The 60948-nt window shown below is 41.7% G+C and overlaps 3 protein-coding genes across 3 annotated transcripts; 1 reads left to right on the top strand and 2 right to left on the bottom strand.

Moving 5' to 3' along the window:
• Positions 1-232: 232 nt before the first annotated feature.
• scnm1 (sodium channel modifier 1) lies at positions 233-13501 on the bottom strand. Its single transcript, XM_003228544.3, has 8 exons — positions 13134-13501; positions 11898-11968; positions 3708-3796; positions 3111-3208; positions 2283-2383; positions 2026-2189; positions 1391-1511; positions 233-416 (listed from the first exon to the last, which is right to left on the bottom strand). The coding sequence occupies exons 1-8, from the start codon at positions 13182-13184 to the stop codon at positions 317-319; spliced, it is 795 nt and encodes a 264-aa protein (XP_003228592.1). The 5' UTR covers positions 13185-13501; the 3' UTR covers positions 233-316.
• A 64-nt stretch (positions 13502-13565) lies between these two features.
• lysmd1 (LysM domain containing 1) lies at positions 13566-22296 on the top strand. The gene is made up of 3 exons (XM_003228549.4): positions 13566-14529; positions 16115-16464; positions 21304-22296. The coding sequence occupies exons 1-3, from the start codon at positions 14350-14352 to the stop codon at positions 21485-21487; spliced, it is 714 nt and encodes a 237-aa protein (XP_003228597.2). The 5' UTR covers positions 13566-14349; the 3' UTR covers positions 21488-22296.
• A 1603-nt stretch (positions 22297-23899) lies between these two features.
• On the bottom strand, positions 23900-34466 carry tnfaip8l2 (TNF alpha induced protein 8 like 2). The gene is made up of 2 exons (XM_003228545.4): positions 33967-34466; positions 23900-24838 (listed from the first exon to the last, which is right to left on the bottom strand). The coding sequence occupies exon 2, from the start codon at positions 24831-24833 to the stop codon at positions 24273-24275; it is 561 nt and encodes a 186-aa protein (XP_003228593.1). The 5' UTR covers positions 24834-24838; positions 33967-34466; the 3' UTR covers positions 23900-24272.
• Positions 34467-60948: the final 26482 nt, after the last annotated feature.

Below are 60948 nucleotides of genomic sequence, written 5' to 3'. Positions count from 1 at the left end.
ACCCTTGGAATCCCTTCTAACTTTAGGATGCTATGATTCCATCTATCTTACCTATCTATCCATCCATCTACTTTCTTCTCTGGAGGTGCTCAAATAGAGGCTGGATGGCCATCTGTCAGGAGGGCTTTGATTGTGCCTTCCTGCCTGACAGGAGAGGGTTGGATTGGATGGCCCTTATGAGTCCATTCCAACTCTATGCTTCTAAGAAATAAAATGGCAGCCGACAAAACTGTTACCCTTTTTTGTATTTCTTTTATCAACTGTCTGTCGTCGGTAATAAAACCTTTTGTTGGGGAACGTGCCCAGGGCGAAGCGGTCACAACGGCGCCAGCGGTGGAGGCTCCTCTTCGTCCGAGTCAAACTCGGCATTCTCGTCTTTGACCCATTTCCCAGCTCCATCTTGGACCCAACCAGAGCTGCCAAGGAAGAGAGGGAAAGGAATTTTTTAAAGGGAAGCCCTATGAACCAATTCTGCCGTATATCAAAGCTTAGATTAATATTTGCCTTTACAAGACCCGTTTGGAGACAAAGACTCCTTGCAACATCAATTGAAAGCTTCCATATATATGGCCTGATAAGTCATACTTATCAGTCCATGTTAATGTGTTATCATAATGCTGTAACCCACCTTGAGTCACAAGGAGAAATGGGTAAGAAACAAATAATATTAATATTAATATTAATAATAAATGTCAGCAGCACTTATAATGACTGGCAGTGGCCTTCAAGGCTTTTTTCACACAGGGACCTTTCAAACCCTTGAATTCTTTTCATTTAAGACACACGAGCTATTTAGGTATTTATTTTTATTCACTGACTAGTGTATTTATTTACCTGGTTAGCAAATAAATTAATGGGTTGCGGTGAGTTTTCTGGCCTGTCTGGCCATATTCCAGAAGCATTCTCTCCTGAGGTTTCACCCACATCTGTGGAAGGCATCCTCAGAGGTTGTGGACATGGACATTCAGCCCAGAAAACACACAACAATCTGTTGTGAGGTTTGTTCGAAACTAGGCAAGTGGGATTTGTATATCTGTAGAATAATGTCCAGGGTGGGAGAAAGAACTCTTGCCTGTTTGAGGCAAATGTGAATGTTGCAATAGGCCAGCTTGATTAGCATTGAATAGCCTTGCAGTTTCAAAGCTGGCCTATTGCCTCAAACAGGCAAGAGTTCTTTTTTCCACTCTGGACATCATTCCACAGATATATAAACCCCACTTGCTTAGTGTCCAACAAACCTCACAACCTCTGAAGATGCCTACCATAGATGTGGGCGAAATGTCAGGAGAGAATGCTTCTGGAACATGGCCAGACAACCCGGAAAACTCACAGCATCCCAGTGATTCTGGCAACGAAAGCCTTCGACAACACAATATTAATAGCATCTTACCTTTTTAGCTTCAGATAATGTTCCAGGATTCTCCGCTTTTCCGGAGTGAGTTCGCTGCCTTTGGGAGAAGATTCCTTGTTTCTATGACTGTCCTTCTCTAAATGAAAATCTTTCAATGAACCTGAAACCAAGAAAGAAAGAAAACAGTTCCTCTGGCCATGTGCAAAGTACCAAAGCCAGATGAATTAATGTTAGTTTTCCAGATAGTTTTCTAAAGTCTTTCCCCTTCTCTGCCAAAGAGTGCTGGTGCCTCACCAAGTTACTATTCCCATTATTCTATTACATTGAGCCTTTGCATTCAAAATAATAATAATAATAATAATAAGCATTCAAAGTGGAGCGCATTCATTTTATAGTGTAAGACTTGGTTTTGGAAAGGCATCACTTTTGGAGTCTCAGTCTGAAAAATCTCAGATCTGGTCACATGGTGTGTAGTCCCGCCCACAACCTCAAACAACATAGAGTTATGGGGAAAGCTGCATACCAATATATACATACAATATGGTAAGCAATCACAATGATATACATAACAGATAACTAGTATAGGAGGCTTGTAGAAGGTTGCTATTTCCTAAAGATGTACCCTTTTAGGAGATGCTGAACCTGTAACAGGAAGAAAGAAATTAAAATAATACCGGATCCTGGAAGGTGCACAGTTTGTGTGGTTTCTGTGACAGTGGGTATGTTTTCTGCCTTTGTTTCCACAGAGTTCCCGGATTTGAACCCATTTTCTTCCTCTGCATGTTGCAATAACATATGGATCCTCAAGTTACTTGGGCTTGGCTCACTCACGGTCTCCCTGTCCCAAATAAACAACAATAGATGATTCCTAGGAGAAGCAAAAATACCCTGAAGGGTTTTCATTTCCATGTAATGTCTAATTTTTCCTCACCTCATCCGCCGACAGCAACTGTTATAAGGGGTGGCTTTCAATAAAGCATTTTGGGTGATTTTCCTGGTCGATGCAAGTAACGGCGCAGGGCCCGGCATGGCCTGAAACGAGACCAAACCGAGGAAATAATTTTAATTTTCCAAAGTTGGCCCATGGTTTTAGGTTGATAATTTTCCCTGCTGAAATCAAAATACAGGATATGACATATTGCCACCCAGGGTGCAACTGAATTACACTTTTGAATTAACACCAATGGATCTGGACCAAACTTGGCACACAGACCTGATATGTCAAAATTTGATTACTGGAGGGGTTTGGGGGAACTGATCTTCCTTTCTGGGAATTGTAGTCCACCCACAACCAGGGAAACTGTGACCTCTACCAATGATGGGCCTGGTCCAAACTTGGCACACAGAAGCCCCATGACTCACTCAACCTACTGAAAGGGTTTGAGGGGACTGACTCACCATGGTGGGAGTTGTAGTTCACCTTATAGCCAGAGAGCATACTGAACCCCACTGATGATGCATCCAGAGTAAACTTGCCCAACATAACAAACTTTAAGCACTGATGGGTTAACCTGGCATAATGTCAGTTGTAGTTCAACCACAACCTTATGCATTTCATACAATTAAAAAATTGACTTTTTCTAATAACCCGGGCAACGCTGGGTACCCTAACTAGTATGATTATACAAAGAGAAGCATAATGGAGTCCAGCCATGGGAGTTCTAGTGTAATCTTATTAGCTTACTGAAACTGTATAGGATAAAGGAGAAATTTGAAAAAATTTTGGGCATTCACGTTTTGGGGAAGTGTTCAGATTTACCTGTGATCCGGATGCTTCCGCTTGGAGGTAGGCTTCATGCTGGCGCTTCTCAATTTCGTTCTCAAGGGAACGTTTCTTCCCGTAAAACTTCTGCAAACCTATTATATATATTTGCAGAGAGAGAATGCATTAAAAATTGATATTTGGTATTTCTCAGTTGAGGGGTTGCACCTACTCTGTCGAATGTATGCAGTTCGATATCACAATAATTAAGGCTATTCAATGCTAATCAAGATGGCCAATGGCAACATTCCCACTTGCCTCAAGCAGACAAGAGTTTTTTCTCCCACCCATTCCAGAGATATATAAACCCCAACAGACCTCACAACCTCTGAGGATGACATGTGGGCAAAACATCAGGAGAGAATGCTTCTGGAACACGGCCATACAGCCTGGAAAACCCACAGCAATCTAGTGATTCTGGCCATGAAAGCCTTCAAGAACACAATAATAATTAACTGTATTTGTATTCCGTCCTGTCTCCCATGGAGGATCCCAAAGCGTTTAGTCATGCCAACAGTCGAATCCCAGACCTTCCCGTACCTGACTATGACTCCCATCCTCCCCAGCCAGAGTGGCCGCAAAAGTATAACCTACTGAGCAGGTGCTTCTTCCCGGAACGGTGGACCGTGAGCATGTCGAGAGTGTCAAAGACTGGTCTGTGGAAGCAGACGCTGCAGCTGTACCTGGGAAAGAAGTTGGCGGGGAGCAAGACAGTTAAAACTTTTGTATTGCACTTTTAAAACTTTCTGAGTGTGTGTTTGTTAGCCACCTTGAGTCCCCATGGAGAAAAAGACAGGGTATACTGTATATACTCGAGTATAAGCCTAGTTTTTCAGCCCTTTTTTAAGACTGAAAAAGCCCCCCTCGGCTTATACTCGGGTGAGGGTCCTGGTTGACTTATATTTGGGTCAGCTTATACTCGAGAATATATGGTACATTTATTTTTTTCTCTATTATTATTGGTATTATTACATTTATTATTTTTCTCTATTATTGTTGCTACTATTACATTTATTTTACTCTATTTTTATTATTATTAATAATACATTTATTATTTCACTCTGATCTTATTATTATTATTATTACATTTATTATTTTCCTGTAATTATTATTATTATTATTATTATTATTATTATTATTACTATTACATGTATTATTTTACTCTATTGTTATTAAAAGGACACATAAACACATTTACATTGAAGATGAGAATAATGATTTAATCAGAGTTGAACAGTCTTATCTTAAATTAGAGCTTTATGTAAATATTCAAAAACATTTAGTCTACAGATGCCTCAATTAATGTAATTTTATTGGTATCTCAGCTTATACTTGAGTCAATGTTTTCCCAGTTTTTGTGTGTGCCTAAAATTAGGTGCCTCGGCTTATATTCGGGTCAGCTTATACTCAAGTATATCATCATCATCATCATCATCATCATCATCATTTAATTACTTATTAATCGCCCTCCATCCACGATGCTCTAGGCGATTTACAAGATAAAATTGTAAAGGATAAAAATACATACATACAAATATTGATTAAAAAATATTAAAATAGATTAAAAGCTCTAGTAAAGAGCCATGTCTTGAGTGCGAGGGTAAAAGGCCCCAACTCACGCATGGCTCTCATCTAGGGCGGCAAGGCATTCCATAAGGCAGGGGCAGAAAAAGCTCTGCGTCTGGTCCTCTCCAAGTGCACTTCTCTAGGACCCAGTACATAGAGTAAGTCTCGTTGGGATGGTCGTTGTGACCTCCGATGATGGGAGAAGGAGAGACGGTCCCTAAGATACGATGGGCCCTGGCCGTAAAGAGTTTTAAAAGTCAGGACTAGCATTTTATATAGACCACGGTAATCAGTTGGAAGCCAATGCAGATGCTGCAGCACTGGTGTTATATGGCATTTCATGGGTGTTCTTGTGAGTAGCCTGGCTGCTGCATTCTGAACAATACGGAGCTTTCGGGTCGTGGACATCGGAAGCCCAACATACAGGGCGTTGCAATAGTCCAGCCTAGACGTGACCGTGGCATGGATGACTGTTGCCAGAGCCTCATCAGATAGATAGGGTGCCAGTTGCCTCGCTTGTCGTAGATGGAAAAAGGCCTGTTTGCTGGCAGCAGCGACCTGAGCTTCCATTGTCAGCTGCGAATCTAAAACGACACCCAGGCTCTTAACGGTGGGCGAAGGAGATAGGGCAGCACCATCGAAGGTGGGTAGCAAGTGGGTCAGGCCAGAGAATCTCAGTCTTTGCCGGGTTCACCTTCAGTCTACTAGCACGTAGCCAGTTCGACAGAGCCTCCAGACATAAGGTGAAATTTTCTGGTATTGACGTTGCTCCAGGCTCCAAGCGCAGAAGGAGTTGGGTGTCGTCTGCATATTGATAGCAGTCTAGGCCAAAACTCCGAACCAAGCTAGCAAGGGGTCTAACGTAGATGTTGAAGAGAAGAGGGGAGAGAATGGCACCTTGGGGTACCCCACATAGGAGGGGAGATCTGTCAGAGACTTGATCCATATACTCCACACATTGGCTCCGGTTTCGCAGAAATGAGTTGAACCAATTGAGGGCCTGACCGCGAACTCCGGACATGGCGAGACGGTGAATCATTAGATCGTAGTCAACGGTGTCAAACGCTGCGGTAAGGTCGAGAAGTACCAGTAGCGCTGATCCGCCGCTATCAGACTGGCGACGAAATTCATCTGTAATGGCAACCAGGACTGTCTCCGTCCCATGGCCAGGGCGGAAGCCTGACTGGAAAGGGTCCAGGCCGGCTGTATCATCCAGAAATTGTTGCAATTGTCCCAGCACAGCCCGCTCTATCATCTTACCCAAGAATGGGAGGTTGGACACAGGACGATAGTTGGCAAGGGTCATGGGATCCAAGCTAGGCTTCTTTAGAAAGGGACGAACCCTTGCCTCTTTTAGGATGTCCGGGAAGACCCCCTGTTCAAGAGAGCCATTGATGATATTACTCAACGGACTGAGTAGACCTTCCAGGCAGCTCTTCACCAGCCAGGAGGGACACGGATCAAGGGAACAGGTGGTTGGTTTTGCAACAGCCAGGATTCTAGCGACATCTTCCTTGTCAAGCGGAGTAAATCGGTCAAAGATAGGCCCACTAAGCGGCCACAAAGTCTCAAGCTCACTTAAGGTATCAGCTGTAGGGGGCAGTTCCTGCCAAAGCACGGTGATTTTATCAGTGAAAAACTTCTGGAATGCCTCTGCTGTAAGAGCCGTGGTTGCTGGGTTTTGGACTAAGGGAACCGGACTGGTCAAAGCACGAACGATTTTGAATACTTGAGCTGGGCGCGAACTAGCAGAGGCTATTAAGGAGGAATTGTAAGATTTTTTAGCATCCTTGACGGCTGATTAGTAGGACCTGCAAAAAGCCTTGAACGCGGACAGTGACACCTCGTTGGGCTTCTGTCGCCACCGATGTTCCAGCCGCTTTCGTGCTTGCTTCATCGTCCGTAGCTCATTAGTGTACCAGGGGGAGCGATTCCGGTGAGGGCGAAGGAGGCGTCTGGGGGCAATCTCATCCAAGGCAGCCAACAAACTGACATTCCAGGTGTTGACTGGCTCATTGAGAGTGACGCACGCAGTTCCCAGGCCCTTAAGGGCATTCAAGAACCTAGCAGGTTCCATGAGTCTCCTAGGCCGAGCAAAGATTGGTGTGGCAAGATGGGGAGGAGGAGATGGAATCTCAATCCGGGCCTTCAGGACAGCGTGATCAGACCAGGGAACATCAATTACTGCAGATAGAGATGTTTGTACTCCGATATTAAAGATCAGGTCCAAGGTGTGGCCGGCCCGATGAGTAGGGCGAGTCTTGAGTAGTGAGAGCCCCAGAGCTTCAAAGGTTGGTACTAGGTCCTTAGTCACAGATGAAGATGGCAGTGCCTCGACATGTACATTAAAGTCACCCAGAACAATAAGTCTGGGGAACTTCAGGACCCAGTCTGCCACAAGATCTAATAAATTTAGCAGACTCTCTCCCAGAGACCTAGGCGTGCGGTAAACTACAAGAATGGCTAGGGATTCCCTGCTAGCCAGGACCACACCAACACACTCAATACCGGCTATCTTTGGAGTTGGAATAGCTTTGATGGTAAAATAATCACGGGAGAGTATTGCTACCCCTCCACCCCGACCCCCACTCCGTGGCTGTTGAAATATCTGGAAGCCTGGAGGTGTCAGTTCATGTGAGGGAATGTTATCACCCTCACGGATCCAGGTCTCTGTAATACAAACCAGCTCCACTGCTTGATCGAGAATAAAGTCAGAGAGGGTAGCAGCTTTGTTGACGATAGACCTAGCATTGAATAATAGCAGGGACAGGAGGGACGTTGGTAGCACCTTCTCGGCCGTATGCCTAGGGATGGAATGCAAGTTGGAAAGAGAACGAGTTTCCAATCGACTCGATCTCACTCTGGCACTTGACCTAGGACCACTGTTATCATACTTGGGAATATCACATAGGACAGATGAAGGCCGAATCTGTCGCTGACTTTGTCTCTTTTTAGAGACCAGCATGCTATCATTCTCATATATCCCTCTCCCGATGATTACTGGGATCGTCCTCCCAGTTCTGGGTTCGTCTGTAGTGTCAGTTAGGTACCTGATGTTCGAACCACCTCCAGAAAAGGGAATGATGCAAGGTCCGAGGGGGTATGATTTTGAGCACTAGCCTGTGGGCACAGCGGAGTTGGAGTAAATGCGAAGTCTCCTAAACATCGTTTAGGACGTGCAGGTGTTCCGTTGCACTGAGGGAATGAGCCCCCAGCCGCTGGGTTTTTGGAATGACCCTCTTCCGTGGCTCTATTAATAGTGGCCCTAACTGGAGAGGTATTCATCCTTTGTGTTGAAAGTGCCTTCGGCATTCTTGTCCTGGCCCTAAAACCAGCCCCCCCAAAAGTTCTAGTTTTGTAGCCTTTCTGCTGGGCTCTGCATTTTGATGAACTAGGGCTTGTGGCTCTGACCGACACATGTTCAGAACGTTGACTTCCGGGCAATTCTCTGTTCTGTATGTCGGCGGAAATGTTCTCTGCCCTTGCAAAAGCCCCTCTGGATGCGATCTTACTCACTGGGGCATCCTGAGTTAGAGCTTCTTCAGTATTTTTTTCAGCATCAGCCCCCTTAGAGTTTCTTCGGCCGGAGACATCTCCTCCAGAGGAGCTCCCACCAGAAACCGCTTCATGTGGATTCCCCTCAGGAGCAGTTACTTTGGGGATGTCCTCACCAGAAGTAGGGCCTTTCCCTAGATGGTGCTTCCGTCTCTTTCTCGTACGGCGTTTGCACATGTGCTGCTTCTCTTTGGGACTTGGCCATAGGGAGGTCAATTCCCTTTTAGCAATCCCCACACCGGGCGCCATTTCCAAGGCCTTGATCTGAGCTTGTCTTTCAGACAAGGGAAGACAACGACGTCTGCAGTGATCTTCCGGCTTTTGGGCCTCGGTGATCGTCCTTGGATTCTTTTGCAGGATTGCAGAAATGTCCAATGGCTCTGCTTCCATCCACTGAGGCGGATCTGCTCCCATGGCCCCCATGGCCTTCCTAGATTTTTGGTTTGACCAGGGACAGGTGTCATCAGGATTTGCCCCAAAAGGGCAATTTCCCCCAAATGAGCATTCCAGGACTGTCGCCTCCTGGAAAACTCCCCCCGAAGGTATCAGGGGCCATGATGGTGGACTCGGAGGCTGCAATGGTCTTGGCGAGGAACTTACCCCCCCAAAGAACACCTCAGCTGGACTATCGTTTAGTAAGTACTTATTTGCCTGCAATATGTCCAATGGAGGCTCTTTCTGGTGATTTTGTGTCACTTAATTGGTTTAGTAACACTCCAAGGCGGCTTAAACTTTCAGTAAGGCACTCGTACTCTAAGAACAAAAGGTCCAACAAGTCCTGGTTTAGTTGGTTGGATCCCATCTCAAAAAAAAAATCAGAAGTTTTGAGTCTTCCTCCCTCCTTATGTCCACTCACCAACGCTGGGAGAAAGGGAGGGGACAGTAGGCCTACAGCAGAAGACAAATGGAATCCTCAGGCCTCTTGTGGAAAAGCTGCAGCAGACTGAAGCCTTCCCAGGCCTGGTGCAACTCAGCCTTTATAGTTTCTCCCTGCTTGGAGGTTGCTGAGTCACACCCAGTTGGAATGGGCCTAGGGCTTCTGCCTACTCACAAGTAGTCCAGAGACAGCAGAGCTGGATGGAATCCTCAGGCCTCTTGTAGAAAAGCTGCAGCAGACTGAATAATAATAATAATATGAGGATGGTGAAACAGTTTTACCTCCTGTGTCATAAAAACATTATGAATGAACATATGACAACAGAAGTTGCTACAGATCATGCATAACTTTAACTATCCTCTACGCAAAATTACCGTTCAACATAGTCACCATCAATTTGTACACATTTGCGCCATCGTTTAACCCAGGCACCAAAACTATTTGGGAAAGATTCAGGGTCTTGCTTCATGATCCATAATTTTAAAGCTATTTTAAGATAATTGAAATAATTGAATCTGACACCACCTAGGTAATAATAATAATAATAACAAATCTTTATTTATATACTGCTCCATCTCCTCAAGAGGACTCAGGGCAGTTTCCAACATGAACATAAAAAACATTCAGTTGTCAAAAAACACCATACCACAAAGTTAAACATAGTAATATAATAATAATAATAATAATAATAATAATAATAATAATACCCGACAAAACCATTGATCATATCCTCAGCTGCTGTAAGAAAATCGCACAGACAGACTACAAACAGAGGCACAACTATGTGGCCCAAATGATCCATTGGAACTTATGCCTCAATTACCACCTCCCAGCAGCAAAGAACTGGTGGGATCACAAACCTGCAAAAGTATTGGAAAATGAGCACGCAAAGATACTGTGGGACTTCCGAATCCAGACTGACAAAGTTCTGGAACACAACACACCAGACCTCACAGTTGTGGAAAAGAAAAAGGTTTGGATCATTGATGTTGCCGTCCCAGGTGACAGTCACATTGAAGAAAAACAACAGGAAAAACTCAGCTGCTATCAGGACCTCAAGATTGAACTTCAAAGACTCTGGCAGAAACCAGTGCAGGTGATCGGCACATTGGGTGCCATGCCAAAAGATCTCAGCCGGCATTTGGAAACAATAGACATTGACAAAATTACGATCTGCCAACTGCAAAAGGCCACCCTACTGGGATCTGCACACATCATCCGAAAATACATCACACAGTCCTAGACACTTGGGAAGTGTTCGACTTGTGATTTTGTGATATGAAATCCAGCATGTCTATCTTGTTTGCTGTGTCATACAATAAAATAATAATAAAAACTTAGACTGCCCTCTCTCTCCAGAGGGATTCAGGGCAGTTAACATACATATAAATGGCAAACATTCAATGCCACAATTTCTTCATTAATATCAAATGTATAAAATGACAATAACATACATATTATAATAAAAATTCCACATTAAAAAACCATAAATTTAAACATGACAATCAGTAAAAACATTATTGCACAGAGCGAGCGTATATTTGGATAACATAATAAACATCATAAGACAGAACCAAAACAATTCTATTAAAAACAAACATAAAATTACAGATCCAAATCAATATACAGTAGAGTCTCACTTATCCAAGCTTAACTTATCCAATGTTCTGTATTATCCAAGGCAGTCTGCCTTTTAATAGTCAATGTTTTTGTAGTAAATGTGGCAATGTTTTGATGCTAAATTCGTAAATACAGTAATTACCGTATATACTCGAGTATAAGCTGACCCGAATATAAGCCGAGGCACCCTAATTTTACTACAAAAAAACTGGGAAAACATTGACTCCAGTATAAGCCAATAAAATTACATTAATTGCGGCCTCAGTAGTTTAAAATTTTTTAATCTTTACATCAAACTGTAATTTAAGATATCACTATTCAACTCCGATTAAATCATTTTTTTCATCTTCTTCAATGTAAATGTGCTTATGTATCCTTTTAATAATAAAAGAGTGAAATAATAAATGTAATAATAATAATAAATGCAGTAAAATAATAAATGTAATAATAAATAGAGTAAAATAATAAATGTATTAATAATAATAAAAATAGAGTAAAATAAATGTAAAAGTAACAACAATAATAGAGAAAAATAATAAATATACCATATATACTTGAGTATAAGCCGACCTAAATACAGTAGAGTCTCACTTATCCAACGTTCTGGATTATCCAAGGCATTTTTGTAGTCAATGTTTTCAATACATTGTGATATTTTGGTGCTAAATTCGTAAATAAAGTAATTACTACATAGCATTACTGCGTATTGAACTACTTTTTCTGTCAAATTTGTTGTATAACATGATGTTTTGGTGCTTAATTTGTAAAATCATAACCTAATTTGATGTTTAATAGGCTTTTCCTTAATCCCTCCTTATTATCCAACATATTCGCTTATCCAAGCTTCTGCCGGCCCATTTAGCTTGGATAAGTGAGACTCTACTGTAGCTGGATAACATAATAAACAACATCATAAGACAGAACCAAAATAATTATATTAAAAACAAACATAAAAATACAGATCCAAATCAATACACTCTTTTTGGACCTCTGAAAGGAACCCTGGGATGTGCAGTTCAGGGAAAAAGCACTCTCAGCCAGTACATCCTCCACAAAACTACAAATCCCAAGACTCCACAGAATGGAGCCAAGGCAGTTAAAGTGGAATCATATCTGTATAAGTGTGCCGTTTGAACAGGCTCATAAGGTTAACGGTATATGCTGACCTTCCATCTCTCAGGAGTAAGGCTTCGTCTTCCGGGATATAGTTGGCCAAAAGGTCTGCAACTCTTCTTTTCTAGAGGAGTAAAAAATATTTTTTTAAAAAAGGAAAACTTTAAGTCAGGACTGGGCAAACTTTTGCCTTTTGTTTGTTTACCAGGATCTGGATTTTGCAGGAAATAGCAACTATCGGAGGCATGGACCCTTTCCAAAGGAATAATATGGAATATTATTATTATTATTATTATTATTATTATTATTATTATTATATATATTAAATGTAATATTACTAATAATATTACCATATAATGATATAGTACAATATAGTAATTTAATGCTTATATTGTGCTATGCTAATAATATATTGTATGTTCATTTGATTTGTAAGCTGCTCTGAGTTCCCTTCGGGGTGAGAAGAGTGGGATATAAATGTAGTAAATAAATAAATAAATAAATACATTTCTGGGTTGCTGTATGTTTTGAGGGCTGTATGGCCATGTTCCGGAAGCATTCTCTCCTGACGTTTCACCCACATCTAAGGCAGGCATCCTCAGAGATTGTGAGGTCTGTTGGAAACTAGGCAAGTGGGGTTTATAGATCTTTGGAATAATGTCCAGGGTGGGATAACGCATACTTGTCTGTTGGAGGCAGGAAGCAGCCAGGCTTTGAAGCTGCAAGGCTATTCAGTGCTAATCAAGCTGGCCAATTGCAACAGTCACACTTGCCTCCAACAGACTAGAGTTCTTTCTCCCACCCTGGACATTATTTCACATTTTTATAAATCCCACTTGCCTTGTTTTCAAGACTTCACTGGCTTGTTATGAGTTTTCTGGGTTTTATGGCCATGTTCCAGAAGCATTCTCTCCCGACGTTTCGCCCACATCTATGGCAGGCATCCTCAGAGGTTGTGAGGTCTGTTGGAAACTAGGCAAGTGGGGTTTATAGATCTGTGGAATAATGTCCAGGGTGGGAGAATGAACTCTTGTCTGTTGGAGGCAAATGTGAATATTGCAGTGGGACACCTTGATTAGTACTGAATGGCCTTGCAGCTTCAAAACCTGGTTGTTTCCTGACTGGGGAATTGAGCGGCTGAGGGGCAAAAGGAAGGGGCCTGAGGCTGTTAGGAATGGTGGGAGTTGTAATCCAAAACACCTGGAGGGCCCAAGTTTGCCCAGGCCTGCCATATGGGATTTCCCGCCCAAACTGACCCCTGTTTTGTCCCCATTTCCTTTCCCACTCACCTTGAGCACGTTGAGCTGGCTATGGTCGTCTCCTTCCCTCTTGAATGACATGCTTCCCTTCCAGCCTTGTAAATAAATATCCCAGGACTACAACTCCCAAGCATCCACTGCAAGGCACCAATCAGGGCTCTGCCTCCATTGCCCGAAATGCGTCTGGCTCTTTCCTTGTTTACTTCCTGCTGAGGGAAAGAACTACATTTCCCATCATGCCTTGTTCAAAGTGGCCTCTTCTCTCCCAAACTCATGTTTATCTTTCCAAGAAGCGTCCAAAATGATTTACAATTAAAATCTGTATGCAATTTTTGCCTCCATTCGGGAGTCCTATTGGAGGGATTTTATTTCCTGGCTTTTTTGTTTTGAATGGGAAGACTACAAATCCCAGAATCCTTTGCGCGGGAAGGAAGGCGGGGCTTAGAGTCGGTTACAAGGCTGGCTTTCTTTACTGGGAGAACCCCAGTCTCCATCAGCTTGGGATCAATATTTGGAGCAATTGATCCTGATTGATTGGCAGTTTGGACAATAGGGATGATAAATGATTGACGTCTGGTTGTGGCTGGAATAAAAAGGCGGGGCTTAGAGTCGGTTACAAGGCTGGCTTTCTTTGCTGGGAGAAGCTCAATCTCCAGCAGCTTGAGATCAGTATTTGGAGCAATTGATCCTGATTGATTGGCAGTTTGGGCAGCAGGGATGATGGGTGATTGACAGCTGCCTGTGGCTGGAATAAAAAGAAATATATTTCTGGGTTAAGAGTCGGTTACAAGGCTGAATGTCTTTGCTGGGAGAACCCCAGTCTCCAGCAGCTTAGGATCAGTATTTGGAGCCATTGATCCTGATTGACTGGCAGTTTGGGCAACAGGGATGATGGATGATTGACATTTGGTTGTGCCTGGGATCAAAACAAATATATTTCTAGGCAATCAAGAAATATATTTCTGCAAAATACATAAGGTTAAGGGTCCATATTTGTTGTGTTTTGGGAATTGATTGGAATTGGAAATTGATTGGTTGGAATCGGCTTGATCAAAGCTGGCGGGGAGGTTTGTGGATCCTGGGTAGAAACTAGATCCGATCTTGGGAGATTTTTATTTATTATGGCCTTTCCACCATGGCAAGAAGTGGGATCCAATCTTAGATGCATTGCTGAGTTTTAAGGCCTTGGAAAGGTCTTTGGGGTCAACCTATAGGGTGGCATTTATTTATTTTGGGGAGCAAAGGGATGTCCTCTCCTTCGAAGCCAGGGTCCCCCGGAGGGGCCGGGTTGCTGCAAGGGAGCCGGACCCGATCCTACGGCAGCCTGGTCAAGACGGTGAGCTCGCCCGTCCGGGAACGGCGCCTGGAGCATCGCCTCGAACCCGGGGATACCCTCCAAGGCCTGGCGGTCAAGTACGGGGTCACGGTGAGTCTGAACCGCACGGCTATATCGTGTGAGTGACACTTGGCTTGACTACGGTCCATGTGAAAGAGATCTTAGTGGACGACAAACTGAGCGTGAGTAGAGAGTGTGACACGGCAGCAAAAAAGGCCAATGCGATTCCAGGCTGCGTCAATAGTAGTCTCAGGAAGAGAACAAGGTCACGTTCTATTTTGATGTGAAAAGATCTAGCAATCTAGCGGACCCCAAGCAGAACATGATCATGTCGACAGTGAGGTGCAGCAGCTCAAAAGGCCAATGCGATTCCAGGCTGCAGCAATAATAGTCTAGGTAAGGAACCAAGGGAAGTCACAGTTGCGTTCTATTTTGGTGTGAAAAGGATCTAGGAGTCTCAGGCCCCTTCTACACTGCCATATAATCCAGATTATCAAAGCAGAAAATCCACATTATCTGGTTTGATCTGGATTATATGTATCTATACTGCCATATAATCCAGTTCAAAAGAGATAATCTAGATTTTGTATGGCAGTGTGATGCGGCAGCTAAAAAGGCCAATGCGATTCTAGTGAAGTGTCTCGAGACCAAAGTAAGTCCCTTTCTATTCTGCTTTGGTCAAACTTCACCTGGAATTACCCAGTTTTGGGTAAAACAATTCAAGAAGGGGTATTGAAAAGCTGAAATGTGCCAAGAGAAGGGCGAACGAAATGATCAAAGGTCTAAAAAGCTATAAGAGTGACTTAGGGAGCTGGAGAAGCGAAAGCAAAAGATGAGAACCATGTTTACGTATTTGAAAGGATGTCACATTAAGGAGGGGGAAGGTTTATAATTGGGTCAATGTCAAACTGGCAATATATGATATATTTATTTATATTTATCTCTCATCTCACCCTCCCTTATCATTTTCCAAGGAAATGTTTTGAAAAGGGAAAGAAGCCCTTGCAAGTCAGGAAGAAGAATATATATATACCCATTAATCTTATAAAAGCATTTTCTCCTGAAATATGTGTTAATCTCTCCTACAGATATATAGGCATTTCCTCCTGCAGGCCTTTGCAATCCTTATGTATCTTTATATTTGTATCTATCTATCTATATACATTAATTTTATATATGAATTTCCCCCTCATGTGTTTGCAAGTCTTTGCAAATCCTATGTACATATAGATAGCTAGAGATTTCCATGTACCTGTATATCTGTATCTATGTGTATACATTATTTTATATATGAATTTTCACCTCACATGTTTGCAAGTCTTTGCAAATCCTATGCAGATATAATTATCTATATAGAGATGTCTAGATAGATAGATATGAACATAAGGCTTGCAAATATTGCAGGGATTTCATTGGGATCTGTTTTTATTTTGAAATTGACCCGTAGCTACTGCATTTTCCACTCTTGGGTTATACTTTCCCCAGTTTTTTGTGGTAAAATTAGGTGCCTCGGCTTATATTAGGGTCAGCTTATACTTGAGTATATACGGTACTTGTTTTTTGGGCTTGGCCCTGTGTTAGCCGCCCTGAGTCTCTTCAGGGAGATGGAGGCGGGATAAAAATATAAAGTTATTATTGTTGTTGTTGTTATTATTATTTTATGATCCGATTTCAGACAGAGCAGATCAAGAGGGCCAACCGTCTCTACACCAACGACTCAATTTTCCTGAAAAAGACTGTCTTCATCCCGGTGCCGATGGAGCCGAAGTCCTTGTCGAACGGGTTGAATCTTGATGAGGACGAAGAGGAGGAAAAGGGAGAGGAGGCCGCCGCAAAAGTGGGAGACGGGCCGGGATCCAGGGCCCCCGAAACCCCAAAGAAGCAGAAGCACCCCCGGAAGAATGGGTCCTCAAGCGGCGTCCCCAAACACGACCTCTCGGCCTCGGACTTCCTCTTCAAACTGGACTCTGAGATCCGCCGCTCGAAGCAGGCCGCCACCAAGAAGCTGCGGGATGGGGAGAGCCTGTGAGTGCCTTTTTCTGTCATTTGTTATTTGAAACAATTGTTTTTATATCATGCGGCCCAGATTTAGGTGTCTCGGTGTAAGCGAGCCAAGTTGCGAAGGGGGTGGCAAATAAATACAGTTGATTAGAGGGCAGTGTAGTAATCCAAAAGGACCTTCGCAGATTAGAAAACTGGGCCAAGTCTAACAAAATAAAATTCAACAGGGAGAAATGTGCAAAACTTAGGCAGTAAACATAAAAACGGAGTGTGTGTGATGTGGCAGCCCTTTGTAAGACCCTGTTTAGTCCCCCAAAGTAATTATTATTATTATTAATAATAATAATAATGGCTCCCTTTTCCACACATCAGTTGTAACGTGAAAGCAGCCTTTTGTAAGACCCTGTTTAATTCCCCAAAGTAGTTATTATTATTATTATTATTATTAATAATAATAATAATAATAATAATAATAATAATAATATTAGCTCCCACTGCCATACATCAGTTGTCATGGGAAAGCAGGCCTTTGTAAGAACCTGTGTAGTCCCCCAAAGTTGTTGTTGTTGTTGTTGTTGTTGTTATTATTATCTCCCTTTGCCAAACACAAGAGTTGTAATGGGAGCAGGCCTTTGTAATACCCTGTTTAATCCACCAAAGTTATTATTAGGCACAGTTTCTTGGGTCTCGTGTTCTGCTTTTTGTATTTTTTTCAGCCTTAGTCCCCTCTCCTTTTTTTACACAAACATTAACAAAATCCACAAAATGTCTTCATCTTAAGGCCTGTTCCTGGGGTTATTTGGGGTGCTGATTCAGAAAATTGCATCGGATAGACCAAATCAGCTCTTGATTATTAAATATGGTTTTCTGTGGGTGATCAGATAGTGACTACTGGATGGCATATGTTCTGAATCAGCACCCCAAATAACCAAACCAAATCCAAAGTTGACCAAAAACTGATTTGTAACCCATTTGGTTGGGAGTCCGTGGTAGTGCAGCGGATTAAACCACTGAACTTGCTAGCCGAAATGTCGGTGGTTCAGATCTGGGGAGATCTGAATAAGTAATTCATCCCAAGAGGTTTAGAAAGCTGAATGGTTTGGGATTACAAATCACAACCACAAGGGGGGATCGCTACTGCAAAGTTATATAGCATGTCAACCCTGAAACTCAGCGGATTTATTTGCTGTCTGGTTTGAAATTCCTTCCTCTTTCAGCAGATTTCGACAGATACTGTCATGGTGTAGCAGAACGGAGGGGTGAGGAAAGCATTTGGGTTTCAAAACATTGGCCCTTGGAGGGTTGACATCCAGGGTAATATGAGTGGTGAAAGTGTGCGGCATCATCCAGGATTTTATCATAGTATATTTATTGTATGTGACTGTCAGGACCCATGTTTCCCGGGCCTTCACATTGGCGCCGGGAATCAGGCCCCTGACATTCCCGCACATTCCTGGACTGATAAGCAGGCCGGGGCCGGCCTTGAGACACCAACGGACAAAGGGGGTTTTTGGCGGGCACTATGCGCGGGTTTTTCACCGAGCGGGAATTGCATGTTTGAATGTGGGAGGAGGGTATATAAAGGGACCCGAGGGCATCACCCAGCACTCTTGGCTTCTTATGTGTCAGTTATCCTTCAGTAAACGTTCACCTTGTTTACGCACCGGTCTCGCGTCTTCATTCTCGAGCGGCTGGAGTGAGCTGACATGTGACCTCATTTGTTTATGACTTGTTTTATTGTTGATAGTGTTTTATATTGTCTTCTGCCTGGGCTTGGCCCCATGTAAGCCGCCCCGAGTCCCTTCGGGGAGATGGGGCGGGGTATAAAAATATTATTATTATTATTATTATTATCATCATCATCATGCTTACAACATTGTATAGGCCAGGGGTCCCCAAACTAAGGCTGGATGCAGCCCTCCAAGGTCATTTGCCTGGCCCCCGCCCTCACTTTTAGACTTAGGCTCGCCCAAAGTCTGAAATGACTTGAAGGCACACAACAACAACAATCCTAATTAACTTGACTATCTCATTGGCCAGAAGCAGGCCCACACTTCCCATTGAAATCCTGATAGGTTTACCATATATACTCGAATATAAGCCAACCCGAATATAAGCCAAGACACCTAATTTTACCATAAAAAACTGGGAAAACTTATTGACTCGAGTATAAGCCAAGGGTGGGAAATGCAGCAGCTACTGGTAAATTTCAAAATAAAAATAGATACCAATAAAACTACATTAATTGAGGGATCAGCAAGTTTTTGAATATTTACCATATTTCAAAGAAAAACAGTAAACTTGCTCTATAAGTGGAAAAGTAGGGTCAACAAAAACAATATGGTATTAACAATAACTTAACAACAACAATAAAACTTCATTTGTAATAATAGTAATAATAATAATAATAATAATAATAATAATAATAATAATAATAATAATAATAATTCATTTATTATCCTTCATTTTTATCATGACCTATCTCCTTGTGGGGACTTGGGCCAGCTTCCAGCATAGTAACAGGCAAACATTCAATGCCTATATAAACAATGCAGAGCTAGATATAGATCTATAATTATACAGTAGAGTCTCACTTATCCAAGCTAAACGGACCGGCAGAAGCTTGGATAAGCGACTATCTTGGATAATAAGGAGGGATTAAGGAAAAGCCTATTAAACATCAAATTTGGTTATGATTTTACAAATTAAGCACCAAAACATCATGTTATACAACAAATTTGACAGAAAAAGTAGTTCAATACGCAGGAATGTTATGTTGTAATTACTGTATCTCCGAATTTAGCACCAAAATATCACGATATATTGAAAACATTGACTACAAAAATGGCTTGGATAATCCAGAAGCTTGGATAAGCGAGGCTTGGATAAGTGAGACTCTACTGTATATACTAATTTCACATATGCATTTTCCCCTGAAACATTTGCAAATCCTCTCTATATATGTGCATTTCCCTCCTGCATCTATCTAGAAATCTTTATATGTGTGCGTGCATTTCCTCTGTAATATGTCCATGTCCTATATATCTATATTCCTATATATCTATCTAGACATCTCTCTATATATACATAATTATAGCTGCATAGGATTTGCAAAGACTTGCAAACATATGAGGGGGAAATTCATATATAAAATTAATATATATACACATATATATAGCTACATAGGGATTGCAAAGGCTTCCAAGGGGAAGTGCCTACATATCTGTAGCAGAGATTAACAAACATTTTAGGCAAAAATGCTTTTATAAGATTAATGGGTGTATATATATATATATATATATATATATATATATATTCTTCTTCCTGACTTGCAAGGGTTTATTTTCCTTTTGAAAACATTCCCTTGGTTCAGAGCGAGGGAGGCTTTGGAAAAACAAACACACTGATAAAGGAAGAGAGAAATATATATCATATATTGCAAGTAATAGACTCCAGGCTCCGCTGCCTGGCTTGACCTTGACCCGATTATAAGCCGGGGGAGGCTTTTTCAGCTGATAAAAAAGGGCTGAAAAACCTGGCTTATCTTCGAGTATATACGGTATGTTGATTAAAATTGTTTTTATTTATGAATATTGTATTGTTCTTTCATTGTTGTTGTTTGTTTTTACACTACAAATAAGACATGTGCAGTGTGCATTTGGCCCCTCAACAGTCTGAAGGATTGTGGACCAGCCCTCTGCTTAAAAGTTTGAGGACGCCTGGTATAGGTATTGGGGAAATCCAGGTTTGGATCCCTTCCCACTGAGTTTTTCAATTCCTTGGGCAACCAAGGCCATCAGTCTATCTCACTTTCTTCTTCTGCCTAGCACCGAATTCTGAAAAAAAAAAACAATTTGTCTGCAATGACCTTCAGAGTATATGTTTAATTCATTTTGTGGGGTTGTTGTATGTTTTCCAGGCTGTATGGCCATGTTCCAGAAACATTCTCTCCTGATGTTTCGCCCACATCTATGGCAGACATCCTCAGAGGTTGTGAGTTATGGAGAAACTAAGCAAGGAAGGTTTATATATCTCTGGAAAGTCCAGGGTGAGAGAAGAACTCTTGCCAGTTGGAGGCCAGTGTGAATATTGTAGTTAATACCCTAATTAGCATTGAATAGTGTCATCTCCTGGCATCTTCCTGCCTGGGGGAATCCTTTGTTCAGAGTCGTTAGCTGCCCATGATTGATTCATATCTGGAACTCCTCTGTTTTCAGAGTGTCGCTTCTTATTTACTGTTCTGATTTTTGAGTTTTTTTATGAGTTTTTTGCTCATTTTCACTGTTTCCTCCTTTCTGTTTAAGTTGTCCACATGCTTGTGGCTTTCATTGGCTTCTCTGTGTAGTCTGACATGATAGTTGTTGGAGTGGTCGAACATTTCTGTGTAAATTTTGAGCATTTCAGAACAGTAAATAAGAAGCAACACTCTGAAAACAGAGGAGTTCCAGACATGAATCAATCAGGGGCAGCTAATGACTCTGAACAAAGGATTCCCCCAGCCATGAAAGCCTTTGACAACACAATTAATTTTGTGTTTAGACTCAGGTCCACACTTTTAGTTATCTGTTTAGGTCCATGCAACAATTCCTAGATCTGCAGAAATCTCAGACTCTTCTAGTCCCAAGCATTTGGCATAAGGGAGCCACAGCACTTTAATTACATTACAAAACTTTTTTCTACAGAGGTAGGTAAGTGGAATCGTAGGTACTGGTACCAGAGATACGGAGGCCTGTACCGTAATAACAATGCAGTGTGTTGTGCTCTTGATTTGCAGACGCTTTTGGTGAGAACTGCCTTGCAATTGGAAATCTGCTCCGATAGCAATGGAAGCCTGACCTCTGTCTGCTTCTGCTTCTCTTCCAGGGCTTCCAGGGATGATCCGGAATGGCCCGGCCAGACGCTCTCCTCTTCCTCCTCCTCTTCCTCCTACCAGAACGAGCTGTCTCCACGCAGCCAGCAGCGGGCTCTCTTGGGTCCTGTCCCGCTCACCAAAATTGCCCGCGCCAACTCCATCCGCGACCAAGAGGACGAGATCTTCAAGCTTTGAGGGGACTCTCTGCCGCTCAGTCATCCGACCCCCGTTATTCCCTTTTTCCTTCTGGGATTTTTTTTTTTTGCTCCTTGTCGGAGGTCCTTTGTTCTTGCCCTCCCGCCTCCAAGGTGGGGGTGATCTCTTCGCAAAGAATCCGGGAATTTGTCTGGCGGAAATGTGATGATGCAGGATGTAAATGAGGGAAGCGGGGGAATAACATGGGGTCGGAAATATGGATTGGAGTCCTTCCTCCCGCCTCGATTGGGAAACCCCTTCCTTGTGTGTTTTGAGAGACTTTCCTGTACCCCTTGGTTTCCGTCCTGATTTCTCCCCCATCCCCAAGTCTTTGTATTTATTGCCTCAAGTGCTTTCTTGCCCTTTCCTGCCCTTCCGCGCAGTGCAATGATAGTGCCGTGATTCCGCTAGAACCGCCGAACTGCGGCATCCTGCAAAGCCCTTAGGTTTGTGGTTTGCTCTCTCCAAGTTCCTTCGCTTACACTATGAAGCATAGTAGTGGAATCGACGCACTAGTTGCACTGCGCCTGTCCCACAAAAGCTGAAAAGAAACTTTGCGCAACCCCTGAATATATCTTTCTTGAGTCTGGTTGCCTACTGGGTCTTACAGCAAACCAGGGTCCTGCTGACAAAATGGAGGTATTCTGTTTTGAAGTTCACTTTTTTTCAGCTGGTTATCGGATTCCTCTCATTTTTGGATCTGAGGAGGAATGTCTCCGTCCGGCCTTCCTTTTCTTGTCTTTTCCTTCCGGATCCTCTGGCAATGCTTCTGTCGCCTAACCTGTGATTAAAACAAGGCGTCCCATCAACACTTGACTCCATGCATGTGTCTTTGCGGTCTGTTTCCTGATGCTGAATATGCTTATTATAGTTGTTGGGGCTGAAAAGTTGTATGCTGTCTAGCAGGGATTCAGCTCCACCATTGCCTCTCTGTGTGACCCTTCTTTGTACTGACCCTCCTGATGTTTTACTTTCTGTTGGGCAGGATGGAGATTATGAACGTCCAAGACAGAGACCCCAGAAAGTGCGTTGAGGAAGGTGTCTTGTATCTCTCTCTAGGAGTCAGTGGTATTGTTTTGGAAGAAGGAAGGTCTATAAGCCATAAGAATATGTGTTGTTGAAAGCTTTCATGTTTGGAATCACTGGGCCACTGTGAGTTTTCCAGGCTGAATGGTCATGCTATATTGGGTGGAGTGTCAGGAGAGAATGCGTCTGGAACATGGCCATACAGCCCGGAAAACTCACAGCAACCCGTAAGAATATGGCCCACACAGAATAAGACTCCTCACATTTTGTATATCTCAAACTTGGTTCCTTGTGGATGTTTATGGAGCAGTGGATTCTGGGGGTTGTAGCCCAGGATTGAGATACCAAAATGCCAGGAATACTGTTTGAGACTGAGGGGAAAATGCAATCCAGGGACCTCAAGTATTACTCATTACAGATGGCGGTTTCTGTGATCAGTGATACTGACTCACTGCAATGTGTTCAACAAGGTAAAAGGTCTGCAAACTGAGGCTTTTAGGGAGCTGGGGGTGTTCAGCTTGCAGAAGAGAAGATGGCGAGGTGGCGTGATAAAGCCACCTTTATATAGTTGAAGGGATGTCATGGAGGAGATGGAGTCAGCTTGTTTACTGCTGCTCCAGAGACCCGGACATGAATCGGTGCATTCCAATTTCAAGGGAAGAATAATCGGAAGAACATCCAAATCTAGGATGCTGTGAACCGCTTGTGTTGGGAACCTCCTCCCAACCAGCGGATTTCTCAGCAACTTCTCTTAGCTTTGAAAAGAGAGATGGTGGAGATGTGAGTGTGAAAATATTTTCAGTCTCTTTCCCTGAAACTTACAAGAACAAAAACATGGCCTCCCTGATTCCCTGAGATAGTTAGTGACCTCTTTCTGGCTACCTTGCCTTTTGGCTCTTGCAAAGTGGGTTGTTGTTTCCTAGATCTTGGATGGTGGAAAGGGACAAGAACCAACTGGAAGGAAGTCTCACAGTAGCTAAAGACCTTTCCCTACATTTCTGCAGGCGATGCTTGAGGTACACAAAACAAGGGAGCAGAGTTAAAAATAGAAGTGCTTTGGCTTTCTTTGGCCTCAAGTGTGAAGGGGAAAAGTGTATCAGATGGTGGCCCAAGGAAAGTCTCAGGAAGAGTGTCCTGTTTGGACTACAATTCTCTAGGGAGGGCATTCCAGAGCCGTGGAGCCACCACCGTGAGAATTTTGTCTAAAACGGGAACTTTTTGGACGTTTTCGCCTGCTTTCCCTCCCTTTTGGTGTTAAATTTATTTTTTTTTAATCTGGGCAGGAATCTCCCACTGTGACAGGTAGCAAGAAGAGAATATTAATCACATTATCTGCAAACACGTCACCAGGATTACGTTTGTTCTCACACCTGTGATACACACCCATTTGGAAAGTTGAGCTGTCTTTAATCCCAACAGCAAGCATTCAGGACCAAGTTTCTAATCCTTACGGACAATGTCAAACCCACAATGGGGATTCAAAGGAGCGAGGTTGGGAAGTGTGTTTAGTTTGGAGGGATACTTCTGTTGGAACCACAAATTCCCAAATTCTCTGGGCACTACTGGCTGGGTTCTGTGGTGGTCACAAAGAGGATTTGCCCCATAACGTTGGCTATAGAAGATGCTATTCTTCCCATCAGGATTGCTAAACTGAAGCTATGTCGTCCCCGTACAGTTTAATGTTGTCCACAGCCCACAGAACTGAGCCGATTAAAAAACATGGGACGTTTCCCTCCTGTTCTTCTCCTCCGGATGGGCTTCACAGTCTTCCTTCATCGATCAACCGGTTCAACCCCGCACAGATCTTCTTTAAGTGTGGCTGGTAAGGCTCTCCGGGACTGTAGGCTCGAACGAGGAGCTCCGGGTCGGCAAAATGGTCAAAGACGTGGCGGATCCTCCCGTGGGACTTGGGAGTCAGGTGCTTCTCCACCAGCTTGAGCAGCAAATCCCGGCATTCCTGAAGAATCTCGGCCAGGACGGCCTTCTCGAAGGTGAAGTCCACCTCGTGGAAGCTGATGGCAGTCATGGCACCTTGGTGGAGTTTGTGCTTGAAGGCCTCAGCCCAACCCAGCTCCTCCTCGCTGAAGCGGTTATTGCGGTACAGGACCGAGATCTTGACGGCCACCTTGATGAGGTTCTTGAGGACCTTCTGGGACTCTGCCCGGTTCTGGGTGTACTCTTTGGAGATGCGGTAGAGCTCATCGAGGATCTCGCTGCTGGTGTCATCGATGAACATGTTGGCCATGGACTTGCTGGCCATCCGACTGAGGATTTTCTTCTCGGCTTGGAGGGCCAGGTTGCGGGAGCTGAATGTCTCCATGTGGGCTGTGCAGAGAGAAACACCTGTTAATGATTGTTCTTAATTTGTTAAGGCATACCCTGCCTTTGTCACAATGTAAGACCCAAAGTACAGTACAAAATGTGTGTTGGCCAGTGTAACAGCAACATTTGCATATTCACATAGAATAATAAAAAAGAAAGATTGACTTTAAAATGGTACTGTAGAAGCACAAAGTTGTGGGAAGGAAGCCTAGAGCACAAAGTGAAGAAGCATCATTTTCTTCATGCTGTACTCAATCATCATTCCAGCCTCCCTGCGTTTCACAATTCATGAAGCCAAACATACCAGTAATAAAAAACACAAAAAACCCAAAGTTTCTCAAAGCAGACAAGAGCAAAGCGGACAGCAATCTCCCAAAGAGGACAAGAGCACAAGGCACGGAGGCTGCTTCCTTGCAAGCCCTGAAGCTCTGTATTCTCGTGCTGGCGCTCTGCCTGGTGCTTGCTCTTAACTCAAGATGCTGCTGGTAAGTCAAAGCAAAACAGGACTGAGCAACAACTCTTAACTCAAAACACTCTTAAGTTGGGACGCTATTAAGTCGAGCTTCCACTGTGTAGGCCAGGGGTCCCCAAACTTTTAAAGCAGAAGGCCAGTCCACAATCCTTCAAACTGTTGAGGGGCCAAATTATCATTTGAAAAAAAATACAAACAAATTCTGATGTACACTACACATGTCTTATTTGTAGTGCAAAAACAACAACAACAACAATGAAATAACAATAAAAGAGTATTACAATATTTAAAAATAAAAACAATTTTAACCAACATACATTTATCAGGATTTCAATGGGAAGTGTGGGCCTGCTTCTGGTCAATGAGATAATCAAGTTAATTGGGATTGTTGTTGTTGTTGTTGTTGTGTGCCTTCAAGTCATTTCAGACTTTGGGCGAGCCTAAGTCTAAACTTTATTTATTTATTTATTTACTACATTTGTATCACACCCTTCTCACCCCAAAGGGGACTCAGAGTGGCTTACAAATTATATGTACATACAATATGTTATATTGTCAGCATAGAACACTATTAGCATTATATATTACTATATTGAACTATACCACTATACTGTAATATTATTAGTAATATATAATTAATACTATTGTATGATATTATTATTATTAGTGTTATATTACATTATAATATTATTATCAATATTATATGTATATACAATATATTATATTATAAAACTGAGGGCGGGGGCCAGGTAAATGACCTTGGAAGGCCGCATCCGGCCCCCGGGCCTTAGTTTGGGGACCCCTGGTGTAGGCTAAAACAAAACTGAGTGCTGGAGAGCTTACAAATGTTTAGAGAAATGTTCTCTCTAAGAGGGTTGTTGTATGTTTTCCGGGTTGTATGGCCATGTTTCAGAAGTATTCTCTCCTGATGTTTCGCCCACATCTATGGCAGGTATCCTCTGAGGATGCCTGCCATAGATGTGGGCGAAACGTCAGGAGAGAATACTTCTAGAACATGGCCATACAGCCCAGAAAACATACAACAACCCCGTGATCCCGGCCATGAAAGCCTTCGACAACACATTCCCTCCAAGAATCTCTCGGCCCTCCAGAATGACTCGATTGTCAACTGGAAATTGACCATAGTTGTCTCAAAGGACCTAGAAATTCCTAAAGAGAACATACACCCCATTTACTCAAACCCAATGCTCACCTTTTTTTTTTATAAATTACCTCACCCAAATAAGGATGCACATTAGATCTTGTCAAACTACAGCCCCCAGGACCACATAGCAGTGAATTAAGGCAATTGGTTTCATGATTTTGAAAATGGGGGTGCACATTAGATTCAATGACATATTAGACTCAAGTCAATACAGTGATAATCAAATCTGCAAAAATTGAACCTGCAAATGTGGCAGACTGATGGCATTTAGTTACATACCTATCTTAATTGTGTAGCTAAATTCTAGCCTGACTCCCAACCCTCAATTCTGACTTATTGATTATGCAGGAAGTGTGAATTTGAATCCGTTAGGAATGCGCTAACTGCAGGGTATGCATTCCCAATTGTGATTGTGAATTACAGCCATTAACGCCTCATCTTAAACATCACATTGGAAGGGGAAATGTATATATCATTCCTCATTTACAAAACTTTTTGAACAGCCAAAAAAAAAATAGATCTTTGAATTCTGCAGGTAGAAAGAGAGAATAGATGGGGCCACCCTTGAATATTGTGAGCAGTTAGAGAGAAGGCCCTGCTATGGATTATCAATGAACAGGTATCTGTTTGTTGTAGATCTGAGAGAAGGCCGTCAAATATCTTAAAACTTGGGTGGCAAAGAATCTGTATGGCAAACCTCTTGCCATACAGAAAAACACAATGAACGCACTCTGGACAGATGGTCATCCAGTCTCTGCTTAAAAACCTCCAGAGAAGGAGACTAATAACTAATAGCAATGTAATATCCAGGCTATTTTTAACAGCCTCTTAGAAGGAGCAGGGCAAACTAACTTTGAAAACAACAGTAATGTGGTTTGAGAATACGATTTTCTTTTTTTCTTTTTAAAAAGCAAATTTGCAGCTTCCTTCCTTCGTGTTTCTTGCTTGCCACTCGCACAGATGTGCACTTGGGGTTTCCTGTTTTCATCTGTTGGTAATGTAAATCTGCAAACCCCATTTCTTCCGGAATTGAGGTTTGGGGGAGTATGGCAGGGAACACCAAGACAGAATTTCATTCAAACCTTCCAATGCATCAGGCTTCACTTATTGGGAGTTTTCACATTATTCCTTCTGATTGCTCCTCTGATTTCCAATTTTCCCAACTGCTTTAAAAAAGGTACTGGTTTATTTCTCTCCCTCCTGCCTTTGGCCTTGGCTTACCTCCATTGCTGCAAACTGTGTTCAAAAGTCATTTTGCACCCTACTTAGGAACACAAGGCATCTTATACCAATGGAAACCTAACCTAGGGTGCATTATTATTATTATTATTATTATTATTATTATTATTATTATTATTATTATTATTATTTAGAATTGACACTACTTGAGCTGCCATGACTCATTGCTACAGTTTGGAGAGGCACCAATACTTTTGGGCAAAGAAGGCTACATGCCTTGTCAAAGTACAGCTCTGAAGATGCCATACCACTGAGCCATGGCAGTTCAATGTAGTCAAACTGCATTAATTCATCCGTGGAAATGCAACTTTAATGATGTGTTGTCGAAGGCTTTAATGGCTGGAATCACAGGGTTGCTGTGACTGTGTCCCAGAAGCATTCTCTCCTGACGTTTCGCCCACATCTATGGCAGGCATCCTCAGAGGCATTCTCACAACCTCTGACGATACCTGCCATAGATGTGGCCGAAACATCAGGAGAGAATGCTTCTGGAACACGGCCAGAAAGCCTGGAAAACACACAGTAACGCAACTTTAATGATGTTTCCTTGGGCAAGCGACAGCTTTTAATGGCTTCCTGGCCTAAAGAAATCAGGAATGGAGGCCTGGAATTTTAATTGCAGGGAAGAGAGATAAACAAATGAAAGACAGGATAGTGCCAATGCCGTCAGACACCCAAAGCATGGAAGGCATATCTTGTGGCTCTATCATTTCCTGGCTGCTGCGATGTGCTTCCTTTCCTCTCCATTCCAAAGAGGATCACCTGCATACCCTTGCAACAGTTCACTGCTCAGAACTGGGATTTGTGTGGCCAAGGCTGCATCTACACTGTAGAATGAATGCAGTTTGGCACCATTTGAACTCCCTGACTCAATGCTATGGAATCCTGAGAATTGTGGTTTGGTGAGGCCCAGGCATTCTTTAGCAGAGAAGACTAAAGACCTTGCAAAATGACACCTTCCATAATTCCATAGCATTGAGCCATGGCAGTTCAAACAGTGTCAAACTGCATTCATTCTACAACAGGCATGGACAAACTTCGGCCCTCCAGGTGCTTTGAACTTGTTTTGAACAGAGTGAAGAACGGTGGGGCCAGGAAGACATCATACCAACCTGAGAGCCAGGAAGATAGTTCCATCTTGTCTCCTGTGCCATAGCAACATGCTATGCTAATTTTATATATACACACACACACACACACATGCATATATATATATATATATATATATATATATATATATATATATATATAAATAAATTTATAATAATTTATAATAATTTATAAATATATAATATATTGTATATACATATAATATTGATAATAATATTATAATTGTAATACAATATTATACTAATAATACAATATAATAATATTAATTATATATTAAATGTAATATTACTAATAATATTACCATATAATGATATAGTACAATATAGTAATTTAATGCTTATATTGTGCTATGCTAATAATATATTGTATGTATTTGTATTTCCTCGATATAGCCACAGGGTTTATTCCCTTCCCAAGTTGTCCTCTCACCCATCTGTAGCACTTTGTCACCTACCTCAGGTTTGAAATTTATACGGTGCACTTTATTTAGTCTCTTTTAACTTGTGTTTAATTATGTTATTAAGTTTGCTATTTTACCTGTATATGTAAATGTCTGTTTTTATAATTGCACAAGTCTTTGTACATTTGATGTGTTTTATATTGTTATTGTTTTTATCTGGGTTCAGCCCTTGTAAGCCGCCCCAAGTCCCTCCAGGGAGATGGAGGCAGGGTATAAATAATAATAATAATAATTATTATTATTATTATTATTATTATTATTATTATTATTTTATTATAACACAGCAAACAAGATAGATATGCTGGATTTCATTTCACAAAATCACAAGTCGAACACTTCCCAAGTGTCTAGGACTGTGTGATGTATTTTCGGATGATGCGTGCAGATCCCAGCAGGGTGGCCTTTGGCAGATCGTGATTTTGTCAATGTCTATTGTTTCCAAATGCCGGCTGAGATCTTTTGGCACGGCACCCAGTGTGCCCATCACCACCAGGACCACCTGCACTGGTTTCTGCCAGAGTCTTTGAAGTTCAATCTTGAGGTCCTGATAGCGGCTGAGTTTTTCCTATTGTTTTTCGTCAATGCGACTGTCACCTGGGATGGCAACATCAATGATCCAAACCTTTTTCTTTTCCACAACTGTGATGTCTGGTGTGTTGTGTTCCAGAACTTTGTCAGTCTGGATTCGGAAGTCCCACAGTATCTTTGCGTGCTCATTTTCCAATACTTTTGCAAATAATAATAATTATTGTTATTGTTATTATGTTCATTTGACTTGTAAGCCGCTCTGAGTCCCCTTTGGGGTGAGAAGAGCAGGATATAAATGTAGTAAATAAATTAATAAATAAATAAACTTCAACTCCTACCAGCTGTTAGGAATTGTGGGAGTTAAAAGTCCAAACATCTGGAGGGCTGAAGTTTGCCCGTGCCTGTTCTACAATGAAGAACCAGCTTATGTCTCCCCACTCCACTCTCTGTGCCTGTTTCTTCCTCCTCTTCCTTCCCCATTTGCGGTGCAGAAGCAGTGACTCCAACCGCGTGCAAAATGCCTTGTCTCTGTGTATGCCGCTTTCTTTTTAGCAGAAGGGGGAAGTCAAAAGATAGCAAAGGAAATACATCCGAAACTGATGAAATCACAAGAAAAAATGTTGAGGAGATGAATTTGGGCCTTTAGCCTTCTCTACCAAAATGTCTTGGTTCTTCATCAAACTACAAATCCCAGGAATCCATTGCATGGAGCCATAGAAATGAAAGTGGTATCAAACTGTATTCATTTTAGGATTTTCTCAGGTGCTAGGGAAAACTACCCAAAATACAGAGCATCCAAAATATGCAAAAACAGGATACTTATAGTTGAGCATGCAGCTCACAGCAAGCAGAGGTGAAGTATCATGGGGCTGTAAAGAATGTATGCAAAGTTCTGTCTTAAAAGATTAAAAAGGTTTATTTACAAAAATAATAACCACATTTCTTAATAGTAAATAACTATCGTATATAATCGAGTATAAGCCAACCCGGGTATAAGCCGAGGCACCTAACTTTACCACAAAAAAACTGGGATAACTTATTGACCCGAGTATAAGCCGAGGGTGGGAAATGAAGCAGTTACAGGTAAATTTCAAAAGAAAAATAGATACCAATAAAATTACATTAATCGAGGCATCAGTAGGTTAAATAATGTATATATATGGATATAGATATACAGGAACATGGATCTATATGTATATAGGATTTGCAAAGACCAGCAAACATATGAGGGGAAAATTCATATAAAAAATTAATGTATATAGATAGATAGATAGATAGAGATATTGCAAATATCTGTATCTATCTATCTATATACATTAACTGCAAATAATTATTATTATTTACAAAAAATAATAACTAAATTTCTTAATACAGTAGTAAAGAACTGGGTCCTGGCGACTCTAACTAACCCCATATCTTCTAGGGTTCAAAGTGAGGAAAAAATCTCCAAACACTACATCTCTTCTGACACACAAGCAGAGAGAGATCTGAATACGCACAGCACACACCAAGATGTAGAAGTAGAAGTCAAAGACAAAAGGCATGCATCTGCAAAGCATCCATTCTATAGAACCAATCAGAATGAGAGCAGAAACAGAGAGGAGAGAAGAAATAGATACTTTCCCACTGTCATTTCCCAATGGATTTCCCTCAACCTATTCTAAACTAACTACTCATTGAGGACTGCAGACTTGAGCAGTGTGGAGTTGAACTTCAATAGATGAACAGTCCACTGTTTTCAGCTGGAAAATCATCCTTTCCTTCTCTCCTTGTCTCTCGCATTGGAGACCTGCCTCTCTCTATGTGATTTGATTTGGAAAGAGACTCAAAACCGCAAGCACTTTGCATATGCCCAGAGGCACTTTTGTTGGGGTTTGTGGGTTGGAGGAATGCTAAAAAGGAGCTGCTTCCGGGGAAACAAGAGTTAGGCCTGATTAACCAAAGTTGCCAAGTTTTTCTTTTCTTTGCTTTCACCATCCCGGTGACTCAAGCCTCAGGGCTTGTCCCGACAGGTTGGAAGACAAAATGATTTTTTGAACAAACAAATATATATTAATGCCTGTAGTATTCAGGTTGGATTAGATGGTCCTTGTTGACTTCTCTATGCTTCCATGATCATTCTCACGCACACAACGAAAGCTCCGACAATTCTTTGCAAAAGCTATCCAGTTCCCTTTCCCTGCCTGCCTCAAAAAAAGCATCTACAATGTACAACTAATGCAGTGTGACCCCACTTGAACTGCCATGGCTCAATGCTATGGAATCAGAAGAACTGTAGTTTTCTGAGGTTATTAACAGTGTTTGGCAGAAAAGGCAAAAGACATTGTTAAACTACAAACACCTTGATTCCATTGCATTGAGCCATAGCAGTTAAAGTGGAGTCAAATTGCATTCATACTTCAGTGGAGATGCAGCCAAAGAATTGGAAAGGGGTCCCTCAAGGCCATCTAGTCCATCCCCCAAAAGCTAAGAAATCCAGAAAGAGCATTGCTGCCCAGGGTCTGAATGGTTCTCACATCATAGATTCACATGGCTGGAAGAGACCCTCAAAGGCCATCCAGTCCAACTTCATTCTGTCAAGCAGGAAAACACATTCAAAGCCCTCCCGACAGATGGCCATCCAGCCTCTGCTTAAAAACTACAAGAGAAGGGTAAGATTTTCTGAGTGTATTAGGGGAAATGACCCAAAATAGCAGAGCATCCAAACTATGCAAAAACAGGATACTTATAGTTCAGCATTCAGCTCACAGCAAGCAGAGCATGAAGTGCCATGTGATTGTAAAGAATGTAGAGTTTAGGAGACAAACATACAGAGTTCTGTCTTTAAAATCATGAAGTTTATTTACAAAAACAATATCTACATTTCTTAATAGCAAAGAACTGGGTCTTACCTATTCTATAACTCCATTTCTTCTAGGGTTTCGAAAAGAGAGAAAAAACTGACACGCAAGCAAAGAGATATCTCAATACACACAGCTCACAACAAGATGTAACAGTAGAAAGTCAAAGATTAAAGTCATACACTTGCAAAGTATACATTTTTACATGACCAGTCAGAATGAGAGCAGAAACACGGAGAAGAGAAGAAATAGATACCGTATATACTCGAGTATAAGCCAACCCGAATATAAGCCGAAGCACCTAATTTAACATAAAAAAACTGGGAAAACATTGACTCCAGTATAATTTCAGAAATAAAAATAGATACCAATAAAATTACATTAATTGAGGCATCCGTAGGTTAAATGTTTTTGAATATTTACATTAAGCTCTAATTTAAGATAAGACTGTCCAACTCTGATCAAATCATTATTCTCATCTTCTTCAATGTAAATGTGCTTATGTATCTTTTTAATAATAATAGAGTAAATAATACATGTAATAATAATAATAATACAGAAAAATAATACAAGTAATAATAAATAGAGTAAAATAATAAATGAAATAATAATAATAATAATAATAATAATAATAATAATAATAATAAGATCAGTGAAATTATACATGTAATAATATTAATAATAGAGTAAAATAAATGTAATAATAGCAACAATAATAGAGAAAAATAATAAATGTACTATATATTCTGAAGTATAAGCTGACCCAAATATAAGCCAACCAGGACCCTCACCTGAGAATAAGCCGAGGGGGACTTTTCCAGTCTTAAAAAAAGGGCTGAAAAACTAGGCTTATACTCGAGTATATACAGTACATTCCCACTGTCATTCAGGAGATGGGGGAAGAGATTTGCTCAGCCTATTCCTAAACTAAATAACTACACCTCATTGAGGACTGGAGACTTGGGTAGTGTGGAGTTGAATTCCAACAAAGGAGACATATAGAATCCCAGTTGGACGATACCTCCAGGGGTCATCTAATCCAACCCCATTCTGCCATGCAGAAAGGCACCATCAAAGCCCTCTGGACAGATGGCCATCCAGCCTCTGCTTAAAAACCAGACATCACTAGACTTCAACGCAGCATGCTTCACTGTTGAATGACTCTTAAGTTCTTCCTAATGTTCCTTTTTAATGCTCAGTCGAAATCTATGCTCCTATGACTTCAAACCACAAGCTCTGTCCTACCCTTTAATGCCCATAAGAACAAAGCAATGGAAGTGTTTAAAAAGGGTCCTTCTAGTCCCTTGGGTCACTCACCGTGGTTTCCGATGCGTTGGGCTCATGCGAATTGTGAAGGATGTCCCAGCATCGAGACAGGAAAGCAGAAACTGCCCAAAAGAGAAGAAGCAGCCGAAGGAAACAGAGAGAGACTTCCTCAAACTCAAAGGCCCGCCCCGTTCAGATCCTCAATTTAATTCTTTACAAACACACAAACACACACACACACACACACACACAGAAGCACAAACAACTGGGTGAGACCAGACAAGACGGAAATCTAAGACAAGCAACCTGGACGGTCCACATATTTGAAGGCTAACTCAGTGGCTCTCCTGCCTCCACGTTTCTGCCCTCGAGGTATTTTTTCCCTGCTCTCCTGCTCAAGTGGACTTGTCCAAACACGAGTTTTATAATCCCAGACGTCAACATATATTTCCTATTGCTTTTGTATCACCAGGCCTTTGGTGGGCTTGGCATTCCTGGGGTGAGAAATTAAAAAGGGATCGTCTGCTTTTCCAGCAATCGGGTGATTTCAAACTCACTACCTTGTGTCTATTCTTGATTTGGTTAGCTCTGCTGTCATCAAATAATTGATTTTCAGTTTTTTGTATTACAAAATGCATGAGGTTGTGGGTGAACTACAACTCACATCATACCAGGTTAACCCCCTGACATTCCATTAGTACAGTAGTCCAACATAAACAGGCCGGCAGAACATTGGATAAGCGAAAATGTTGGATAATGAGGGATTAAGAAGAAAAGCCTATTAAACATAAAATTACATTATGATTTTACAAATTAAGCACCAAAACATCATGTTTTACAACAAATTGACAGCAGTTCAATACACAGTAATGATATGTTGTAATTACTGTATTTATGAATTAGCACCAGAACATTGCAACATTTACTACAAAAACATTGACTACTAAAAGGCAGACTGCCTTGGATGATACAGAACATTGGATAAGTGAAGCTTGGATAAGTGAGACTCTACTGTACTTAGTTTGTCATGTTGGGCAACTTTGCTCTGGATGTATCATTGGTGGGATTTAGTGTGCGCTCTGGCTGCAGGATGAACTACAACTCCCACCATGGTGAGTCACTCCCCTCAAACCCCTACAGTGGGTTAAGTTGGTCTCCGGGGTTCTGTGTGCCAAGTTTGGTCCTGATTTATTGTCAGTGGTGGTTACAGGATCTCCAGATGTGGGTGAACTACGAATCCCAGAAATGAAAATCAGTTCCCCTCAAACCCCTCCAGTATGTTCAGTTGGTCATGGGGGTTCAGTGCGCCAAGTTTGATTCAGGTCCATCGGTGGGAGTCACAGTTTCTCTGGTTGTAGGTGAACTATAGTTCTCAAAATTCAAGATCAACCCCGCCCAAATCCTTCCAATAATCAAATTTTGATGTATCAGGTATGTGTGCTAATTTTGGCCCAGATCCACTGGCTTTTGGGTTCGCAATTCTCTCTGGATGTAGGTGAACTACAACTCTTCCAAATCAAGGTGAACAGACCTTCAGTATTTTTTCTTGTTCATGGGGGTTTGTGTGCCAAGGTAGTTCCAGGTCCATTGTTGGTGGGGTTCAGATGTTGTCGACCGCGTTTTAGGGGATCGGGCCCTTAAGGAGAGAGACGATCCGGTCCTGAGAGAACGGACCTTGGCGGAGCCAATAGGAAAATATGAGCCGCAATACAACCTGAAGCCGAAATGAAGAAGGTCCGCCAAAGTTGAAGGAAAATCCGCCAAGGAGTCTTTATTGAGCGATTCAGCTGAAAAGGACTCTAGTAGTGATCATTCAGTCTACTAGGGTACCACATAATCAAAATAAAGCCATATTTATACAAAGTTTCAGTCTGACAGCCCTTTGAATTTCCCGCCCCACTCCCCCGCCCATCTGATCGCTGGTTGGCTAGGAGGTTGAACGAGGCGGGCTTTCGTTTCCCGCCTTGCTCTGTTGGCCCAATAGGGAGCTGCTTTTTGTCCCCACTCGAGCCAATCAGGGAGGAGAAGGCGGGAGTTATTGGAACAATGAAGTGACTGAGCAGGAAAGATCGGATTAATTCCTGCCCGGCCGATTTCTAAAGGGATTAATGACAGCAATCAAGGGTTCCTGTCACGTATACAGAGGCTCTGCAGGGCGCCTTCCTGAGGTGTCCTGGATTTTCTTTTGGAGGAGATATGACAATGTTTGCCTTGGGGGTGAATCACCTTTAGGTCAATACTCCGAATTCGGCGACTCAAACCCTATATTGTCCATGCAATCTGAATTTGATTGGGTTAAGCGGTGGCGGATTATCCTTTTGTTTTTGGGAAGGGAAGCCTGGGTCATAGGATCTGGGGTTCAGGTTGAGTTCAAAATATTTCCTATTTGATTTCATGATTTGACAATTATATGAAATAAAATGAAAAATAAAATAAAGTTGGAATATAAACCCTGCTGGGAAAAATACATATTTTCTGGGGATCCCAAAGAGTACAAATACATATAGGCAGATAGATAGATTTCAAGGAAATAAGGGAGAATCCATAAAGGTGGGTTACATTGCATAAAGGGGAATCATGAATGATATAAACAATTGAAAACATTTGATAAGAACGAAGTTCACAACATCTGGGGAACCCAATATGGAAATTCATAAAAGTGGAGTTTTAGCAGCATGATTTCACAATTCATGAAGTTAGCCCAACGATTAGAAATTCATACAACAGTGATTCATGAGGGTGTCCAGGTACATAGAATATGAAAATTCACGGATACATTGGGAAAAGAGTTCATCTGTGGTGGAAGGAATTCATAGAAATAGCATGGGGAAGAGGTACATGTGGGTTGCAGTCTTTGGAAATATAGGATTTCATAAGTTCAGGGGTAGGTCTGGGAAGAGTGTCCCTCTCATTCATAAAATTATGAAGGTGTGAATGAAACGTGGAGGGCGCCCGTCCAGGCACCCTCCTGGCAGCTGTAGAGAGGGTGAAGGTCCTTGGAGAACTATGTCTCCCCAGCGGGAGAGCGATCCCCCATCCACAGTTCACAGAAAAGGACCAGTGATCTCTTAAAACCATCCCGCGGGTCGCGGGGAGAGGAAAGTCCGGGATAAGGCTGGAAGAGAGCAGTCTGGCTTGAAAAGAGCAGTCGGTTCCGTTTGACAGTCAGCTGATGAGGTGCCGAGAACTGGACCGATTTTGGTTCCGCTGGTGGTCCTTGAGTCAGGAGCCTTAGAAAGGATTAGGACTAAAAGAAGAGTGTGCTAGGGGTAATTTTGATAAAGATATGAGCCAATTTGTATCGCCCGCCGTATTAATCTATGGCGGAGGAGCCTCAGCCAGAGTTAAAAGGATGGACGTGTTAGATAGAGAGAGAGAGAGATTGCGTGCAAAAGAAGGAGTCAGGGAAAGACACAAAATAACCAGGTAGAGAGTGTTACTGTTAAAAATGAATGCTACTTTTATTGGGGGATTTGTTACATAGTTCAGGGAAGGGGAAAGTGAAGAAAAAAAGATCTTTTAACAATAGTCTGCTGCGGTCCCGCTCCGTTCCTTAGGTGATGGATCTGCGGAACTCTCCGCTGCGGGTTCAAATCAATTTGAAAGCTGGGGCCTCGGTCATCACAGAGTGTTCTTTGATTGCAGTAAATCCTAGTACTTACAACTCCTATAAATCAGGATCAATTCTCCCCAAACTTCTCCAATATTTTGTGTTGGCCAAGTGAGATCTGTGTGCCAAATTTAGTCCAGATCCATTGTCACTGGGGGTTACGGTGCTCTGTCTTGATGCAGGGTGAACTACAACTTCCATCATGTTGAGTCAGTCCCCCAAACCCCTCTAGTATGTTCAGTTGCTGATCAATTCCTCTGCTTGCTGGGTGCCATAGAAAGAGTAGGAAAGGGTTATGGGAGAGGCAGTGGGCGGGGTCATGCAAATTGCACACTAATGGAGAGTGTAAGAAACACTGGGATGTTTGTGGTGGAGGAAAAACATAAAATTAGGATGAAATTGTCCCCATATGAAAGCCTTCACTTGGGTGGTGGGCAGTATGGTGTTTGTGGAGGACATTGGCAGGGCTCTTGGGCATGTTCATGGTGCTCTCTAGGAGGGCCATTGGTGTCTCCTGAGCTGTGGAAGCTATAGCTGTTTGTGGAAGTGAGAGCCACACACATACATACTTTCACTTTTATTATGTGTATGGATAGATTTGGTTAGTGCTGCTGTCATCAAATCAGTGTTATTATTATATTGATTTGCATCCCACTTTTATCTCAGTCAAGAGACAAAAGCAAGACATAAATCAATATAATACTTGTAATGATTTCTGAAGGAATGCAATGCGCAACAGTAAGGCTGTTATCAGGTTTGTATCTCAATCAAGAGAGAAAAATCAATACAACAGTAACAACATATCCAAAAGGAGGCCATGCTCAAGAACAGGTCTGTTATCAGCTTTGTGTTTCAATCAAGACATAAAGTGGGATATAAATCAATATATTAATATTAATATTAATAATAATAACATCCCAAGGAAAGCAATGTTCAAGAATAGTGTTATATCATGGGTGTAATGAAGAGGAGTATGACTTTTGAATAATCTTTAAGGCCATTTTAGAAAGATTTTCATATAAGGCCCTTCAAGTTTGATGCTTCTTGAGATTTTGAAAAATCTAAACAACCCCAAAATCTCTTTTAAAATAGTGCAATTAAAAACAAATATGCAATAATAGAACAGTATTATCATTATATATTATTATATATTATCAGTAGTATTCCATTTAATATATTAGTATTATTGCACTCTTATTATTATATTGTATTATTAGTGATATTATATTCTATTACATTATAGAATGTATTATAAAAATATATTATATTATTAGCATGGCACAATATTAGTATTATATATTATTATATTGCACTATACCACGATACTGCCATATTATTTGTAATATTATATGTGATATATAATATACAATTATTATATTACTAGCTGTACCCGGCCACGTGCTGCTGTGGCAAAGTGTGGTGGTATGGGAAATAAAGTATTGAGGAATTGGTGTTAGTTAATATATGTTATTTCCTAAAGCTAGTGAATAGCCAATATTTCTGGTTGTTCCTTTTTTTTGTCTATTGGAGGCAATGAATGCTGCAATTAGCCTGAATAATTAGCATGTAATGGCCTTTCAGCTTTAAAGCCTGGCTGATTCCTGCCTGGGGGAATCCTTTGTTGGGAGGTGTTAGCTGGCCTAAGTGAACCCTGCCTGTCCCCCCAGGCACCATTGTGGCTGAAGGGGTTGCTATGACACGAAAGGGGCGGGCCTAAAGGAGACGGGGCCTACCCTTCTGACTGGCGGCCAGGGGGAGAACGGCTCTTCCTCATCCTCTGAAATTTGGATTTATTTTTCTTGGTTTTTATTGAAAGACATAGATTGGATGACTATGTCTTTTGTTGCCAAATTTGGTGTGATTTGGTTCAGTGGTTTTGTTGTTTACTCCTACAAACGTACATATATATATATATATATATATATATATATATATACATACGGTATATATATATACGGTGTGTGTGTGTGTGTGTGTGTGTGTGTATATATATATATATATATATAGTATATTATTATATTGTACTATATTATATCTTCAAATCCATCCCAACGTATGGTCATCCCTTTCAAGATTTTTCTTGGCCAGTTTTTCCCCGAAAGGATTTGCCTTTGCCTTCCTTTGAGGCTGAGAATATGTGACTTGCCCAATGAGCTTTGTAGGCAAGCACCTTGTCCACACTATAGGATTTATGCAGTTTGACACTCTTTGAACTGGGATGGCTCAGTGTTATGGAGTTTGGTAATGCACCAGAGTTCTTTGACAGAGTATGCTAAAGATCTTACCAAACTACAACTTCCAGGATTGCATGGAAACATGGCAGTTAAAGTGGCTTTAAAGTGCATTCATTCTACAGTGTGGATGCACCTCATTCTGATTTCTTGACTACTATTTGCTGTTTTTGTTCTGTCTCAATTAGAAACTGAAAAAATGATGAATAATGAAGAAGTCAAAGGGGAGATGGGTTGAGGGAAACACAGGTCCTTGGGGTGCAGTGAAAACCCTTCCCAATGTTCAGAGCTGCCCCAGAAATCTACATCTGGTTCTACAAGTCACAGGCCTTTCCATCCAAGCTTTTCATGGCTTTCTCAAAATGCGACCGGATTTGCTGATTTCAACATCGGAGCAGACGCTTTTTTTAGAAACCCGGAGCAAGGAACTGAGCAGAGGAAGAACTGAGCCCAACCGCAGTTTGTGAGAGAGGAAGACACAAACTTATTATGGGTGAGGGGTAAGAGAAGGAGGTGCTTTGTTTCCTGATTTACTTTCTCCAACCGGTGCTTTCCAACAGCCAGAAACTTGATAAGATCTCATGTCTAGCATAGGTTCCACAAATGAGTGCTGTGAATATGTCCAAAAGCCCTACCAATGTCCTCCACAAACACCATTCTGACCACCCACCCAAGTGAAGGCTTTCATATGGGGACAATTGCCTCCTAGATTTTCTGTTTTTCCTCCACCACAGATATCCCAGTGATTCTTACTCTCTTCATTGGTGTGGAATTTGCATGACCCCGCCCAGTGCCTCTCCCATCACCCTTTCTTAGTCTTTTCTATGGCACACAGCAACGAGAGAGAAATTGATCAGCAACTGAACATACTGGAAGGGTTTGGGGGACTGACTCAACAGGAGGGATGTTGTAGTTCACCCTGCATCAAGAAACAGCACGGTGACCCTCGCTGAAAAATGGATCTGGACCACATTTAGCACATAGAACTCCCATGACCAACAGGAAATACTGGAGGGATTTGGGGAGGGGGGAATTGGCCTTGACATTTGGGAGTTCTGGGTACTGGGATTTATAGTTCTGACCCCCAGCAATGATGGACCTTGGGGCAATTCACTTTGATTTATAGATGTACTTCACCTACATCCAGAAAGCACTCTGGACCTCACCAACAATGGACTTGGACCAAACTTTGCACCATACCTTATCAGGTATCCCCCTCAAATTTGAATACTGGAGAGGTTTGGGAGAGATTGACCTTGATTTCTGGGAGTCGTAGTTCACCTACAACCAGAGAAACTGTTAACCCCACCGACGATAGACCTGGGTCCAACGTGGCTTACAGAACCACCATGATCAACTGAACCTTCTGGAAAGATTTGAGGAGAACTGACCTTGATTTCTGGGAGTTGTAGTTCATCTACTTCCAGGGGCACTGTGATCCCTACTGACAATAGAGCAGGACCAAACTTAGCACACAGAACCTGCATGACTAACTGAACCTACTGGAGGGGTTTGAGAGGAACTGACCCACCATGGGGGAAGCTGTAGTTCACCTTGCAGACAGAAACCACAGTGATGATGCATTCAGATGCCCAACATGACAAACTAGGTACTGATGGAGTGTTTGCATTTTGTAAAATTAAGAATGACTTTTTCAAATAAGCCGGGCAATGCCAAGCTAGCATACAATTAAACCTTTGAACATACACACAAAAAAGGAATGCTGAGAATTGCAGTCCTGTGAGATCTGGAGAATTGTATGAGTTTTGTACAAGCTCTTCAGCCTTCTGTGCACAAGACGGCTGGTGCCTCCCCAAACTGCAATGCCCAGCATTCCGTATCATTGAGCCATAGCAGTTAAAGTGGGATCGAGCTCCATTCATCCTAGAAGCACCCCTAGAGACACCTTTCCAGCTTTCTGCCAGCTGTCCTTTCCTGATGGAGTTCCCTTCTGGCGGATCTCGAAGGAAGGAGCAGGCAGGAAAAAACAGGCAGCCGGTCGAAGAGGTCTCTTTTCCTGCAAACCCCACTCCTCTTTTCCTGTGGGAACCTTGACATCCTCTCCCCATTCAAAAGCACTCTTTAGGATGCCCCGTTTTCTTCCTTTGTTGCCAACCAACCAAAGGAGCTGACCTTCCTTGCCTCCCATTTCTGGACTTCCTCCCACCCTTATTTGTGCGTTAGCAAGCCTTTTGTGGCTAGAGACCCGCCAATGATAACCACTGTGGCTGATTTCATTGCACGCTGGATCATTTCACAGCATTATAGGCAATTTTGTTGCATTTCAGTGATTGTGGGGGTTTTTTAATGCAATTTTGCCATTATCAGATGTAGCTCGAATTGAAGGCATGCTTCTCAGAATTGAGGATGATGCCATGTTATGAGGCGTAGGTAATACCTCAGAGAACAGGATCAGGATTCAAAATGACATTATTAGAAAGTTAGGGATAATGCACAAAATGAATTTCAAGAGACAAATGTAAGGTGCTCCATCTAGGCAATGCACAAATATAGGATGGGCGACACTTGGCTTGGAAACAGTCCATGAGAAAGGGATCTCGGAGTTTAAGTGGACCATAAGCTGAACATGAGCCAACAATGTGATGGTGCAGCTTAAAAGTCCAATGCGATTCCAGGCTGCTTCAATAGGAGGCTAGTGTCAAGACTGAGGGAGGTCATAGTCCCATTCTGCTTTAGACAGACTTCATCTATCTATACACATAATAAAAGTTAAAATGTATGTGTGTATGTGGCTGGGGTGTCCACTTACACAGACAAGCTCCCACTTCCATGAATAGCTCTAGCTCCCACGACCCAGGAGACACCAATGGACCTCCCTCCAATGACATTGCAGGTTATTGTGAGCGCTGTGACCATGTCCAAAAGCCCTGCCAATGTTTTCCACAAACACCATACTGCCCACCATCCAAGTGAAGGCTTTCACACAGGGATAATTTCATCCTAGATTTTCTGTTTTTCCTCCACCACAGACATCCCAGTGTTTCTGACTCTCTCCATTGGTGTGGAATTTGCATGATCCTGCCCATTGCCTGTTCCATAACCCTTTCCTACTCTTTTCTACGGGGCACAGCAAACAGAACGGACTAGATCAGCAACTGAACATACTGGAGGGAATTGGGGGACTGACTCAACATGATGGAAGTTGTAGTTCACCCTGATTCAAAGCAGAGCACTGTGACCCCTACCAACAATGGACCTTGATCACATTTAGCACACAGAAGCCCCATGACTAACGAAAAATACTGGAGAGGTTTGGGGGGAATTATCCTTGATTTATAGTAGTTCTAGGCACTGGGATTTATAGTTCACCTGAAATCAAAGAGCACTCTGCGCCCTACCAACGATGGACCTGGACCTAATTTGGGACAGCAAACCCTCATGACCAACAAAAAATATTGCAGGGCTCTGGGGAGTGAGGAGGGGGATTCACCTTGATTTGGGGGAGTTGTAGTTCATTTACACCCAGAGAGCTCTGTGAATCCAAATGACGATGGATCACATTCCAATACGCCCAAATTTGAATACTGGAAGGGTTTGGGGGAGATTGGCTTTGATTTTTAGGAGTTGTAGTTCCCACACAACCAGAGAAACGGTGACACAGAACCACCATGACCAACAGAAGGGATTTGGAGGGAACCAACAATTTCTGGGAGTTGTAGTTCACCTATTTCTGGAGACACTGTGACCACTACCGATGACAGGTCTGGACCAAACTGAACCTACTGGATTTGAGGGGACTGACCTGGTCAGACATGGAGCCAGAAACCACACAGACCCCCACCAACAATGCATCTATTTAGCAAAATTCCCCCACGTGACAAACTTTAACCACTGATGGAGCTTCAGGGGGTTAACCTGGCATGATGTGAGCTGTAGTTCACACACAACCTAATGCATTTTGTAAAATAAAAAAATGACTTTTTCAAATAACCCAGGCAATGCTGGGTAGCCAAGCTAGTTTGGATTAATTCTGTGGGCAAAGCAATTTCAGGTAGGATATTGATAAGCTGGAATGTATCTAGAGAAGAGTGACCAAAATAGTCAAAGGCCTGGAAACCACCAAGCTCTATGAAGAATGACTTAGGGAGCTGGGTATATTGGAGAAGCCGGAGACTGAAGTGACATAGGTGTTCGTGATTTCTGGTGTTTGAATATCCTTGACTAAATTGATTTAGAAAATAATTGCCATTGCTTTTCTCTAAGGCTGAGAGAATATAAGTTGCCCACAGTGGCCCAGTGAGTTTCCAGTGGACTTGAATCTGGTTCTCAACATGTTATCAATAGATTGTATTGCGGTTTTGTTGAATGTCTGGTAAACTTCCCACCTAGAGAGCCAAGATGATCTCAAATCAGGAACAATCATGCATAGAGTGGTGGCCAAAGTTGCCTTTTCCGGAAGTTATATATAAAGAGCCCTATGCAGAAACTTTCCTTCATAAAAACACAAGGATGGTCTTGCTGGATGAAACCAGAAGTTTGGACTGTCCAGTTTCCTTTTCCCAGCAGTGGTCTGCCAGCTGTGTTTATTTATTACCGGAACATCCAGACCTAACAAAGCACCAGCTGCTTCCAAGAAAGCCATCTTCAACCTCAGCAACACGGAATGGACGAAGGATTGGGGGAAATCCAACCCCAAATAGGGAGACACGTTGTCCAGGAACACCTGGCCTCTCTAAACGAATTCAAGTCCCCAGGGCCAGATCAGCTACACCCAAGAGTACTGAAGGAACTAGCGGAAGTTATTTCAGAACCACTGGCAATTATCTTCGAGAGTTCTTGGAGAACGGGAGAAGTCCCAGCAGATTGGAGGAGGGCGAATGTGGTCCCTATCTTCAAGAAGGGAAAAAAGAACGACCCAAACAATTACCGTCCGGTCAGCCTCACATCAATACCAGGCAAAATTCTGGAAAAGATCATTAAGGAAGTGGTCTGCGAACACTTAGAAACAAATGCGGTCATAGCTAATAGTCAACACGGATTTACCAAAAACAAGTCATGCCAGACTAATCTGATCTCTTTTTTCGATAGAGTTATGAGTTGGGTCGATACAGGGAATGCTGTGGATGTAGCGTACCTGGATTTCAGTAAGGCCTTCGACAAAGTCCCCCACGACCTTCTGGCAAACAAACTAGTAAAATGTGGGCTAGACAAAACTACGGTTAGGTGGATCTGTAATTGGCTAAGCGAACGAACCCAAAGGGTGCTCACCAATGCGTCGTCTTCATCATGGAAAGAAGTGACAAGTGGAGTGCCGCAGGGCTCCGTCCTGGGCCCGGTTCTGTTCAACATCTTTATTAACGACTTAGACGAAGGGTTAGAAGGCACGATCCTCAAGTTTGCAGACGACACAAAACTGGGAGGGATAGCTAACACTCCAGAAGACAGGAGCAGAATTCAAAACGATCTTGACAGACTAGAGAGATGGGCCAAAACTAACAAAATGAAGTTCAACAGGGACAAATGCAAGATACTTCACTTCGGCAGAAAAAATGGAAATCAAAGATACAGAATGGGGGACGCCTGGCTTGACAGCAGTGTGTGTGAAAAAGACCTTGGAGTCCTTGTGGACAACAAGTTAAACATGAGACAACAATGTGATGCGGCTGCTAAAAAAGCCAATGGGATTCTGGCCTGCATCAATAGGGGAATAGCGTCTAGATCCAGGGAAGTTATGCTCCCCTCTATTCTGCCTTGGTCAGACCACACCTGGAATACTGTGTCCAATTTTGGGCACCACAGTTGAAGGGAGATGTTGACAAGCTGGAAAGCGTCCAGAGGAGGGCGACTAAAATGATTAAGGGTCTGGAGAACAAGCCCTATGAGGAGCGGCTTAAAGAGCTGGGCATGTTTAGCCTGCAGAAGAGGAGGCTGAGAGGAGACATGATAGCCATGTACAAATACATGAAGGGAAGTCATAGGGAAGAGGGAGCAAGCTTGTTTTCTGCTGCCCTGCAGACTAGGACGCAAGGGAACAATGGCTTCAAACTACAGGAAAGGAGATTCCACTTGAACATCAGGAAGAACTTCCTCACTGTGAGAGCTGTTCGACAGTGGAACTCTCTACCCGGGGCCGTGGTGGACGCTCCTTCCTTGGAGGCTTTTAAGCAGAGGCTGGATGGCCATCTGTCGGGGGTGCTTTGAATGCGATTTCCTGCTTCTTAGCAGGGGGTTGGACTAGATGGCCCATGTGGTCTCTTCCAACTCTACTATTCTATGATTCTATGATTCTATGATTCTATGTCAGCTTGAAACATTATGTCTCTTTTTGCTAGTCTCAAGCTGCATCTACACTGCAGAATTAATGCAGTTTGATATCCTTTCAACTGCCATGGCTCCATGCTAGGAAATGGTGGGCTTTGTAGTTTGGTGAGGCGTCAGTCCTCTTGGGAAGAGAAGACTAAAGTGCTTGTAAAACCATAGCATTCAGCCATGGCATTCAAAGGGGAGTGAAACTGCATTAATCCTACAGTGTAGATAAAAGAAACTTCAATCAATAGAGATGAATAATGCTCTGAGTGATGGGAGCTTTCTTGGGCTTGCAGCTCTCTCTGGTGGCAAGACTTGCCATCTGCATAGACAACAGACTATTGTGTCAGAAGCGATTTTTTTTTCCGTGTCAGGAGCAACCGGAGTTGCTTCTGGAGTGAGAGAATTGGCCGTCTGCAAAGACGTTGCCCAGGAGACGCCTGGATGTTTTTGATGTATTTACCATCCTTGTGGGAGGCTTCTCTCATATCCCCGCATGGAGCTGGAGCTGATAGAGGGAGCTCATCCGCGCTCTCCCCGGGTGGGATTCGAACCTGGCAGCTTTCAGGTCAGCAACCCAACCTTCAAGTCACAAGGCTTTTATCCCCTAGGCCACCAGAGGCTCCTAGAAGCGAATTGAGGGTATAGTTATAATGTATTTAAAACATTTACACTTTTACATTTACATTTACAAAAGACCAGTTATTGATTGAAAAAATGATTCTGGAGAACTGTAAAAGCTGAAAAGCTAATCTTCACATGACGTGGATTGACTAAAAAAAAGGCCTTTGACTCATTCCCACACAGCTCGATCATCAAGTGCCTGGATGCCATCGGGATTTGTAAAAACCTTGGCACCTTTATTGAAAACATGATGGAGCACTGGAAAACTGAACTGTTTGTTGGAAATGAAAACTATTGACTTGTCAATATCAGATGAGGAATTTTCCAGGGAGATTCATTGTCCCCTCTGCTTGTCATTATTGCCATGATCCCTCTGTCAACAATCTTACAAAAGACAAATCTCAGCTATCAAACATCTAAGAAATGTCACAAAATTTCACATCTGGTGTACATGGATGACCTGGAAAAACGGAAACTGAAATCCAGTCTCTGACCAACACTGTCTGAATTTTTAGTACTGATGTCAGCATGGAGTTTGGTTTGGACAAATGTTCGACAGTGGCATTGAAGAAGGGAAAAAATCATTGAAAGTGAGGGCATAAATATGCCTAATGGCCAAATGATAAAGTGTCACCAGCCAGAAGCCTATAAATATCTGGGCATATTACAGCTGGACAACATCAAGCATGAACAAGTGAAGACTGTGGTCAGTAAAGAATACACACAAAGGGTCAGAAAAATTCTCAAAAGCAAGCTCAATGGATTCATCAAGGCCATAAACACCTGGGCCATACCTGTCATAAGATATACTGCTGGCATTATAAATTGGACACAGGCAGAACTGGACAACTTGGACAGAAAAACAAGAAAACTCATGACCATTCACGGCACCCTCGCAGTGATGTTGACTGGCTGTATCTGCCTAGAAGATCAGGGGCAGAGAACTCTTACAAGTAAAGCAAGCAGTCAAAGAAGAAGAACATGCCCTGGCAGAATATGTAAAACAAAGTGAAGAACCTGCTTTGATTGAAGTCAAAAATCAGAAACTCCTCAAAGCACAGCAGACAAAAAACCAGTACAAGAAAACCGCACTACAAACTAGAGCTGACAGCTGGCATAACAAAACATTGCATGGAAAGTTTCTTGACAAAATTGAAGGAAAAGCTGGTAAGGAGAAGACTTGGCTATGGCTCACATAGTGTTCGACTTGTGATTTTGTGAAACGAAATCCAGCATATCTATCTTGTTTGCTGTGTCATACAATAATAATAATAATAATAATAATAATAATAATAATAATAATCCAGCATATCTATCTTGTTTGCTGAGTCATACAATGTCGTTGTCAATAATAATAATATAATATACATATATATTATATTGTATATAATCTACAACATAATCTATATATATAAAAGAGTGATGGCATCACGGCAATTCACAAAACAACAAAAGTACAGGCCCCCCAACCTCAAAATTTGACAACACAACCCATCATCCATGCCTCAAGGTTGATACAACAAAAAGAAAAGAAAAATAAAGTCCTAATTAGAGGGAGAGCAATAATTTTTTTTAATCCAATTGCTATCAGTTTAGAGGGCTAATCTCTGCCCACTTGGTTGCCTAGCAACCAAGGGACAGCCAGGTTTCAGTTAGGGGACAGGCAGATTTAGGCCTCACTTAGGCTTCTTCCACAGATTATCTAATTTGCACTGGATTATATGGCAGTGTAGACTCAAGGCCCTTCCACACAGCTATATAACCCATTTATAATCTTATATTATCTGCTTTGCACTGGATTATCTTGACTCCACACTGCCATATAATCCACTTCAGTGGGCATTTTATACAGCTGTGAAGAAGGGGCCTCATATAAGCCAGTTCTAAGCAGATAATATAAGATTAGAAATATACAGTAGAATCTCACTTATCAACGTAAACAGGCCGGCAGGATAAGTGAATATGTTGGATAATAAGAAGGAATTCAGGAAAAGCCAATTAAACATCAAATTAGGTAATCGTTATACAAATTAAGCACCAAAACATCATATTATACAACAAATTTGACAGAAAAAGTAGTTCCATGCGCAGAAATGCTATGTAGTATTTACAGTAGAGTCTCACTTATCCAACACTCGCTTATCGAACGTTCTGGATTATCCAACGCATTTTTGTAGTCAATGCTTTCAATATATCGTGATATTTTGGTGCTAAATTCATAAATACAGTAATTACTATATAGCATTACTGTGTACTGAACTACTTTTTCTGACAAATTTGTTGTCTAACATGATGTTTTGGTGCTTAATTTGTAAAATCATAATTTAATTTGATGTTTAATAGGGTTATCCTTAATTCCTCATTATCCAACATATTCGCTTATCCAACGTTCTGCCGGCCCGTTTATGTTGGATAAGTGAGACTCTACTGTACTGTATTTACAAATTCACCACTAAAATATCACAATGAATTTAAAACACTGACTACAAAAGCATTGATTATGAAAAGGCAGACTGCGTTGGATAATCCAGAACATTGTATAAGCGAATGTTGGATAAGTGAGATTCTTCTTTAATATGAAATAATTACTGGGATAGAATAATGCAGAACAATATAATCTCTAAAACCAGGACAGTAAATAAACAGGGGAATTCCACACAGGAAACAATCAGGGCCAGCTAACACCTCCCAACAAAGTATTCCCATCATCAAAGTCTGACAAATCCTGTTTTCTCAGGGCCACAGACAGTAGAAGCACATAAAATATCGCAAACAACATCACTCTGAAAACAAGGGTATTCCAGACAGGAAACAATCAGGGCCAGCTAACACCTCCCAACAAAGTATTCCCATCATCAAAGTCTGGAAAATCCTCTGTTTTCTCAGGGCCTCAGACAGTAGAAGCACATAAAATATTGCAAACAACACCACTCTGAAAACAAGGGAATTCCAGACAGGAAACAATCAGGGCCAGCTAACACCTTCCAACAAAAAATTCACTCAGGGAGGAAACAGCCAGGCTTTAAAGCTGCAAGGCCATTACATCCTAATCATTTTTCCTAATTGCAGCATTCATACTTGCCTCCAACAAACAAAAAAAACCAATCAGAAATATTGTATATTCACAACCTTTAGGAAATAATATCCCCTGATGGCGCAGCGTGTTAAAGCGCTGAGCTGCTGAACTTCTGGACTGAAAGGCCACAGGTTTGAATTGGGGGAGCGGAGAGAGCCCCCACTGTTAGCTCCAACTTCTGCCAACCCAGAAGTTCGAAAACATGCAAATGTGAGTGCATCAATAGGTACTGCTCTGGCGGGAAGGTAACGCCGCTCCATGTAGTCATCCCACATGACCTTGGAGGAGTCTACGGACAACGCCGGCTCTTCGGCTTAGAAATGTAGATGAGCACCAACCTCCAGAGTAAGACACGACTGGACTTAATGTCTGGGGAAAACCTTTACCCTTGACCTTAACTACCACCAATTCCTCAATACTTTATTTCCCATACCACCATACTTCGCCACAGCAACGCGTGGCTGGGCACAGCTAGTATACAATAAAATATAATAATATATTGTATTTACATATCATATTGATAATAATGTTGTAATGTTATACAATCTATATATATAAAAGAGTGATGGCATCACGGCAATTCACAAAACAACAAAACTACAGGCTCCCCAACCTCATCCATGCCTCAAGGTTGATACAACAAAAAGAAAAGAAAAATAAAGTCCTAATTAGAGGGAGAGCAATAATCTTTTTTAATCCAATTGCTGCCAGTTTAGAGGGCTAATCTCTGCCCACTTGGTTGCCTAGCAACCAAGGGACAGCCAGGTTTCAGTTAGGGGACAGGCAGATTTAGGCCTCACTTAGACTTCTTCCACAGATTATCAGATTTGCACTGGATTATATGGCAGTGTAGACTCAAGGTCCTTCCACACAGCTATATAACCCATTTATAATCTTATATTATCTGCTTTGCACTGGATTATCTTGACTCCACACTGCCATATAATCCACTTCAGTGTGCATTTTATACAGCTGTGAAGAAGGGGCCTCAGATAATCCAGTTCTGAGCAGATAATATAAGATTAGAAATATACAGTAGAGTCTCACTTATCCAACGTAAACAGGCCGGCAGGATAAGTGAATATGTTGGATAATAAGAAGGGATTCAGGAAAAGCCAATTAAACATCAAATTAGGTAATCGTCATACATATTAAGCACCAAAACATATTATACAACAAATTTGACAGAAAGAGTAGTTCCATGCGCAGTAATGCTATGTAGTATTTACAGTAGAGTCTCACTTATCCAACACTTGCTTATCCAACGTTCTGGATTATCCAACGCATTTTTGTAGTAAATGCTTTCAATATATTGTGATATTTTGGTGCTAAATTCATAAATACAGTAATTACTATATAGCATTACTGTGTACTGAACTACTTTTTCTGACAAATTTGTTGTCTAACATGATGATGTTTTGGTGCTTAATTTGTAAAATCATAACTTAATTTGATGATTAATAGGGTTATCCTGAATTCCTCATTATCCAACATATTCGCTTATCCAACGTTCTGCTGGCCCGTTTATGTTGGATAAGTGAGACTCTACTGTACTGTATTTACAAATTTACCACTAAAATATCACAATGAATTTAAAACACTGACTACAAAAAACATTGATTATGAAAAGGCAGACTGCGTTGGATAATCCAGAACATTGTATAAGCGAATGTTGGATAAGTGAGATTCTTTTTTAATATGAAATAATTACTGGGATAGAATAATGCAGAACAATATAATCTCTAAAACCAGGACAGTAAATAAACAGGGGAATTCCACACAGGAAACAATCAGGGCCAGCTAACACCTCCCAACAAAGTATTCCCATCATCAAAGTCTGGCAAATCCTGTTTTCTCAGGGCCACAGACAGTAGAAGCACATAAAATATCGCAAACAACATCACTCTGAAAACAAGGGTATTCCAGACAGGAAACAATCATGGCCAGCTAACACCTCCCAACAAAAAATTCTCTCAGGGAGGAAACAGCCAGGCTTTAAAGCTGCAAGGCCATTACATCCTAATCATTTTTCCTAGTTGCAGCATTCATACTTGCCTCCAACAAACAAAAAAAACCAATCAGAAATATTGTATATTCACAACCTTTAGGAAATAATATCCCCTGATGGCGCAGCGTGTTAAAGCGCTGAGCTGCTGAACTTCTGGACCGAAAGGCCACAGGTTTGATTTGGGGGAGCGGAGAGAGCCCCCACTGTTAGCCCCAGCTTCTGCCAACCCAGAAGTTCGAAAACATGCAAATGTGAGTGCATCAATAGGTACTGCTCCGGCGGGAAGGTAACGCTGCTCCACGTAGTCATCCCACATGACCTTGGAGGAGTCTACGGACAACGCCGGCTCTTCGGCTTAGAAATGGAGATGAGCACCAACCTCCAGAGTCGGACACGACTGGACTTAATGTCTGGGGAAAACCTTTACCCTTGACCTTAACTACCACCAATTCCTCAATACTTTATTTCGCATACCACCAGACTTCGCCACAGCAACGCGTGGCCGGGCACAGCTAGTAGAATACTAAAAATAATACAATATAATAATAGTAATTATATATTATATATTACAGGTAATATTACCAATAATATTACAATATAGTAATATGTAATGCTAATATTGTGCTATGCTAATAATAGAATTTATTGTATGTACATATTATTTGTAAGCCGCTCTGAGTTCTCTTTGGGGTGAGAAGGGCAGGATGTAAATGTAGTAAATAAATGAATAAATTTTGTGTTAATGTGCCCATTCTTTCTGTCAGCTTGGGGGATGCTTGATGCCTTTTTTTAAGAACAAGGAACCCCACAGAATTAATGTCTACACTGTTGCTTTTAGGGAAATTATAACCATTTAGTAACAATACTTGGGTTTAACTCCACCCAGGCACTAACTTGGTTTCCCAACAATAAAGTTCATATTCAAAACTTGAAAGATAACCTAGTGATTTTGGAGCTTTTAGACGTGGATGTTTCTGAGGAGAATCATCTATACAGTGGAGTCTCACTTATTCAACATAAACGGGCTGGCAGAATGTTTGATAAGCGAAAATGTTGGATAATAAGGAGGGATTAAGGAGAAGCCTATTAAACATCAAATTACATTATGATTTTACAAATTAAGTACCAAAAACATCATGTTTTACAACAAATCAACAAGAAAAGCAGTTCAATACACGGTAACGTTAAGTAGTAATTACTGTATTTACAAATTTACAAAGATTGACTACAAAAGCATTGACAACTAAAAGGCAAATTGCATTGGATAATGCAGAATGTTGGATAAGTGAAGGTTGGATAAGCGAGACTCTACTGTATATAAAAATGTAAAGTGCATAATTAGGACTGAGTTAACAACAAAACCACAGGGCCAAATCACACCAAATTTGGCCACAGTAATCACTTTCCAAGGAGTGACCTTGCAGCTTCAAAGCCTGGCTGCTTCGTACCTAGGGGATTCCATTCTTACTCAACTTGAATACCATTGAATAGCTTCGCATCTTCAAAGCCTGGCTGCTTCATACCTCTCTAGGCCACCTTGAATGCCACGAAGAAAACCCCACTTAGGACTACGCCACAGCAACGTGAGGCGTCACAAAAGATGCAGAATTCTGTGTGCAAGTTCTGTAAAGGGCTCCTGGCCATAAATTGGTGCGGGATACTCAACTTGTGTAGGTCTTGAGCCTGGGCGGCCCAAGTGGTCCAAGAGTTCTTGATGGACTGGGGCAAGTCTTGATCCCAGCCCAGTTTGCCTTCTGTGACCTCTCGAAAGAGGAGTTTGGCTGTTATCATGACAGGGACGGCCATTCCCAATGGGTCGAAAACGCTGTTCACTGCTGATAGCATCTGTCTTTTGGTGTTCACACTAGTGAACTTTGTGGCCCTGATCTGTGTTCCTTTGTTTAGGGACCTTCGCTTTCCTGATTACAGGGGAAGGTCTTTTCTATATTGCTTATTCTCACTGGCCATTGAGAATAAACGTCATTTTTTCTACAGCCACCGGAACTCTCTTTGTCTCATTTCCTCAAACCTTTGTCTGCCATTTCAATAGCAATAAGAAAAAGACCTTCCCCTGTAATCAGGAAAGCGAAGGTGGCAGACAAAGAAACACAGATCCTTATATACTATTTTGGCCTACCTCTATCTATGTCACATAGGTATTATCCATCAACAATTAGTGTCAAAAAAAGTCTTACTTGGCACTTAACTAAAAAGCTACCTTTGCATTTTCCTAAAATATAGACTACTTCAAGACCTCTGACCATTAGGCGTTATCTCTGGAATTCCCATCTAAGCTCTCAGGATCCATTAATTAAGGAATTTCCTCCTATCTTAGCTGTCAGAGAGTCATTAGCACTCCTCCAGGGCACCAGGTCTTGACATCCCCAAAAGCCTTAATTTGTCTTTTGTCCATTAGCTTATCTACTCTTGTTGACACTTAATGTATGTCCTTGACACTCAGTGAACTTTGGTCTTGCTTATGGGAAGACAATTATTTGCTGAGCAGTGTATTTTTGGGCTATAGGCACACAATTCTGCTTGTGATTACATTTTTCCTATTTCTATTTCTTAACATGATTACATTCAATATATAGTTTCCAATACGAGTATTATATTTTCCCAATACACCTTCATCAGGATAACTGTGAAAACCCTCTTATAACGTCTCCCACGCTGTCTATTATATCGGCTTATCTGATGTGGGACCCACTGCCGATTCCAAAAGCATCTGGGTATCGAGTGGACCTACCAACCAAGGCTTTCAGATGTTTCAGCTGGGGTTCCGTGGATCTGTGATGCTATTCCCTCTCTGAGGTTTCTTTGGAAACTTCAGGGCTGTTTCTCTCAGGAGCTGTGAGGCTGAGAGGCTGTGAGCTCTCAGCCAGAGCTTTTGAGACTTTCCCCCTGGAATTTCTGTTTCTGTTTTCTCGGATGTTCTATATCCCTGGATGTGCATGAGATATGAAGCTTTTCTATGGGACAAGCTGGTCTACGTCCTATAGCTTAGCTTCCTAAGTGAGACAGATTTAAAAATGGCTCCTTCCCTCCCAGAACCCTGAACAAGGGGCGGAACCAAACCTAATGATGATTGACAGGCAGCCTGTCCTATGACTGCAAACATTAGCAGCAAGAAAATAAAGTTAGAGCTTCTGGTACAGCCGTACCAGCACAAAACCCCACTTGCCTAGTTTCCAACAGACCTCACAGCCTCTGAGGATGCCTGCCATAGATGTGGGCGAAACATCAAGCGAGAATGCTTCTGGAACATGGCCAGACAGCCCAGAAAACTTCCAACAACCCACATATATGTTATTTTCACTTAAAAAACCTATATCCTTCTCCATGAAGAAAAGGGATCAAAATGATGGGAAAGCATCATGAAGCAAAATGGCCACCAGGCTTTCTCTACCATTGTTGTTTCATCGAGGTTCCATTCTCCTCAGGAAACTGCCTTTCCTCACATTGTCCTGGGTGGTGAGGGTAAAGGCACGGATGTATTTAAATATATATGGTTTAGTGTAAATGTTTTAATCTGATTTCCAAGGAGGCAAAAGAGCGGGAATTCACCAAAAGAAAAAATGCCTGCCCAGCTTTGTCTGCCATTGCTATCGTCGAGGTCCCATTCTCAAGAAATCTCCTTGAATTCATATTTCTTCACATTGTCCCTCCCAGGTGTGTATGTCTCTCTCTCTCTTTCTCTCTTTCTCTGTGTGTGTATATACACTAGAGTCTCACTTATCCAAGCCTCGCTTATCCAAGCCTCTGGATAATCCAAGCCATTTTTGTAGCCAATGTTTTCAATATACAGTAGAGTCTCACTTATCCAAGACTCGCTTATCCAAGGTTCTGGATTATCCAAGCCATTTTTGTAGTCAATGTTTTCAATATATCATGATATTTTGGTGCTTAATTCGTAAATACAGTAATTACAACATAACATTACTGCGTATTGAACTACTTTTTTGTCAAATTTGTTGTGTAACATGAAGTTTTGGTGCTTAATTTGTAAAATCATAACCTAATTTGATATTTAATAGGCTTTTCCATAATCCCTCCTTCTGCCGGCCCGTTTAGCTTGGATAAGTGAGACTCTACTGTATATACTGTATATACTCGAGTATAAGCCTAGTTTTTCAGCCCTTTTTTTAAGACTGAAAAAGCCCCCCTCGGCTTATACTCGGGTGAGGGTCCTGGTTGGCTTATATTTGGGTCAGCTTATACTTGAGAATATATAGTACATTTATTATTTTTCTCTATTTTTATTGGTATTAGTATTATTGTTGCTACTATTACATTTATTTTATTTTTATTATTAATAATAATACATTTATTATTTCACTCTGATCTTATTATTAATAATACATTTATTATTTCACTCTGATCTTATTATTATTGCATTTATTATTTTACTCTATTTATTATTACATGTATTATTTTCCTGTATTTATTATTATTATTATTATTATTATTATTATTATTATTATTACATGTATTATTTTATTCTATTATTATTAAGAGGATACATAAGCACATTTACATTGAAGAAGATCAGAATAATGATTTGATCAGAGCTGGACAGTCTTATCTTAAATTTGAGCTTTATGTACATATTCAAAAACATTCACCCTACCGATGCCTCAATTAATGTAATTTTATTGGTATCTATTTTTATTTCTGAAATTTACCACCCTCGGCTTATATTGGAGTCAATGTTTTCCCAGTTTTTTTGTGGTAAAATTAGGTGCCTCGGCTTATATTCGGGTCGGCTTATACTCGAGTATATACGGTATATATGTGTGTGTATATATTAGAGATGTGGCCTATGCCTAGCCAAAATAACATATACGCTAAATCTCTACATATTAAATGGGGTTTGGAGGGATCTCAGGGAGGGAGGGATGGGGGAAATTGAAACAAACGGGTGATTGATAGATTTATAGAGGAGAGAAATAGATAATGGTTGATAGAAGATCAATGGAGCATAGATAGATGATAGATAGATGATAGATAGATAGATGAAAGATAATGGTACAAAGGATCAAAGGAAGATAGTGAAATTACAAGTCAATAGGTAGAAGGAGACTAGATAGAGAGAGGGACAAATGATGGATGGATAGATAGATAGATAGATAGATAGATAGATAGATAGCGATAGAACATAGATGATAGATAGATAGATGATAGATAGATGGTAGATATCTATCGATGAAAGATAATGGGACAAAGGATCAAAGGAAGATAGTGAAATTACAGGTCAATAGGTAGGAGACTAGATAGAAGGTCAAATGATGGATAGATAGATAGATAGATAGCGATAGAACATAGATGATAGATAGATGATAGATAGGTGATAGATATATGGTAGATAGATGAAAAATAATGGGACAAAGGATCAAAGGAAGATAGTGAAATTACAGGTCAATAGGTAGAAGGAGACTAGATAGATAGAGGGTCAAACGATGGATGGATAGATAGATAGATAGATAGATAGATAGATAGATAGATAGATAGATAGATAGATAGATAGATAGATAGCGATAGAACATAGATGATAGATAGATAGATAGATAGATAGATAGATAGATAGATAGATAGATAGATAGATGATAGATAGATAGATGAAAGATAATGGGACAAAGGATCAAAGGAAGATAGTGAAATTACAGGTCAATAGGTAGAAGGAGACTAGATAGATAGAGGGACAAACAACAGATAGATAAAGAGAAATACCTGGTGAGTTATAGAGATTATGAAAATACATAGAGGAAGAGGAAGGATAAATGTACAAAGTTGTTTTATGGATAGTTTTGGAAATGTTTTGGATTACCTTTACAAAGTTGTTTTATGATTTTTTTTGGAAATATTTGTGATTTTTTAAAAACAATGTGTGATTTTTTTTTCGTGTCAGGAGCAACCTGAGTTGCTTCTGGTGTGAGAGAATTGGCCTTCTGCAAGGACGTTGCCCAGGGGACGCCCGGATGTTTTGATGTTTTTACCATCCTTGTTGGACGGCTTCTTTCATGTCTCCGCATGGAGCTGGAGCTGACGGAGGGAGCTCATCCGTGCTCTCCTCGGGTGGGATTCGAACCTGGCAGCCTTCAGGTCAGCAACCCAACCTTCAAGTCACAAGGCTTTAATCCACTAGTAGCAACAGTAAGACCAGACCACAGAACTACAGACTGGTTCAAGATTGGGAAAGGAGTATGGCAGGGCTGTATCCTCTCACCCGACCTATTCAACTTGTACGCAGAACACATCATGCAACCTGTGGGGTTTGACGAATCCAAGGCTAGAGTTAACATTGCTGGAAAAAAAACATTAACAACCTCAGATATGTAGATGATACAACTTTGAAGGCTAAAAATGAGGAGCTGAGGAGCCTTATAACCAAGGTGAAAGAAGAAAGTGCAAAAGCCGGGCTGCAGTTGAATATCAAGAAAACCAAGATCATGGCAACCAGATAACTGGCAAATAGAGTGAGAAAACATGGAGGCAGTGACAGACTTTGTATCTCTAGGCGCAAAGATCACTGCAGATGTAGACTGCAGCCATGAAATCAGAAGACATTTCCTTCTTGGGAGGAGAGCAATGACTAATCTCAATAAAATAGTGAAGACTAGAGACCACACTGGCAACAAAGGTTTGCATAGTTAAAGCAATAGTATTCTCTGTAGTAACCTACGGATATGAGAGCTGGACCATGAAGGCTGAGTGAAGGAAGATAGACGCTTTTGGACGTGGAGTGGAAAATGCTGAGAGTGCCTTGGACCTTGGCAAGAAGGTCCAACCAGTCCATCCTCCAGGAAATAATGCCCAATGGCTGCTCACTGGAGGGAAGGATATTAGAGGCAAAGATGAAGTCCTTTGGCCACATCATGAGAAGGCAGGAAAGCTTGGAGAAGATCACGATGCTGGGGAAAAGAGAAGGAAAAAGGAAGAGAGGCCGACCAAGGGCGAGATGGATGGATGGTATCCTTGGAGGGACTTGCTTAACCTTGAAGGAGGTGGGGGTGGTCACAGCCAACAGGGAGCTCTGAGTGGGCTGGTCCATGAGGTCATGAAGAGTCGAGTCAGAAGCAACTGAACGAATAAACAACAAAAAATGCCTGTTTTAGGATTTATGTTTGCAAAGTTTAGGATTTCTTGGTTAGGGTCAGTTGCTTTAGGTAGGATAAGACAATGAGGGAACTTCTCAATAACAAAATAAACCACGTAATAATCTATATCTATATATCTATATCTAGGAGCCCCGGTGGCGGTGCATTAAAGCACTGAGCTGGAGACCGAAAGGTCCCAGGTTCAAAACCCGGGAGCGGCGCGAGCGGCTGCTGTTAGCTCCAGCTCTTGCCAACCTAGCAGTTCAAAAACATGCAAATGTGAGTAGATCAATAGGTACTGCTCTGGCGGGAAGGTAACGGCGCTCCACACAGCACATCTACACTGCCTGGAGGAGTTTGGGGGATTGATTCCACATGGTGGAAGTTATCGTTCGCCCTGCATCAAGTCAGAGCCCTGTGACTCCTACTGGGGAATTCAGAGGAGTTGTAGTTCATCTACATCCAGAACATACTATGAACCCAAACAATGATGGATCTGGACCAAACTTGGTATCTATACCCAGTATGCCCACATTTGAATACTGGTGGGTTTGGGGGGGAATTGTCCTGAACATTTGGGAGTAGTAGATACTGAGATTTATAGTTCACCTGCAGTCGAACTCCACCGATGATGGACCAGGACCAAACATGCCACACAGAGCCCCCATCACCAACAGAACATATTGGACAAGTTTGGGGGAAAGGAAGTTATAGTTCACCTGCATCCAGAGAAACTGGCCCACACCGACAATGGACCAAAAACAGAGAAGCCGCATGACTAACTGAACATACTTCAGGGGTTTGTGGGAATGGCCTTGATTTTGGGAGTTGTAGTTCACCTGTATCCAAAGACCACTGAACCCAGCCAACGACGGATCTGGACTACACTTGGCACACAGACTCTACATAGCCTGCTGTGGATACTGACAGATGTTCTTTGAATCCTGGCAGGGTTTGGGGAGGATTGACCCACGAGTCTGGGAATTGTAGTTCACCCACTCCAATTCTCTGTATTTCACCCACTCCAAACCGAGAATGCCTTCTTCAAATAACCTGGGCATCGCTCGGTCCCCAAGCTTGTAACAAATAAAATCCACAAAAGTGTGATATATTTATTGACAAAAATGTTGCTTATTGCTAATATGATATGCAAAAACATGGATAGAAAAGGGGAATTGGTATGGGGTTTTGAAGCACGCTGCAGTTTCATACTTGTCCATTAAGTGGCAGTCTTTTCCAACATAGTTGTCGTCAAAAAAGAAGCACAATTCAAGCCCTGGCAGACCCTGCAAAAAGAATCTGCAAACACCATCTCCTTCAAGGTGAACTAAAACACCTAAACCGAGCTCTACAGGCCAATGGAGACTCCACCACAGACATCAGAAGAGCTGCAAGGCCAAGAACAAGCCACAAGAGTAAAGACAAAGATCCACCCAAAGTGTTCTTACCATACATCAAGGGAACCACTGACCGCATAGGCAAACTGATGAAGAAGCACAACCTACTTATCTACAGACCCACTAAGAAAATCCAACAAATGCTATGTTCAGCAAAGGACAAGAGGGATCCTCTCACCTCTGCAGGAGTCTACCGGATACCATGCAGCTGTGGACGAGTCTACAGAGGGACCACCAAACACAGGAGCATTGCCCAGACACAAATCAAGGAACATGAAAGGCACTGCAGACTGATTCAACCAGAGAAGTCGGCCATAGCAGAGCACTTGGTGAACCAACCTGAATACAGAATATTATTTGAGAGCACAGAAATGCTGGACCACTCACACAACCACCATGTCAGGCTATACAGAGAAGCCATTGAAATCCACAAGCATGTGGACAACTTCAACAGAAAGGAAGAAACAATGAAAATGAACACAATCTGGCTACCAGTATTAAAAAAAACTCTAAAATCAGGACAATAAATAAAGAACCACACTCAGAAAAGAAGAGAATTCCATACAAGAAGCAATCAGGGCCAGCTAACACCTCCCAACAAGGGATTCCCTCAGGCAGGGGGTTGGACTAGATGGCCCATGTGGTCTCTTCCAACTCTACTATTCTATGATTCTATGATTCTATGCAGGAAGCAGCCAGGCTTTGAAGCTGCAAGGCTATTCA

Source organism: Anolis carolinensis, unplaced genomic scaffold, assembly GCF_035594765.1.
Source record: "Anolis carolinensis isolate JA03-04 unplaced genomic scaffold, rAnoCar3.1.pri scaffold_14, whole genome shotgun sequence".
Lineage (NCBI taxonomy): Eukaryota > Metazoa > Chordata > Lepidosauria > Squamata > Dactyloidae > Anolis > Anolis carolinensis.
This window is presented reverse-complemented; position numbering and strand designations above follow the sequence as displayed.

Bases quoted from the DNA above. Each gene is read 5' to 3' on its own strand.
- tnfaip8l2 (XM_003228545.4), bottom strand. From the start codon at position 24,833: ATGGAGACATTCAGCTCCCGCAACCTGGCCCTCCAAGCCGAGAAGAAA.
- scnm1 (XM_003228544.3), bottom strand. From the start codon at position 13,184: ATGTCATTCAAGAGGGAAGGAGACGACCATAGCCAGCTCAACGTGCTC. The intron at 3,797-11,897 runs GTCAGCATATAC...CTTCTTTCCCAG, and splicing joins TTACTCCTGAGAGATGGAAG to GTACAGCTGCAGCGTCTGCT. The intron at 1,512-2,025 runs GTATTATTTTAA...TCTTGGTTTCAG, and splicing joins TGTGCACCTTCCAGGATCCG to GTTCATTGAAAGATTTTCAT.
- lysmd1 (XM_003228549.4), top strand. From the start codon at position 14,350: ATGTCCTCTCCTTCGAAGCCAGGGTCCCCCGGAGGGGCCGGGTTGCTG. The intron at 14,530-16,114 runs GTGAGTCTGAAC...ATCCGATTTCAG, and splicing joins CGGTCAAGTACGGGGTCACG to ACAGAGCAGATCAAGAGGGC. The intron at 16,465-21,303 runs GTGAGTGCCTTT...CTTCTCTTCCAG, and splicing joins CTGCGGGATGGGGAGAGCCT to GGCTTCCAGGGATGATCCGG.